Genomic DNA, 72,089 nt, shown 5'->3' with positions numbered 1-72,089 from the left:
AAAATAACTGATATGGGTTGTGATCTTGAGGGAAAGCAGTGAGGTATCCGTTCTGTTTTGGTAGGAAACTGAAATGAAGGATGCCGATATAAGAGGTATTGTTCCCTAAACTTATTGATAGCCACATATATAATTATATATACTAAGAAATGGATGTCGAGGGGTCGTGCTAAATAACGGTGCGCATAAAAATGAAAATAGAAATGAATTAATGAGGTACTTCCAGATATGCTAGATACTTAAAATCTTAATAGAAGCAGATAATACCAAGATCCCTGAAATGTTCCAAAACTCTCCAAGGTGACCGAGCTGGGAGCGTGGGGTCGAAATTGTGGCTCAAAAGCAAAATAGCCTAACATTTCTCCTTCTGTAGTTTTCGTGAACTTAAAGTTTTCCTCAAGTCCAAATTCATTCTGACACCAAACTACGAGAATATGTTGAAGGTAAGTTTTTGGGAGTCTGCCTGTATGGTGTAGTGGTTAGTGTGATTGGCTGCCGGATTCGATTCCCCGCTCTGCCACAAAATTCGAAAAGTGGTATGAGGGCCGGGACGGGGACCACTCAGCCTCGGGAGGTCAACTGAGTCTATTATTACCTCAGCCATCCTCGAAGTGGTGTTCCGTGGTTTCCCACTTCTCCAGGCCATTGCCAGCATGGTACCTAATTTAAGGCCACGGCAGCTTCCTTCCCTCTTCCTTGTCAATTACTTCCAATCTCCCCATCACCCCCACAACGCCTGTGTTCAACATAGAAGGTGAGGCCTCCTAGGCGAGGTACTGGTTCTCCTTCCCAATTGTATTCTCAGACCCAAAGTCTCACGCACCAGGAAACTGCCATTGAGGCGGTAGATGTCCAAGGGAGACTTTGGGTCGGGGGATACAACTGGGAAGGACGACCAGTACCTTGTCCAGGAGGTCCCACCTGCTATGCTGAACAGGGGCCTTGTGGGGGATGTGAAGATTGAAAGGGACGGATAAGGAAGCGGCTGTGGCATTAAGTTAGGTACTGTCCTGGCATTTTCCTGGGGGAAGTGGGAAACACGGAAAACCACCTCACGGATGGCTGAGGTGAGAACAGAGACCCCTCTACTCAGTTTTATTTCCGAGGCTGAGTGGACCCCGTTCCAGTCCTCGTACCATTTTTCAAATTAAGTGGCAGAGCCGGGAATCGAGCGCGGGCCTCCGGGGGTGGCAGCTGATCACACTAACCACTACACCATAGAGGCGACCGAGCTCGATAGCTGCAGTCGCTTAAGTGCGTTTAGTATCCGGTATTCGGGAGACAGTGTGTTCGAGCCCCACTATCGGCAGCCCTGAAGATGGTTTTCCGTGGTTTCCCATTTTCACACCAGGCAAATGCTGGGTCTGTACCTTAATTAAGGGCACGGACGCTTCCTTCCCATTCCTAGCCCTTTCCTGTCCCATCATCGCCATAAGACATAACTGTGTCGGTGCGACGTAAAGCCAATAGCAAAAAAAAGAAAAAAAACATACAGGCGAATAATATACATTTACCGTTAATAATATTACTTAAATCTCATTGAGATTTATAAGTATAGTGAAACGCATGTCAGCCGAGAGCGAATATATAGGCTACTGTATATGAAGGACAAAGTAGTTATAAAAGTTTAAGACTTCCAGTGTTTGATGTCCCCTTTAACTGCCGAATGCTGAAAAGGTAAACATTATTTCGCAATAGATGAGTGAGTTGTAAGGGCATGGCCGTCAGGAGTATTCCAGTATGTTAAGCATGTGGTGGTGTTGTTAAGAGTTCCATGGTTAGTACGATATCGACAGTGATGTGTTAACAGTAGCTCACGGACAAGGCCAGAGCTTAGGTAGTATAATCCTCCCATCTCTCGCAACAGCCTCGAATTTAGGCTTTATGCCAGGGCGCCTGTTTAGAGTCAAGTTTATGCCGTACAGTCGCTGCCGAAATCATTCCAAGATCTCGTACTTCTTATTCTATGTACTGTGGAACATCGACCGCTAAGTTTTCGGGTTTCTTAGCAGTACTTTAATACATTTTGGTGCACCAAAGGTAAATTTCACCGAGCTCGATAGCTGCAGTCGCTTAAGTGCGGTCAGTATCCAGTAATCGGGAGATAGCGGGTTCGAGCCCCACCGTCGGCAGCCGTGAAGATGGTTTTTCGTGGTTTCCCATTTTTACACCAGGAAAATACTGAGGCTGTACCTTAATTAAGGCCACGACCGCTTCCTTCCATTTACTACGCCTTTCCTCTCCCACCATCGCCATAAGACCTATCCGTGTCGGCAGGACGTAAAGCAAATAGGAAGAAAAGAGTAAAATTTCAACTACTTGTACGTAAGGCTGTCTTCGACAGTTTACATTACTATCTATAAAGTAACTGCAAATTCTAAATGAACTATTAGTATATCTTATGAATAAAAGTTACTTTTTCCAGGTTTTCTACCGCATTTGAATGGAATCAAAATAGGTATTGTAGTACTTCCTTACAAACCATTCTGAGCGCACTTGTAGCTTGGAGTTATACTTTGAAGTCTATGAAACTCTTGAAAAAGCTACGTACGAATGTCCAAAATATTGGAGTAGGGAAATTCATCCCAACTTTAAAGTTTTTCCTTGTGGCTTATTCATTGTAACAAGAAAGGTTAAGTTTAGAGGAAATTGGCTCCATTCACGAACGAATGGTATACCTGAATTCACGGGTGAAATAAAACACTTTCTTCTTGAATCTGAGCCCATCTGAACTTCTGCATGGACGATATTTGTGTCTAACCTCCGTAGATGCAATCTAGTTCTATTGCACAAACCAGCTTTATTAACCCAATTAACATCATCGCACACTATGGAATCAATGCTAATGTACGTTATTAGCCATGGAAATCATATGTTTTCATATCCCCAGAAAAAAATCACGAAAATATAGTATTTTTCACTAAATAGTTCAAGTGTGATAGTCATCATTCCATTGTTCTTGTTTTCTTTTTTTTTTTTTGCTAGGAGCTTTACGTCGCACCGACACAGATAGGTCTTATGGCGACGATGGGATAGGAAAGGCCTAGGTGTTGGAAGGAAGCGGCCGTGGCCTTTACAGCCCCAGCATTTGCCTGGTGTGAAAATGGGAAACCACGGAAAACCATCTTCAGGGCTGTCGATAGTGGGATTCGAACCTACTACCTCCCGGATGCAAGCCCACAGCCGCGCGCCTCTACGCGCACGGCCAACTCGCCCGGTCATTGTTCTTGTAACCCATACGTTATAAATTCGCTGATAGTAACATATGTTTTTAAAAGTACAAAAGTCGTGAGAGGTTCATTGTATCTTTCTTGTAAAGAAGACTTAGTCCGCTTTGTGGTATAGTGGTTAGTGTGATTAGCTGCCACCCCCGGAAGCCCGGGTTCGATTCCCGGCTCTGCCACGAAATTTGAAAAGTGGTACGAGGGCTGGAACGGGGTCCACTCAGCCTCGGGAGGTCAACTGAGTAAAGGTGGGTTCGATTCTCACGTCATCCATCCTGGAAGTGGTTTTCCGTGGTTTCCCACTTCCCCTCCAGGCAAATGCCGGGATGGTACCTAACTTAAAGCCACGGCCGCTTCCTTCCCTCTTCCTTCTCTATCCCTCCCCATCTTCACATCCCCTCGCAAGGCCCCTGTTCAGCACAGCAGGTGAGGCCGCCTGGGCGAGGTACTGGTCATCCTTCCCAGTTGTATCCCTCGACCAAGATGCTGAAGCTCCAGGACACTGCCCTTGAGGCGGTAGAGGTGGGATCCCTCGTTGAGTCCGAGGGAAATGCCGACCCTGGAGGGTAAGCAGATTAAGAAAGAAAGAAAGAAAGAAAGAAAGAAAGAAAGAAAGAAAGAAAGAAAGACTTAACGGTGTCATATACCCTGACTCCATATGAAGACTGCGAAAAGGTTTGGAATTTAATCCAGGCATTTGGCACGCAATCTAGTGATTATAAATGGTATACCACCACCTCTGCTACCCTGTCGGCCACTATTCTAACGGTATCTTTTTTCGACCAACGGGACTCGAACTTGCTACTCACGCCGAAGACTGTACGCCTTAACGATTATGGCCACCATATAGGCTGTGCTTATCAATGAAGATAATGGGTTTACTTATCCCAGAAAGTAGTATATAATCATTTCACGGAAATATAGTATTTTTTACTGAATAGTTGAAGTATGATGGGCGTCATTTGCACTGTTCTTGTAACCCACATAACTTCGTTGATAGAAACGCATTTTTCTTTTAAAAAGGGCAAAAGGTTCATTGTATATTCCTTGTGGCTGATTAACCCAGTATGTATATTCATACGGAAGCAATTTTGAATTCATGATGATAGGCCTGATAGAATTTCCTTGCAGGTGATATTATTTTTGTCGTCTCAATGTATGTTCCTGAGTGAGATATTTTCCCCAGGCCCTTGCGATTTTGGAAGTCCGAGGCCAGCACATTACCATTGATCAGTGGAGGGGGTGTTAAAGCTTGTATTATTATGTTAAAATGAACTGAAATTTTGTAATTTGTGTTAGAATCCTGCATGTCATGTATGAGGAGGCCTATAATTCTTGAGGAATGTTTGAGCATGTAGTTCGTATCGGCAACACATCATCGTAGGTCCGAAATTAGCCAGGCTGTCACATCCCAACTACCGAAATTTGCAGATTAGAATTGAATATGGCGAGAAATGCATAGTTGGCTGCTAGAGAATTGGGCTAACGTACAAATGATCAGCTGCAAGATTAGATAGGTGGGTCTTTCCATAACTGAGCAGTGTTGGTTTCCGTCACAGGTATAAGCGGGGTTTCGACTGAACATACGTGCTGGGCGTCATTAAAACATTGTACAAGCTGTAATGTTCGTAGGCTCATTCTCATTCAAATTTTATATCGTGCTCAGTTTTAGATACCTTGTCCGCCCCCATGGCTAAATGGTTAGTATCAAATTTCTCCTTTAATATTAGCTGTATCGAAAAACGTGGGTATGTTTTAAAACGGAATGTTGTTTTTTTTTTGCAAAAAAACAAATATTTGTTCCATCTAAATAAAACCTGTACATGACAAAAATTATATAAATTACAATTTCCTATTACTTATGCCAGATATATTTTTAGCTCACACACATTGATAACTGAGATAAGCACGAATTTTAACTAAGTCCATTAGCGTCAAACTTTGAAATATTGCTCAATCGTCATAATGACGAAATAAGGGACGATGACGGTCGTTGTTGTCTTGATTGTTTTTGTGAGGTACAAAACCACAAACTATCAGCCCATATTGATAAGGAAAACAGTTAAGATAACCGTAGTAAAGGAAGTCATGAAAGGAGGTAGAAATGAAAGACTACGTGTGCTGCCTATACCTTTGTACTAAAGACGGCGCACAGAACCCGGGACATCGGAATTAACCAATTAATTTTATTGCTTTTTGAGATCTGTGCAGATGGTATTGCGTGTTTCGGTGGCGGTCGTGTGTCGAGTATATGAGGAGAAGTAAGTTTATTAAGACGAATAGAAACACCCAGTTCCCGAACCAGCCGGGAGTCGAACATAGGACACCTTGGACCTAAGGCTAACCATTTAGCCACGGAGCAGACAACAGTGACGCACAGTAACATTACATTCTTCTTCTTCTTCTTTCCCTAGCGCTTTTTCCACACCTGTGGGGTCGCGGGTGCGAACTGCGTCGTGCATGTGGATTTGGCCCTGTTTTACGGCCGGATGACCTTCCTGACGCCAACCCTATATAGAGGGATATAATCACTATTGCGTGTTTCTGTAATGGATGGTAGTGTGGTATGTTGCTTGAATATGATGAGAAGAGTGTTGGGATGGACACACCCAACCAGTTCCCGAGCCACAAGAATTAATCACAAGTGATTAAAATCGCCGACCGCCCGGGAATCGAACCCGGGACCTTCCGAACCGAAGGCCAGTACGCTGACCATTCCACCAACGAGTCGGACGCACTATGACATTACACTGACTGTTGTTAAATGAGATGTGCTCTCTCTCTCTCTCTCTCTCTCTCTCTTTCTTTCTTTCTCTTTGGTTGTCAATCGTTTCCGTCAGATAGCATTACCACTGCAATTGTATAAACGCTAACCCGTCAATGATGATTTCAGTATCTGTAATATATATTACACAGTTACTACTAAATAAATAAATGAAGGAGAAACCATATTTCCCTTTGCGAAAATCAAATAATCATAAATATGTCTCGTCCACCTCTGTGGTGTAGTGGTTAGCGTGATTAGCTGCCACCCCCGGAGGTCCGGGTTCGATTCCCGGCTCTGCCACGCAATTTGAAAAGTGGTACGAGGGCTGGAACGGGGTCCACTCAGCCTCGGGAGGTCAACTGAGTAGAGGTGGGTTCGATTCCCACCTCAGCCATCCTGGAAGTGGTTTTCCGTGGTTTCCCACTTCTCCTCCAGGCGAATGCCGGGATGGTACCTAACTTCAGGCCACGGCCGTTTCCTTCCCTCTTCCTTGCCTATCGCTTCCCATCTTCCCATCCCTCCACAAGGCCCCTGTTCAGCATGGCAGGTGAGGCCGCCTGGGCGAGGTACTGGTCATTCTCCCCAGTTGTATCCCCCGACCAAGAGTCTGAAGCTCCGGGACACTGCCCTTGAGGCGGTAGAGGTGGGATCCCTCGCTGAGTCCGAGGGAAAAGCCGAACCTGGAGGGTAAGCAGATGATGATGATAAATATGTCTCCCGGTCTTGGTCATCCATCAACAGCTGCTAATTTCAGATGGCAACCAGCCATACGCCATAGCCTGCACGGTTGCTAGGTAACATTGTCTGATCATCCATCCATACCTTACATCACTGCCTGCACGATTGCTATGGTTACACTTCCGTCATACGTTTTTCACGTTAAGTTACACAAATGCTTGGATGACTCGCATCTAAAAGACATATTTATGTCAAAAATGAAAACAAAATAATGGCAGAGCCAATGATCAAAATTAGCAGACATATCTTTAATCTACGTCCCTAATATTTGTTTGTCAACGGCGTAACTATGGTGAAATACTGGATCCCAAAATGGCAAGACCTGGGGAAAATATCGCACTCAGCTATATCCCTATTATATAAAGCCAGAAGACTAACTGAGTGCCGGCCCCGTGGTGTAGGGGTAGCGTGCCTGCCTCTTACACGGAGGCCCCGGGTTCGATTCCCGGCCAGGTCAGGGATTATTACCTGGACCTGAGGGCTTGTTCGAGGTCTACTCAGCCTACGTGATTAGAATTGAGAAGCTATCTGACGGTGAGATAGCGGCCCCGGTCTAAAAAGCCAAGTATAACGGCCGAGAAGATTCGTCGTGCTGACCACAAGACACCTTGTAATCTGCAGGCCTTCGGGCTGAGCAGTGGTCACTTGGTAGGCAAAGGCCCTTCAAAGGCTGTAGTTCCATGGGGTTTGGTTTGGTTTGGTTTAGAAGGTTAACTGACTGGCTGACTGAGTGACTCACTGACATTAATGTTTACCCACTTCCAGATGAGCTAGGAACTTGAGATTCGGCAGTCTGATAGCTATCTAGTTTGAAAGGTTGAAAGTTTTAATATTTATCCCCAATCAAAATGGTGGACTCAAATTTCGGGTGGGCTAGAGCATTTAAATTGGCAATATTATAGCTGTTAACCTGTAACCGACGGAGAAATTATAAAAAGTTTCAATGTTTACCTTATTACCCCACAAGAATATCAAAATAATGAGGCAATTTTCATGCCGGTGCAAACATTCCTTTCGTGATATTTTGTGCCTAAACCGTAATTTCTATCAAAGATGGATAAGCACTTTTGGTCGCTGGAATGAAGAGATCTACAACTTTGGACCTATGACTTTTGTCGTATCTTGACTCCTTCTACCTTAGATCGAACTTAATTTTCCGATTTTGGGTCAATTTTGTTTCTTTTCCATGTATTATTTCACTGCTTGAAACACTTATAAGACAGGTAGAATCATGAAATTCATCAGAACCCTTACCAAATCCATTGATCATACCCAAACCGACTTTCATTATTCCTGCCGCCATTTAGCTATGGGAAAACGGGACGGATATGTGGAAACACTACTATAATTTCAGCCTTATCTATGCTCCAAAAGCAATCTAAGGTGAAGCCGACGGTGATACGACAAAACATCAAAGAACCAAATTACAGATCGTTTCGTGTTCGACACTCCGGCCAAGTTTCAAGACTGTAGCTGTCTGGTAAGTTGGCGAAATCGTTTCTCAACTTGTGACAAACGCACGAAATTTGATCTAGATATAACTATTTACCTGTATCTATGCCATAAATAGCCGAGATACGATAAAATATCATAGGACCAAAAGTAGGATATGAAAGGGGCCGTCTGATGCCGCAACCCGTTTGCCGATACGACCAACCGTTCCGCCACAATAAATTTCCAAATGAAGGTCTGCACTTATAAACGTGCACATCTTAAATGCTTATCTATATTATATAAAACCGTACGGCTGACTGACTGACATTAAAGATTGACCATATCCAGATGAGGTAGAAACTTGAAATTTGTCAGTGTGATAGCTGTTAGGCAGTAACCTATGGAAAAGTTCCAAATGTTCAGTTTTTTGTTATTATTTTACTTCCCTTCCCCTAAAAAAGTGGTGGAGGATATGTTGCAGTGCACCAGAAAATTAAAATTTGGCACGGTTATAGCTACACTACCTACCTACCTACCTACCTGTTTACTCTGGATCGGTCGAAACTGGATTGAAACTTCCAGGAGCTGAATCCGGGCCTCTTAAACTAGAGAAACAAAGTGTATAAGGCATGTCCCCAAAGCAGAGAGACAATAACGTAGAGCAGAGGTCAATTGAAACGAATAAGGTTTATTAACATACTAGCAAATGTACCCGTGCTTCGCTACGGTATTCTACATTGTATACGGATATCGAAATAAATACTGTGCGTGCAGTAAATTAGATTGTTTTAAAATTGCATGTCTCTTAGCCTTATCCGAGAAATAGCATGGGGAGGACCCCATACGTTGTTTCCAATATGAAGTGAGGGTTGCGGAGTTGTGATGATAACGGCAGGCTCACTTGCCTACTGCCATTCACAATTGAGTTGGCAAGTTTACATTATAATTGCAGGCCCCGTTGCCTACTGCGCGGTCACAATCGATTTAGGGAGTTTTAGTTACAATGGTAGACCCATTTCCTACTTTCAGACAGAATATAGTTGAGGAGTTTTTATTATATTAGCAGGCAACTTCCCTACCACCAGTCAAAATTGAGTTGTGCAGTTATCATTATAATGACAGGCCCTTTTTATTGTTGCCAGCCAGCTTACTGCCAGTCACACAGAATTAGTGAGTTTCCATGAAAATAGCAGGCCACTATGCCTAATGATAGTCAAATTTTAGATTGGAACATTTGTTTATAATGGCGGGCACCCTGGCCTAGAGCCAAACACAATAGGGTAGGGGACTTTCGAACAAAACTGCATGATCCCTTGCCTTCTGCAAGACAAATCGAGAAGTGAATGGTAGGCCCTCATTACTAATGCCAGTTACACAGGAGTTGGAGAAGGACCCCATTCCTACTGCCAGCAGTCAAAGTCGGTGTAGGGAATACTGATTACAATAGCAGACACACCTTTTCTCGATCGCTACAAATCAACATCAATGAATATATGTAGATGGACATACGAAAGTATATGCATGTTTACAATATTGCAGACCTTCATTTACAGATTAACTGCTGCTAAACGGTACGTCATATTGACAAAGGATTGTACCATAAGGCGCAGTATTTAGCGATCTAAATGGCTGGTCCTATGATATTTTCTCGCATCTCATCTATTCATGGGTCAGATTGAGTCAGAAACTTTGAATAGATTGCATTACTTTTCGGATAATTATGTGACATAGCATTTGGCTCACTTATGGGTACTGGGTGGGCCAATGTTCGTGTAGAGTTTGATCATACTATCCTGTAAGTGATAGAAAGTATTAATTATATAGGAAAAGAGTCCAAATTTACTTAAAATCGAGAAATAAAGACGAATCTAACGTAAAGGCGATACAGATACGACAAAAAGTATGAGGCCAAGGTTGAAGATCACTCCCAATTCAACGAAGATTGTGCCATCCGTTATGTGATAGGACTTCCCGTTTATCCCACGAAATACCTCGAATCGAAGTTCTTCACCATCATTAAAATTGCTTCCATATTTCGATATTCTTCGGGGATAAAAATGAAAAATTAAATATCTGTGAAATTTCTTGTTCGTTACAGGCTGAAACGTATAATTTTGCCAAATTTCAATTTTCTTGCTTGTCTGGAAGATTAGGCTGCAATCTGGATTATGGGTGAGGGGGTAACAATTATGACTTTCAGGAAATTAAACCAAAAAATATGCAGACGATCATCATTAACCCTCAAACGGGTACCTGTACGAAAATTTCACCAAAATAGTCAATGTACAGGCACACACAGTCGTTACGATTTTATTTATATAGATAGATAACGAATCTGCTCCACGTACAACACATTTTGGCTACGTCCGCTGGACTTAACCTGCAAAACCAACCGTTCATGATATCTCACTTATTAATCCTCCTGTCGAAAAATTTACATGAGAACAAAAGTTTTAGAAATGGATTTCCATTAAGGATTGCAGATTTCGATTAATTTCGGATGTGCATATTTTGAGGAAGTGCAAAATCATGGTTCCGGTTTCGGATAAACCCCGAGTAAATTTAGGTATTCAGAAATAATATTGGCCCTAAATCCTACACAAGGAAAGGTGGATTCTAAATATCAAGTTTGGTAGAAATATATTCAGTAGTTTTCAAGTTACAAAAACTCATACAATCAAACCGACAAACAGACACCAAAGTTAAGAAATATGCAGATGGTCATTATTACAACTGAAACGGATAACTGTACGGAAATTCCGCCAAAATATCCCATTTATACACAGACGGTCGTTGCGATTATATTTATATGGATGACAGATAAGCATGGGCACGTTTGAAAGTGCAAACCTTCATTTCGAGATTTACTGCTCCTACACGGTACATCATACCAACAAACGGTTTGCACCAGCAGACGTCCCTTTTATCGCTCTACATGTTTTGTGTTAAAACATTTTCTCGTATCTCACATATTTATGGGTTCGATTGACGTACGATATTTGAATGGGGTGAAATTTGGGTACATTTTCATCATTTTACATTATTTTTTACATACTTATGTTAAAGCTAGAATCATGAAATTGGGTTCGCATATAGCCATTGGTCGTGTCAATGTGTGTAATTTGTTGATCTGCTTGGTTTGGTTCAAATATCTCAGTAGTTTTCAAGTTGTAAGAAATACGCTTTACGCGCACCCGCTCTTGCGTTAAGTCCGGTGGGATTTGTACCAGAAAAATGGTCCGTTAATGTTATCTCCCTTATTAAATCCTGTTATCCTATAAGTGTGTCAAACTAAGTAATACACGTGTAAAAAGCACAACATTTACGAACCATCGAAATATATAGCCAAATCTACCCTATAAAGGAGAGAGAGAGAGAGAGAGACGACAAAATATCACAGGACCAAAGTTGTAGATCACTCGAAATTGAACGGAGATCGTGCCATCCGTTTTTATGATAGGACTTACCGTTTAGCCGCGAAATACCTCGAAACGAAGGCCTGCACCGTCACTAAATTGCCTATATTTCGATATTATTCGGCATAAAAAGTGAAATATTTAAGTATCTTGGAAGTTTTCCGTAGGTTACCGACTAAAACGTATAAATTCGCTTAATTTCAATTTTTCAGCTCGTGTGGCAGGTTGTGAGGCAATCCTGATTTTGGGCGAGGGGGGGGGGGGGGTAAAATTTAGGACTTCCAGGAAACTATAGTAAAAATATATGCAGGTGGTCATTATTATTACCCCTTAAACGGAAAGCTGTACGAAAATTTCGCCAAAATAGTCAATGCACAGACACACGGTCGTTACGATATGATTTATCTAGATAGATAAGGAATCTGCTCCACGTATAACACCTTTTCGGCTATGTCCGCTAGACTTAGCCTGAAAATCGAACTTTAATGTTATCTCCCTTATTAATCCTCCAGTTGAAAAATGCATATGAGGAAAATAAATTAGAATTGTGTTTCCAAACAGTTTGATCGATTTCCAGTCAGGTTGGTCTTGTACTTTATATATTGTGGGAGAGTAAAAATAACCATGTCGGTCTCCTATAAAACCCCAGTCCATTCCGGGAATTTGAAATGGTATAAACCTTAAAACGTACCCTTGGAGTGGTGGCTGCTAAATATAAAGTTTGGTTCAAATATCTCAGTAGTTTTCAAGTTGTAAGAAATACGCTTTACGCGCACCCGCTCTTGCGTTAAGTCCGGTGGGATTTGTACCAGAAAAATGGTCCGTTAATGTTATCTCCCTTATTAAATCCTGTTATCGAAATGATGCACATGACAAAAAAAGGTTTAGAAATTAATTTTCATTAAGGCAGGTAGATTTCCATTAAGTTCGGTTGTGTATACTTTGAGGGAGTGCAAAATCACGGTTTCGGTTTCGTAAAAATCCCCACTCATTTCAGGGATTAGAAGCGATGTTTGCGCTAAAACCTACCCAAGGACAGGAGGATTCTAAATATGAAGTTTGGTGGAAATATATCCAGTAGTTTTCTAGTTATAGAAGGACAGACAAACAGACAAACAAACAAACAAACAGACAAACAGACACCAAGGCTAAAAATGATGCAGATGGTCATTATTACACCTGAAACGGATAACTGTACGGAAATTTCGCCAAAATAATCAATGTACAGACACACGGTCTTTACGATTTTATTTTTATAGAAGCCTAGCAAGAAAAGATTAAGATTTGGGCATAGAACAAGCAAAATGGGGAAACAGAGAGAGTCTAATACATACATAGTTTGTGAATATATATCGATTGCAACCGGGTCGTTTTGCTCATCAAACTGGATCTCATGAAAGTTTTACACTATCGCAACATAGCTATCGTGAAAAGTGATACAATTACATTCAATCATTACGATACAGTGGTAATTGGGACCAGATGTCATAAAGAGGTGAAAGTAGCAGCTTCCACACAAGAAAATATTATCACGGCTCACCAGATAAAGTCAAGGGTTTTTATAAAAGGAAGACATGGCTGCCAAAAATCTCCATAGAGACTGTGTCCCCAGAAATCAAAAACGCCAATGAAGCAATGCTGGAAGGAAAGAAAACAAATATGTAACACAAGGAGGTTGAAAAGGAGTTGCCACAGTTACGGAAACAAATAAACATGAGTCAAATGAAACAAGTAAAATGAGAGTAAAATTCCGAAATAAGCATGTAAATCGGCTGAGCAAGCCGGGAATAATAGCGAGATAAAATAAGAATAATTATAAAACCAAATATCCATAAGATGCTGAAAAATAACACAGGTCCGATTATCATACTACACCGCCCACACACACTCAGAAACCAAATATGCGAAACAGAATAAATAAATAAATAATATAATATCAGACACGTTACGATAAGAATCGTAACAGCTTGACAAGATTCAGTCAGTGGCTCATGAGATTGATCTGAAGGCACAGATCAGATATCTGGGTGGCTGCAAATGGGCCTGGCTCTCCCCATAAACCAAAATAACTTACACGCTGCATGACACGCATTCATATCGCACATCAAGGTGAACATGAATCGTACAGCATCAGCGTTAAACCAGAACATAAACATTGATATAGACTAAGCAAAAATGGACTAAAATCCCCAATTCTATTATCATAGTCGTTATGGTAAATCTGTATGACATCAGTAATTGGAAAATGTATTACCTTTTGTTATGTAATATTTTTCGATAGGATTAATAACATAAGTACTGTATTTAAAAGAATACATTTTAAGCACCTTACCCTAAACTACAATTTTATCAAGCATGAATACCAATTATTTATAGCCTAAACTGTAGTGCCTTATTCCCAAATTTTACATACTGATTTTTATTCTTTACGTTACCTTTATTCTGCCAAGTCTAACAAATTGAGAGACGCGTGAGACAAGAATAATCCCCCAACTGCGAAGTGCGCGATTTCCTTCCACTGTTTACTTGAGTTTGACGTGTCCTTCACCTTTCCAGCCTGAACTCCCTTAGCCAACTTCGCTTCATTCACGACCTCAATGATTTATGAGGCCCATCTCACTTCGATGCTTCTTCCCTACTACTAGCCTGTTTCATTACTTTTACGAGGGTTCGAAGCTCTCAAGCTTATTCTTTCAGTTGATATTTTAGTGTCTGATTATTTCTTTCCTCTTCCACTTGAATCAACAATCATGAGCTGCAATCCTTTATCTTCTGGCGAGGGGCCGAGCTATTAATAAGAGCAATCATTCAGGCTGCTTTTGTCTGTCCCTCCTAGTTTGTGAATAAAATATTCGGAACATATTCACAATCAGTCTAACTGAGTATTGACTAATGAAGGAACACCTGTTAATTCCACATAACATTATGCTTATATAAAACATAAATGAATCACTACCCTACCATTCTTCTGTTCAGTCTTTTTTTGCTGGTTGCTTTACGTCGCACCGACACAGATAGGTCTTATGGCGACGATGGGGCAGGCAAGGGCTAGGAGTGGGAAGGAAGCGGCCGTGGCCTTAATTAAGGTACAGCCCCAGCATTTGCCTGGTGTGAAAATGGGAAACCACGGAAAACCATTTTCAGGGCTGCCGACAGTGGGCTGTTCAGTTTTATTTATATCACTGTTCTATATCATGAGTAGAATGTCCTGACCTCTGACTCTAAGCCACTTCCTTTGCTGGGCTGGGTAGTTCAGGCGCTGACATCGTAAACCAAAGTTAGCGGGTTCAATTCCGGTCTGGTGGTCAAATACACCAGCATCCTGTCGGCAGATTTACGATCCTGTGAGACGAAATTTCTGCAACTCGATGTCTTTTAGTGATGATGATGATGATGCTTGTTGTTTTAAGGGGCCTAACATCGAAGGTCATCGGCCCAACCGATGCTTTTTAAAATAGCAAGATTAGTTTAATGAGAAGTAATAATAATAATAATAATAATAATAATAATAATAATAATAATAATAATAATAATAATAATAATAATAATAATAATTTTTTCTATTTGCTTTACGTCGCAAAGACACAGATAGGTCTTACGGCGACGATGGGGGCAGGAAAGGCCTAGGAGTGGGAAGGAAGCGGCCGTGGCCTTAATTAAGGTACAGCCCCAGCATTTGCCTGGTGTGAAAATGGGAAACCACGGAAAACCATCTTCAGGGCTGCTGACAGTGGAGTTCGAACCCACTACCTCCCGAATACTGGATACTGGCCGCAATTAAGCGAGTGCAGCTATCGAGCTCGGTAATAATAATAATAATAATAATAATAATAATAATAATAATAATAATAATAATAATAATAATAATAATAATAATAATAATAATAATAATAGTTCTAGCCCATAACAGGGAGCATTGTTCCTAACGAACACTTATACCTCACTGAATGGGTTTGTACTCTACGACCATTACCGTAGTGTTCTACTCCGCTATTTTCCCTAATTTTAAAAGTTTCTATTGTCCGGTTCCATTTCCTAAATGGTTAGTCTGATCGTCTTTGGTCTAAGATATCCCGGGTTCCAATCCTAGTCGGGTCGAGGATTTTAACTTAATTTAAGTCAATTCCTATTGCTCGGGGACAGGGTATTTCTGACGTCTTCAACATTAGATTTCATCTTAGATAGGGCCCCGTCCTCACAGACGTACAGATCGCCTATACGGCGTCATCTCGGAAGACCTGCAACAGGCCTCTCCGGAGGACACACGCCATTATTATAAGGTTTCTATTGACACTGTTATAGGAGCTGCCCAGCCGTGGCTGTTGAGGCTCGTTCGGTTCTCCTGGAAGGACGTGGGTGCGGTTCCTATTCGGGAAGTCAGAAATGATACTTCCACTTAAGAAGTTGTGCAGTCCAGCCCTGCAGTGTAGGGGGCAACGCGTCCGCCTGTCACCCGGCGGCCCCGTCTTCGATTTCCGGCTGGATCAGGGGTTTTTAATTGTAAATTATTAATATCCCTGGCCTGGGGAAAGAGTGTTTGTGTCGTCCTTAACGTTCCTTTCCTCAAATTCAACACTCTACTCTTCCTCCATTCCAATTACACTCAGGTTCATATCACATGGTGCAAGTAGGGGCAAAAGATCTCTATAGTTCGACGCCCCGAACAAATAGCATTAAAAAGGAGTTGTACATGAGGCTGTGGATCACTCCACCTATATTATATACAAGTGAGTACTAGGTCAAACGTGGCCGGGCCTAGCTGGCCCGACTTAGAGCCGAGATTACAGGGAAGCCTTCTTATTCTACTCCTTCATGGGCTTTCAAAGGCTCTTAATATCGTTAGTAATTAGAACAGGTGTGTATAATAATAATAATAATAATAATAATAATAATAATAATAATAGCTGTATGCCTTTTTACGTCTCATTTACTAATTATTATTAGAGATTGGCGAATTTGTAGCGTAAGTGAATAGCACGTTCTGACCTGGGGATAAATAGGTGTGAATGTATTAAGAAACTACCTCACAAGTCATTTCCCTAGTCCTCCTCAATGAAAAAGATAAAATCAAGATTTACGTGACTGACGATATCGTGATCACAGTCTAGGTCCATCCAGTTTTACCTGGAATCCGAACCACAGGGTCACGGCATTTCATTTCAAAAATCCCACATGCATCGATCAGGTTTCGAACAGCGGCCGCCTTGGCTAGACGACAGACACTGTATCACGCACCTGAAGAAATAGGTTCTCTATGGAAACCGTAGTGGTTGCAGCCAGCCATCAGATTTAGGACTTAACTTATAAAATGACAAGTGGTATTATGTTAATCACCCATGTTAATGTTTGTAGGATTGACTCCCTGCAGGGTCGATTGGAATCGAAGGTGCTTAAAAATGTGAGACCCATATCACTACATTACGTAGTGCTCGTTAAGTAATTGTATAAAGGGCAAAGTCTTGGAACCTCAAAATCATTTCAAAGTATTATCAGCAATCTGTTTGGGATACTCTGCCCCTAATTCTACCGCCACACACTACACTTCTGCAAGTGGGGAATAATACAGTAATTCATTAGTTACTAGTAAAATGCCTGGAAGCAATGCCTTCCTCAAGCACTCAACTATTTTTCAGGTCATATACTTAAAATGTAATCGGGGACAAGATATTTTTTCCCACTTCCTTGTTGTAAAAATATCTCCATTCCCTCTAATAGATAAGTATTCGTTCTCTGCCTCGGTATGGAATTAAAAAACGGGATATGTAGGTGGGAAGACGCATTTTACGAGTAATGTTGATGAGATTGCTAGGATTTCTTTTTGTTGTCTTTTAATCGCAATTTGCTTTACGTCACACCGACACAGACAGGTCTTATCGCGACGATGGTATAGGAATGGCCTAGGAGTGGGAAGGAACTGGCTGTGGCCTTAATTAAGTTACAGCCCCAGCATTTGCCTGGTGTAAAAATGGGAGCCCATCTTCTGGGCTGTCGACAGTGGGGGTCGGAACCAACTATCTCTCGGATGCAATCTCACAGCTGTGCGCTTCTAACCGCACGGCCAACTCACCCGGTGCTAGTATTGTTTGAGTGTACTAGTATGGTCTAGGGGTAGTGAGACTGCCTCAAGTGTTTGATTCCCTACCAAATTAGGGATTCTTGTCTGGATATTAGGGGTGGTTCGATGACCACACAGCCATTGTGAAAAATAATTGAGGAGCTGTATGTAAATATAAGGGGCTGCCTGGCTGAGGCGGTAAAGGCGTGCGCGGTTCGCCCGGAAGGACATGGGTTCGAATACCCTTCAGAAAGTCGTAAAATTTAAGAAACGAGATTTCCACTTCCGGAGGTGCATATGGCCCTGAGGTTCACTTAGACTACACCAAAAATGAGTACCAGGTTAATTCCTGGGGGCAAAGGCGGCCGGGCGTAGAGCTAACCACTCTACCCCATCACGTGTCGCGGTTAACAATGCTGGAATCCTTTACCTTTCACTCCTCCAAGGGCCTTCATGGCCTGTACGGAGGTGTCTTTGTCTTTTGTTTTGTATGTAAAGATAAAGGCCCTACTTTAGAAAGGAAATAATAATAATAATAATAATAATAATAATAATAATAATAATAATAATAATAATAATAATAATAATAATAATAATAATAATAATAATAATAATAATAATAATGTTATTTGCTTTACGTCCCACTAACTACTTTTACGGTCTTCGGAGACGTCGAAGTGCCGGAATTTAGTCCCGCAGGAGTCCTTTTACGTGCCAGTAAATCTACCGACACGAGGCTGTCGTATATGAGCACCTTCAAATACCACCGGACTGAGCCAGGATCGAACCTGCAAAGTTGGGGTTAGAAGGCCAGCGCCTTAACCGTCTGAGCCACTCAGCCCGGCGGAAAGGAAAGAGAGGATTCGTCACGCCGACTACGCGTCACCTCGCAATCTCCAGATGTTCAGGTTAAGCAGTGACCGCTTGGTAGCATCCATCAGGATTCTTTTTGTTTCGTATTAGCATTTATATGCATTAGGCTAATTTTAGCGTAAACATGAAATGGCGTATGGCTTTTAGTGCTAGGAGTGTCCGAAGACAATTTCGGCTGGCAAGATGCAGGTCTTTCGATGTGACTCCCGTAGGCGACCTGCGCGTCGTGATGAGGATGAAATGATGTTGAAGACGACACACACACCCAGCCCCCGAGCCAGCGGAATTAACCAATTATGGTTACAATTCTCGACCCTGCCGGGAATCAAACCCGTGACCCTTGTGACCAAAGACCAGCACGCTAACCATTTAGCCATGGAGCCGGACAATTTTAGCATGATGTTCGTAGGGAAACTTCCACAATAATACAACAACAACAAATCCACGTATAAAATTGAAGAAAAGTTGCTTTTCCGCAATTTTCTTGGAGGCAGGGGAGGAAATTCCAAGGAAAAAACTTTGTAAAAATTATCCAGTACGTAGAAAAGCACACAATAATTTTTTGGTCTTAGAAAACGAGAGAGCTTGTTCATGTCCACAATGCTCTGCTTTTCCGTGTTAGCGGAGAAAATCTACGACTGCGATATGTGAGTGTCTGTGATAGAGTTCAGCAATGTAGAGGTTCAATTATGTATATTTCGCGAAGAAAAACATACAGTACTGATGGAATGAAACAGGAAAGTATTCACACGTTAATGTACAGACGTATTGAAGGTTTGGGTACATTAGTTATACTCAGTAATGGACAGTGATACGAAGAGCACGGAGCATACTGTTGGGAAGTTGTTTACGTGGTAAATGAAATGTCGTATGGTTTTTAGTGCCGGGATATCCCAGGAAGGGTTCGGCTCGCCAGGTGCAGGTCTTCTATTTGACTGTCGTAGGCAACCTGCGCGTCGTGATGAGGATGAAATGATGATGAAGACAACACATACACCCAGCCCCCATGCCATTGGAATTAAGGTTAAAATCCCCGATCCGGCCGGGAATCGAACCCGGGACCCTCAGAACCGAAGGCCGGTACGTTGACCGTTCAGCCAACGAGTCGGACGTTTACGTGGTGACCGAACACAACAGTGGTGTACGTACTACTCTATTCCTACCCCAATTAGGTCAGCCGAGCGTGCGACTCTTTGGCCATTGATAGGGAAAATTATGGGATTAATTTAGTTTTATGAAAGTATGTTTTTGCATACGTGTGGGAAATGTTATTTGCTTTTGGCGCAGAGGTCACCGATACCACAAAGAGAGCCCCCAGGGCAATCCCACAACCGCCATAGTGGACCCCCACTAGTTCCCCGTTTATTGAAAAATTATTTATACAGATACATTTATATATTTTATATAGGTAGAGCGTAAAAATATAAAATAAAATATAAATGTCTCTCGTGCCTCTTCTTGGCACAAAGTACACAAAAACAAAACAAAATTTGGTACATTTAATTAATTTCGAGTTCTTCGTTTGAACAGTCTCTTGTGCTTTTTCTGGTAAGACAATTTATAAAGATTTAATAATAACATTTATTTATTTGTACTTCCTACAATGATAGGCTACCTAAATCTGACAAAGTATACCGTAATACTTAAATATTGAATGTATATATTTAAACATTAAGAAGTTTCTGGAGTTAATTCTTAATTCTTCTTGTATGCAGTACTATAGAGGTGATTCCAACAATTCGGACTGAACCTGTAACGGCCAAGACGGCTTAATCACAGTATAGATTCTTGGGGATGCCCACGTATTTGAAAAACTCAAACTAAGAATTTTGATATGGATCCTCATGCTCCGAAGAAAAGTCCTACAACCCTTATACAGGATATATTGTATGATTCTTTGAAGTAGCTGATGGTTGGTTCATAGATGGATCACTTCTCCACGTCAACCTCTGCTAGCTGACTTGAGTCTACCTCACATCTAATGGTGGGGGTTCAGAATATATGCAAAATCATTTTCTCGGTCAATTGCTATTATACCTATTCTCCGGTTGCTTCCACCGTCAGCAACACATGACACATCCCACGTGCTTCGTAACCGTTCTTGGAGAATGCCGCTGCAATTTTTGATCTTATTCTGTTGTGCCTAACATTCCTAAACAAGTCCCCTAGTGGACGTGAACCAAGGACATGAGCTAGGGTTTCAGGCTCACTGCAGTCTCAGCAGGGGACTATTAATAACAAACACATAATTAAACAAATAATATATACTATTACACATATTAAAATAAAATCCATAAATTTACCCTCTTGGTTAATACGTAGTGGACCGAGCTCGATAGCTGCAGTCGCTTAAGTGCGCCCAGTATCCAGTATTCGGGAGATAGTAGGTTCGAACCCCACTGTCGGCAGCCCTGAAAATGGTTTTCCGTGGTTTCCCATTTTCACACCAGGCAAATGCTGGGGCTGTACCTTAATTAAGGCCACGGCCGCTTCCTTCCCACTCCTGGCCCTTCCCTGTCCCATCGTCGCCATAAGACCTAACTGTGTCGGTGCGACGTAAAGCAACTAGCAAAAAAAAAAAAAAAATTACGTAGTGGGAGTGACTGGGTCGTAGGTCATTTCGAGGGCAAACGTATCGCGCATGAAGGAGAGAAACTCTTGACCAGTGCTCACTTCATATCGATGTTCAAATCAACACCAACAACGTTAGGTAGTGTGCCATTTTACTGTCCCAGGAATAAAAATAAATCGAGTTGAAATGAAAGCGATTACTGGTAACGAAATTAAACACAATGCGTAAATTCAATAAAATGTCAAGGAGATACGGTATAACGCGAAGTCGAGATGGTCAACTTCATAATGGCAGTGGCAAAGACAAAATATGAAGTCGAATCGTTAAAGCCAGCACTATTGATAAAAAGATACAATTGAACAAGGTATCAAAGAAAGTGGATGCATTCCGGTCGAAAAACTAGATATACGTTTTTCATCTATTGACATAGAAACGAGTCTACGAAAGAAAGAAGACTTAATAGCGTTTATATATCAAAAAACGCATACAATATTATAATAATTTAATACACCCGTTACACAAATTGAAATCGGCAAGAATTGATTAACAGAAAATTGAAGACGGCAAAGACAAGGCTTTGACCCTAAGAGAAAGAATTCAATATAACACAACGCCAATATATTAAGTCATTAAACAATTCTGTGTGACATAAAAAGCTAAGACAATAACAGACATATTGGGAATCTGATAAAGATTGCAATGATACAAAGCAATCTGAAATTGATTCTCACTGATAAAATTATGTTAGAAGGCTTTGATAGCAACACAACGTTACAGCTGATTTCATCTATGTATTTTCATCTTTCAATTGCCCAAGACAAACGGTTATGGATTTCTGAGAAGACCTTGGGGAGGACTGTCCGGACGATACCGACCTGAGATGACGGCAGAGCGGAACCACAACCCCAGATGACATCTCGATGGTCAGCGGACTAGGATGATTGTCAACCAGAGTTGCAGATGACGAACGAAAGATGATATAATCCGGGAAGCAGAAGGAAAAAGATAAGTTTCGTAAATATATGTATACAATTGCTAGATAAAATTAAATGTAGACCGTTTGTAGTTGAAAAGTGGAGATTAGATCGCTACTATCTTCAAAATAATTTGTGTTAGATTCTCGCGAGTGATTTATTTATTGTGTCAGTACGTGTGAGGAGATAGGTAGTCCTCCTAAGAAACAAGACTAACTCCAGTTAGGGAATGCCAGGTAGTAATGTGGCAATATCATTTCATTAAAATCAAAGACTCCCAACAGATTATGCTATGTAATGTGTGAAGTGCTTAGGAGTAGAATACTTCGATAAAATACTGAACAATGTTTTATACGCAGGTTATACGTCGCCATAAGAAATCAGACTAAGATTGGATATGGATATAACGATGAACGGAAGACATGTTGATGTTATCTATGAAGATATTGATCCAATGACCTGAATAATTGAGAATGAAGTTAGTTATGCGTCAGAATAAGTTATACATGAAGAAGACTTGAAGGAATTGGAAGAGATATGATATGAAATATGAAGTGAAGAAAATGTTACGATGTTATATGAAGGTAATGAGGAATGAATTGAAAGAATATAAATATTGCTAAGATGATATAGTAGAAGTAAATGGTACATTTGAAGAGTAAGATGATAGTATTGACGCAGGCTAGGATCAGACATGTGTATGATACAGTGACATTGTTTCTCTAATCAAGAATTCATATCCTAGGATAGCGACGACGTATTGCGACATTTATAAAATATTATTGCAGGATTTGATCATCAAAATGAATCCTTATGAGAAGAGTTGTTCATTAAATTGTTCATTTTTAACTTAGTATTTCGCTCGCGGCTGTGAACTTGCATCCGGGAGATAGTAGGTTCAAATCCCACTATCGGCAGCCATGAAAATGGTTTTCCGTGGTTTCCCATTCTCACACCAGGGAAATGCTGGGGCTGTACCTTAATTAAGGCCACGGCCTCTTCATTCCAACTCCTAGGCCTTTCCTATCCCATCGTCGCCATAAGACCTATCTGTGTCGGTGCGACGTGAAGTCCCTAGCAAAAAAACAAAAAACAAAAAACCTTAGTATTTCTACTGTAAAGTCATATTTCTTGAATGTTAATTATGGCATACGTTAGTTGACATGGATAGACATTACTATTTTCTAGAGATAATTTCAAATGAAATGAAATGTCGTATGGCTTTTAGTGCCGGGATATCCCAGGGCGGGTTCGGCTCGCCAGGTGCAGGTCTTTCTATTTGACGCCTGTAGGCGACCTGCGTGTCGTGATGAGGATGAAATGATGATGAAGATCACACATACACTCAGCCCCCGTGCCATTGAAATTAACCAATTAAGGTCAAAATCCCAGATCCAGCCGAGAATCGAACCCGGGACCCTCTGAACCGAACCTGTCACATAATATCTTAGAGAACAATGTTACATACATATTTAATTAAATCACACGAGGTCACATACCGAATTTCAGACACATTTGTGAATCAGGTTGATTGTTCATGTTTTATGATTGATCTATGTTGGAAATTAACTTATCATATGATATAATGTTTGCTTGATATTATTATTTAAGACGAATATTAGCACATGTTTGCTATTGAATATGAAACATCATTTTCCTGAAGCCTAATTTATGATAAAGCATATGTCTTGCCCTAAGAAGAAAAGAAAAGAATAATGATACTGACAATACTGATGTACCTAAATTATTATAATAGCTTAAGTTATGCATTTATTTTATCGATTTCTTTCACTAATATTAAATGAAAGTGAAATATTAGTTCATTTCAATGACGATGTTTTGTGAGATAGGCAAAGGAGATGACAGTCATCAATCATTTTTTAAGCTTTCAGAGCAGACTTAATTAATCGATTTCAGAATTTCAATTCCTTAATTTCACTTTTCTTTAGCCACAACTTTACATTTTTTAATAAATGATGGTAGCTGAGATGAATTTGAGGTGGTATTTATAATTTCGATCGTAACGTAAGGCTAATTAGAATTAAGGCGTTAGATAATTGGTATTCTTGCATCCCAACGATACGACGGATGGAGACGTCCATCATTATTAATGACAGATAATATATTCATTAGCGTATAGTCGTTATCTTGAATCCCACGTAAAAAAATATATTAAGCACCCTGAGAAACTGTTCGGGGTTTCTTTTGCGTGAGCCATCCTGGGCGCAGGAAGGGCGTAGTAGTAAATGATAATCGTTCTCACGAAGCGTACGTACTTGTAGCAACGTATAGATGATGCTACTGACATACGACGCAATGTTTAATGAACCAAGAAGTGCGATTGCATAACATTCCTTCAATTTAGTCACCCGCGAAGGAGTCTATTGCCTTTTGCCAAATGTTCGAAAGCCTTTGAAGACTGATGGCAAGGTGTTCCCTGTTGATGACAGCGACGGAGCGCCCTCCTGCTCGTAGTATAGAAGCCACGTCAGGAATTCGGGGGCCCCGGAGGGGTTCCTTCAACTTTGGAAAAAGGTCGAACTCGCATGGTCACAAGGACTCATGTCTGGCGAGTACGGAGGGTATTCCAAGACCTCATTCCGACCTGCACGAAACGCCTTGACCCATCGTGTACGGTAATGTATTCTCGCGGCAGGCTTCACGAAAACCTCAATAACATTCCGATGCATTTTTGCTAGGGGAAACCTCGATTTTAATCCACGAACGCAGATGACCTTGCGAAAACATGCTTTCGAGCGGTGAAATCGACACTCTTCACTTCAACGCCACACACAGAAAAAACAATCCCAACTGGACATCCGTCAAATGCACACTACACATCGACAGCAGCACCACCTGACCGCTCCCATATCCTATTTGCGCATGCCCGATCTCCTGCGAGTGTCTGGACTACGTTGCCACTACTTTTCTTACAACCCTCGTAGTGAACTACATGACGAACACTGGTTGCCGGAAAGTTGATTTCAGTAATTTCCGATAAACTCCCAGATCAAGAACATAAAAGCACACTCAAGACTGTGACTGCCCCCGCTGGAATTCGAATCACGAAGCTCTTTACAATGCAAATTTTATTTGTATCGTTCGATGAAATCACCCATCCGCGTGTGGACATGGACTTCATTGTCAAACGGGCAAGAGAAATGAAATGAACACGACTTCATAATATCTTGGCTGTTGATATTTCGTATCAGAGACTTCTTTCTTGAAATATAATGGTCATAGACATTCATTCAATCGTTCGAAAAACAAACATCACCACAGGCTTCGGTATAGTCTCAAGACCATAATTTAGATATTGTGATGAAATATAGATGATAAAGTTTCGTGTGGCACGAGAAATCCAATTCATAACCAACCAGGAAGAACTATAAGTTTAAACATATGGTGGGACTGATATATTGGTAATGTTATGACATCCACGTGATTAAAAACGAGATTCACGGCGAATAATAATGAACTCGCCAAGACCAACATTTTATTTTTTATTTCGTAGGTGAGATTATGATTGTGCTAGCATCGTATATTTCTCTTCCTATAATGTACACTGACTGACAGAGCAAATGCAACACCAAGAAGGAGTGTTTCGAAAGGGATGAAAGTTGGGGAAAAAACAGAGACGGCACGGACGAATAATTGATGTTTATTTCAAACCGATATGCAGGTTACACAATGCGCACGGCATCGACTCAGTGGGATGTAGGACCACCGCGAGCGGCGATGCACGCAGAAACACGTCGAGGTACAGAGTCAATAAGAGTGCGGATGGTGTCCTGAGGGATGGTTCTCCATTCTCTGTCAACCATTTGCCACAGTTGGTCGTCCGTACGAGGCTGGAGCAGAGTTTGCAAACGGCGTCCAATGAGATCCCACACGTGTTCGATTGGTGAGAGATCCGGAGAGTACGCTGGCCACGGAAGCATCTGTACACCTCGTAGAGCCTGTTGGGAGATGCGAGCAGTGTGTGGGCGGGCATTATCCTGCTGAAACAGAGCATTGGGCAGCCCCTGAAGGTACGGGAGTGCCACCGGCCGCAGCACATGCTGCACGTAGCGGTGGGCATTTAACGTGCCTTGAATACGCACTAGAGGTGACGTGGAATCATACGCAATAGCGCCCCAAACCATGATGCCGCGTTGTCTAGCGGTAGGGCGCTCCACAGTTACTGCCGGATTTGACCTTTCTCCACGCCGACGCCACACTCGTCTGCGGTGACTATCAGTGACAGAACAGAAGCGTGACTCATCGGAGAACACGACGTTCCGCCATTCCCTCATCCAAGTCGCTCTAGCCCGGCACCATGCCAGGCGTGCACGTCTATGCTGTGGAGTCAATGGTAGTCTTCTGAGCGGACGCCGGGAGTGCAGGCCTCCTTCAACCAATCGACGGGAAATTGTTCTGGTCGATATTGGAACAGTCAGGGTGTCTTGCACATGCTGAAGAATGGCGGTTGACGTGGCGTGCGGGGCTGCCACCGCTTGGCGGCGGATTAGCTGATCCTCGCGTGCTGACGTCACTCGGGCTGCGCCTGGACCCCTCGCACGTGCCACATGTCCCTGCGCCAACCATCTTCGCCACAGGCGCTGCACCGTGGACACATCCCTATGGGTATCGGCTGCGATTTGACGAAGCGACCAACCTGCCCTTCTCAGCCCGATCACCATACCCCTCGTAAAGTCGTCTGTCTGCTGGAAATGCCTCCGTTGACGGCGGCCTGGCATTCTTAGCTATACACGTGTCCTGTGGCACACGACAACACGTTCTACAATGACTGTCGGCTGAGAAATCACGGTACGAAGTGGGCCATTCGCCAACGCCGTGTCCCATTTATCGTTCGCTACGTGCGCAGCACAGCGGCGCATTTCACATCATGAGCATACCTCAGTGACGTCAGTCTACCCTGCAATTGGCATAAAGTTCTGACCACTCCTTCTTGGTGTTGCATTTGCTCTGTCAGTCAGTGTATTTCATAAGGGGCTGCCTAGCCGAGGCGGCAAAGGCTTGCTTGGTTCGCCCGGAAAGATGTGGGTTCCAATCTCCGTCCGGAAGTCGTAAAATTTAAGAAACGAGATTTCCACTTCCGGAGGTGCATATGGCACCGAGGTTCACTCAGCTTACACCAAAAATGAGTACAGGTTAATTCCTGGGGGCAAAGGCGGCCGGGCGTAGAGCTAAGTACTCTACCCCATCAAGTGCAAAGGTTACGAATAGTGGAAACCTTTACCTTCCACCACTCTAAGGGCCTTCATGGCCTGTACGGAGAGGACTTTGCTATAATCTATTCCATTTAGTTTCAGAGTACGTTTTTTGTGCAAGTTTCTCTCCCATCTTGTACAAACTTTATTAGAATTTCCTTTACGTCGAACTGACATAGATAGGTCTTATGGCGACGGTGGGATAGAAATTTAATTAAGGTACAGCCTCAGCATTTGCCTGGTGTGAAAGTGATCTTCAGACCTGCTGACAGTATGGTCCTAACTCACTATCAAGCTATGCAAGCACATAGCTGCGGACCTCTAACCGTACGGCCAACTCGCTCGGTATATTTATTGTCATTTGGAGCGACGCCACCAAGCACATTTTCTCCTATCGTGTGGACTGGGTCATTGCTTCGTTAACCATCGTCGAGGTTCAAAACTACTGCCAAACAGTGATGTGCTGTTTTTATTTTATACGTGGCTATACTACCTTAGATAAGACTCCGTTACATTCTGGTTTCTGACCTGATTCAATTCTCAGTGACCATCCAAGCATTTTCACTTTCATGACATGTAGATTCTACTCGTATTTCGTTGTGACTAGTCAACACTTCTTCCCTCATGCAGTGCCACTGGACGAATGATAAATCTATTTATCTCCGATTTTTAGTACGGTGACATCTTCTGGTCGAAGAGAACATTAACTTGCCACTTTATTCACGCAGAATTAACTTTGCCTCATGCGTCTGGGAAGATATTTACTTGAAATATTCATAGTCAGACATTCTGTTTTTGTGTTTTGTAGGACTTATTATTTATGCATTAAACTGAAAAGTAAGCTCCAGTTTTAAATGCTAAGGGCACCATTTCAAAATTGTAGAGAAGTGTAAAACAGAGACTTTTATCATTATTTCATAATGCACCTAAAATTGAAGTAGTATTCGTTTTATATTTATTGAGACACAGCGACATATTAAATTGAAAATTTTAAATCATAATGGTATTCGATACCGCGTGAAGTCATTTTGAATTGATGCCATTTAGGTTGCTTACGCCTCAATTTTGACGTTACTGTTTACTCTCTCAGATGACAGAGCGAACCGGAAATCTATTTGGAGAAGCTGAGTTTAATTAATTTTGTCGAATAAATACCAAATTTCTCAGCAGAGATCTTCTACAAGCCGACATCGTACGACATGGAGTGTTGAATGTACTTTATCCCACTCTTCAACATTCCGACTACCTCTGTGGGGTTAGAACCTGCGTTCTTGGGATCCGGAGTCTAATACTACATCACTGATCTAAAGAGGTAGCTGAAATCATAATAATTCAATATAAGAAAGTTTAAGAAGCAAATCGTAGATTACTAAGTACCGCACCCCAGACAGCCATACAAGTCATGGCAATGCTGCCAACATCAACAACGAAATTTACTCTACGAATTGGTGTAAACTACAGTCTTCTGTAGTGGGTGGTTTTGGAAATACTGAAGTTCAAACATGAGCATGTAAAGCAGAAACAGGCTCATTTTCGCATAATAGGCATAAAGAATGAGTTTCTTAGAAACATAGACCAAATTAACTAGACAATTATTTTTCTTGGTTGATAATATAAATATGTTCGATTTTTATCTTTCCAAGTCTCCTTAAACCAGTCTCAATTTCAACTTAGAACGACAGCCGTAGAGTTCTTCTCAGTGTTACTGGAAACAAGCCTTTCAAGGAGTAGAATCAATCAATCAATCAATCAATGATATGCTTTCAGGACTGTCGCCCAGGTGGCAGATTCCGTATCAGTGGTTTACCTACTTTCTTCTTAAACGTTTTAAATGGAAAGGCTTTCACTTTCAGTAGCTTGGCCATGGAGGGAAATAATGTACTTACCTCTATGCCCAACCGCCTTCGCACCTGATGCTCATGTCTCAAAGCAAGTAAGTTTGAAGTGTTACGTATTTGTTGATATCATTAATATAGACACGCAATCACGAGCTTTATGCATAATACGAATCATAAGGCTGTGGTATATGAACAATATACACGCGGGCAAAGTGAGTTGTCTAAGTAGTTTGGGGAGTATACCTGTCAGCTTGTACTTGAGAGATACTGGGTTCGAACCCCACTGTCAGCAGGTCTGAAGATTGCTCCGAACTGTCCCCCTTTTCTTACACCAGGAAAATCCTGGGGCTGTACCTGAATTAAGCTCACTGTCATTTCCTTCCCAGTCCAAGACTTTTTCCATCCCATTTTCGCCATAAGACTTATCCGTATCAGTGCGATATAAACAATTAGCAAAATATAAAATAACATTTCGACGTGGAAGTGTATTTCAAAAATCCCATATGCGTTAGACAGGTTTCAAACCGTCACCGCCTTGGAGGAAAGCCACAGATGATGCCACGCAACTGTCACAACTTCAGATACTCATTTGAACTGTGAGTCGAATGAACCCAGGCAGTCTATACTGAAACTGAAGCCTAACCCAATTCCTTAAATTCATGTCAGGGATTCGAACTCATGTCCTTCCAATATTTTACCACTTATTCTTGTGATATACTTCTTACTTCTCAAAAGTTGTAATCGTAGTTGGATTAATGTATAATTTTTCATACAGAATGATGAAAACATGAGAAATATCATTTATCAGAATATAAAATAATGCGTGAGTTGCGACCCTGGAGACTCTAAAAGTGAATTTCAAGAATCCAGCGTTATCTTAGGAATTGAGGAAATTTTGTTTTAAAAATATTGACCTACTTTTGATATCATGTATAATTTTAGTCAACAGCAACATGCTATGTTGGCATGAAAAAGGTAATAAGGAAAAATCCCTGATAAAATATAATAACAAGGAAAAATACCTGATATAATATAATATAGAAGCTTGGATCCATTCCCAGTCGTATTTTAAACTTATGTCGAAATAGGATTCATATTTTTTCTCTTTTAATGTTGAACGCATTTAGCAGTCCAATATCTTGTAGTACAGGTAGACTTGACTGCTATGAATCACTTTTGTTTGTGTATGCTGACAGCCAAATCACAGTTGAATATTTTGGTGCCGTAACCTGAAGGGTTGGCGGGTTTGTCAAATTATACCACTTTGTAAGTAGTTATTTCAAGAAATCAGGTGGGTAGTCTAGAAACCAATAGACGTAGTTTGCTCAGTAGGTATTAGGTAATCACGAATATTTCTGGAAGGCACATACCCGTTAATTAAGATTTAGCACCTACATTAATAAAAGAATGTCAGTTCAGTTGTCTTTAAGCCAAAAGTCGTAAATATTTAGGATATTGTGCAAACAACAAAACATCTCTGTATTTAAAAGTCACAGATGGGCAATGCGACCTTGTACTTAAATACCGGCATGTATATTTACATGGGAATATCTCAGATATTGAAGTGTAACGGTTCAAATCCCGTTATACATATTTATCTGTATTATTATTAATATTGTTGTTGTTGTTGTCGTTGTATCAGCATTATTATTACTATTATTATACTATTATTATTGTTTGATTCAATTCTATAATCTGATTTCGCTATGTATTAATTAATTATCACTTGCTTTATTGTATTTAATTTATCATATTTAGGATATTATATATATATATATATATATATATATATATGTGTGTGTGAAGGTTAGCATCAAAATAATGTAGAGTGAGACTTACTGCGTAATATCATATATTTATTTATTTATTTATTTATTTATTTATTTATTTATTTATTTATTTATTTATTTATTTGTGTCTTTATTAAGTGGCGAAGTTAGGGCTCTTGGCCCTCTCTATTATTTGTAATACTACTTTTAAAACATTACAACATATGGTGCAATACTGTTACAATAACTGTCGAGTCATTGCTGTCATTGTATGCATTTAAACTATGAGATAATATTTAGGGAGTTCCTACTTTGCCTGAGGCTATTTCATCACAGTCTGTAACAGTTTGGAGCTGGATGGGAGTGACATCATGTACTATTTTAGAAATGACGTGGGTGTGACAACTAGTGTCTATATATAGAGGTGTATCGTATAGCGCCAGTTCAGATGGAAGGAGTTGAATGGAGAGGCTTGCCATGAAGTGTTGTAGTCAGATGGATGGAGCCTTGGTCGATGGATAGACATTTGGAGTAGGCCACAGTTGGACAGCCAGTCAGTTGAAGATAGAACAGTGACATGAATACATAGTCGTCAGTGACCAAATGGATTATATTCGGAGTGTGTTTCGTGTATCTGTTCGGTCGGGTTCTTGTGTCAGGTCGGTGACAGCCGAATATTGAGTCGTCGTAATGCAGACTAACAGTTATCAGTGAATTACTTGTAAAGTTGACTGTGAAGTGTGGTTATTTTTTCAAGCAATATTATATCTCGATTTTGAAACTAAAAGGATACATCACAAAATTAGGTTTGAGATACCTACAACTAATACCAATTCAAAGGAATACGTCGTACTAACACTTAAAGTGTTGAAGGTACTGTTAAGTGAACCAGTGAGGAATAATTTCCTTGTACAACTTTTAAATGTCCGGTCAAGAAGATTTTAATTTAATGCCTAGAGTTTCTTTCAGTTATAATGTCAGAGTTTTATATTATCTTTTAAATTATCGCAGCAGGTCTCACCCGTTGAAGTCAACATTTAAATACTTTACTTTTGGGTATCAAACACAATTTATTGTTTTATTTCAATGGTAGATTAGATAAACTGAAATTTTGATTGATTGATTGATTGATTGATTGATTGATTGATTGATTGATTGATTGATTGATTGATTGATTGATTGATTGATTGATTGCTATTTTGCTTTACGTCGCACCGACACAGATAGGTCTTATGGCGACGATGGGATAGGAAAGGCCTGGGAAGTGGAAGGAAGCGGCCGTGACCTTAATTAAGGTACAACCCCGGCATTTGCCTGGCGTGAAAATGGGAAACCACGGAAAACCATCTTCAGGGCTGCCGACAGTGGGGCTCGAACCTACTATCTCCCGATTACTGGATACTGGCCGCACTTAAGCGACTGCAGCTATCGAGCTCGGTACCTGAAATTTTAGTGGGGAACCAAACTTCAATGTCCTGTTCCCAGAACCTATATGTTATGCTGTCAAAGTTAGCTTATTACCTCACATCCTAGAGATATTGAAGACTCTCATTCTATTATTGTTACATTTATTTGTAGGTGGCGCCCATCAACAATTGTATGTGTAAGTAATCAGGTAAGTACTAAGTGTGAGTACATAGTTCGACGATTGAGTATTTTATTTCATCAAAATTTTAATTCAGTTTATATTTAAATCAGTGAGTAATAAGTCACAGTAGTAACATGAGAAAAAAAGGTAAAAATGTTGCAACCTTTCCGCGTTAAACATTCTTTGCCCGATACCTCCATTTTCTAACTCGTCGTTGGGCAGCCTAGTTTGACGAATGGAGCCGCTCAGCGGATACCTCAGGGTTTACTTATGGCAAATAGGACATGTAATCCTACTGTAGAATTCGCTTTACGTGAGTCCAAGAGAATTCCAACTCACGGGTGATACCTATCGTTACTCATGACATAATGATAATCATTGCCGTCAACCTAATTAGAGTTTGACCTCGAGAGAAACTAGCCATGGTTAAATAAACACTTAATTGTACGGTACCTTACTTAACTAGTAGTTAACTTAAAATCTAGACAGTAATTAAAGAACTCATGACATCAGCAATTAGAAAAATAACAAAATATTTATTAATGAAATATTAAATAACTAACTTTATATTATGCAACGCATTATTCAAATTTACTGAAAATACGTAATGAAAATGAGTCAGCGCTGGCTCGTATAATAAAATGAAATAATATTCAGTATTTAAATTATTTAAAATGGTCAGTTCCTTTGTGAAATTGAAATTCAATATTTGCTCATTTACAACAGATCACTGGACACATCTGAGGTCCACCTCGCATTTAAATTATAAGTATAACATCGACACAATTAACTCGTTCCGAAAGTTCACTTTCTTTAGTCGTATTTAAACAATCTCATTTGGATACAATATCCAGCCGCAATGCATCACAAATAGATTAATAAATTAAGTGTGAATTAATTGGAATTACGTTTAAGTAGATCTGAGTGAATTATAGGAAATCGAAAATAGAACTGAATATATTAAGTTAGGTTTTAATAAAATCCGAAGACATGATTTTGTTGCAACGATCTCGTTGTGCATTGAAACTCCTTACGAACTAAGGCATTCTTTCCTAGTGCCAGTTAAATACGGCTCCTACTCCAGCCTTTCCCTAGCTGAAGTTCGTTAAAGAAATGTATGTTCAAAACGGAGAATATTAACCAATCTAGCTATCTATCTAACTTCAGCGTAATCTTTGGCTGTCTCACACATGCCCTTATAGGTTCAATGTCCGTTTTAATAGTGATCTTTCAATAACATTCAACCACAATGCAAGCTACTTAACTCTCTTGCAATTAACATGGAAGCGCTAAGCTGTGAGGTTCGGAAAACATAATCTCATATATATCGGTGTCGTAATGCTTCTGGTTAACTACAGCTATTCAAAGTCGTATTATTCTAAAGTTCATAATAAGTCATCTATACTGAGATACAATTACGTCACGAGCATACATCTATACTAACAAATCCAGTTCGTACCTTGGCTAATGTAGTTCCCGCGGTGTGGGCACTCTTACGAAAATAAATCATATAATTCACTTGTAGTGTGGTATAACTTGAATTAGCAGGTACACGAAGATCCTGCATCGCGTAAAAACCTTCTCAAATCACTATACATAACTCGAAACTTTCATCTAATTACCATATTCATTTTCTCATAACAACATCAATCCATTATAAACACCGTAGCCTCCATAAAAATATATCGCGTTTCCCAACTTGACGACTACGATAAAATACCACACTGATTCTTACTAATATTAACAAGTCGCAGATTCTCATAACCTACATACGAAGTTCAATACCCTTTCTATGAACCAAACAAATGCGTAATTCCATGTTTCTTTCTACACCGCGCACAACCATACGTGACGTCAACTTCATGCATTACTTCAATGAAATCTCTATAATCTCCCAGTATGTCATTTCAATCAGCTGTTTCATATTTTTCTACAAACCTCACGCTTCTTTCAAATGTTCAGGTCGATATAGCATAAACTATTGCTATACTATTAAATCATAACTTCGAACTTAATTATCTCACACTTTGTTGGTAATCATCACTTGCATTGCTATATTATCGGTCTACAATTGCCATCAGCACATACCTAAGGTACATGTGTAAGCAAACCAAAAATTATGCAATGAAATGTTATGAATGACTTAGCTCGCTCATGGTTGTCCCTGGTCCAGCTGTTCCATTCCCATTGGATGTAGATGGGTCTTCGGTTCGGTCACGGGTTAGACATCTGGAACGTCATCCGCTCCTTCGTTCTGGTAGTACTTTCTGGTTACCCGTCTCCTTCCTTCGTCATGGCTTGGTCGGATGGTTACCCGTCGCCTTCCTCGTCATTTCCAGGTCGTATGGTAAGATGAATTGTTCCCAGGTCGGTCCATCATTTGAATTTAGCACATCATCTTGATCATCTTCTTGATAGTCTCAATGTTGAAGATAATAATGCAATGTACTGCCATTTTAATATTTTTATCTGACGTCGTTTATCCTTAATTTAATTTATTTTTTTTTCTTCACAACTCTTCGACGTATCCGCAATTTCTTACGTAATGACTTCAGTACATTTATTTTCGTCTCAACTGATTTTGAATTCCGGCGAAGACTTATATTTTATTCTTATTCAATCGTTGTATTCTTTCTTTTCTCTTATGCAATCCTTTGCTTCTCCAAAAGAAATATCCGATGACGGTAATTGCGTCCGTTCTCGATGTCGTGAAAATTTAAGATGAAGATTATTTAATAATAATGTTTTTTTCTATTTTTTTGAAAACAATACTGTAGACCGTCCACTGTCCGTTTTACTCGAATACATGACCATTCCGAGAAGTATATGGCCCTCTGAGACATCATAGCAGGTGACTATTCCTTGCTTGTTTTAGATTACAAGGCCCATACCTTCGGTCGGCGCCATTTTGTAATCTGTCGTGGACGTGCGAACGGGCACAATGTTAAATTTCTAATACTTCAACCACTATGGTCAAATTTGTGAAGTCGCATGCCAATTTAGAAAGTATCGGTAGACTTCATTCTAGTCATTCTAATCATGGTGTCCGTTTTATGCGAATACATCCCCAGGTATTCTTGATATTCTTGTGGTGCAGTGGTGCAGTTACCAAGCTCTAACATTATGGATTAGAGTATCTTATAGCCACGTATTCATTGCCATTAATTAGATGTGGAATAAATCATATTTTCCATAATAGTTTAGCATTCGTTCTCTGAATAGTCCATGATATAGCCTTTGAATTGATGACTTTTTATCATAAATGAAAGAGAACCCGACGGAAAATCAAGGACACTCCGAATGACCAAGAAGTCATGCTGTCGTTTTTTCGTACTAACGATTTTTTTCAGGTGTAACTAATGTAACATGGCAAGAGATCAACTTAGCTGTTATTTGTTTTACGTGCTACTAACTACTTTATGACGAGTTTTGGAGACGCTGAGATGCCGGAATTTTGTCTCACAGGAGTTCTTTTAAGTGCCAGTAAATCTACCGACACGAGGCTGACGTAATTGAGCACCTTCAAGTACCACCGGACTGAGCCAGGATCGAACCTGCCAAGTTGGAGTCAGAAGGCCAGCGCCTCAAGCGCCTGAGCCACTCAGCCCTCCCCAACTTAGCTTTGAAGAGAGAAAGTTTAATGTCATTGGAAAACCGAAAACGCCACGGAAGTGTAAAGACGGTTCAGAAGGGAGTTCGATAAATCGCCTCCAACTCACCGGAGAGTTCAGTTCTATGAATGGTACTTCGAAAAATGTGCAGAAGATGCAAGGTTTCCACACAAAATTGTCTGGAGCGATGATGCTAACTTTAAATTAAATGACTCAATCACCATAATTGTACATACGGGGGTCTTGTAAATCATCGGGTTACAGATGAACACCATGTAAACTTACAAGGGGTAACTGTGTGGTGTGGGATATCAGCATTGGGCATCGTAGGACCATTTTCTTCCACGAAACTGTAAATGGTGACACCTAACCTTGCTGCTGGAGTTCCGCCGGTCCACACATTGAAGAGAAGTTTGGTGATGGCGACGAGATTTACTTTTAGCAATATTGAGCACCTCCCCACTACCATCGCTATGTAAGAGCTCACTTCGATCTAGCTTATCCAAACAAATGGATTGGACGAAGGGTACCATTGAATACCCCGAGCGTTCCCCAGACTTCACGCCAATGGACTTCTTTTTATGAGGATACCTCAAGGACAAGGTTTATCGCACAAAACCATGAACAGTTGATGCATTGAAATTAAAAATTGATAGACAATGTCGCGAAATTCCAAATGCACTGTTTCGTGACGTTTGCGAATCCACTGCTTCGCGTTATCAGTCATTAATTTGAACATTTGCAAACATGATTCTGTAATTACATGTTTCTTCTATAATTCAAGCCCTCAAACTTGTCTCCATGTCCGCAAATAATTACTTTACAGTGTTCCTAAGACACTCTGTACATGAATAATAACCTTGCCATATTTGTGAAACGTCCAACGAAGTAATGCATTGTGTTGTTCTTCTCCTTCATGACATTTTCTCAATTACCTCGATCATGGATTAAGTTCAGTTTTATGGATGGATGTCTTTCCCAACGCGAACCCTGCGTGGAGGGAAACATTTTCAATCTTGCGTGTTTCTGTGGTTAGTGTAGTGTCACTCAGTAGGTTAAACGCGAGTGGTTTGCTTATAGATTGTGACGAAGCGATCGGTGAGTTAACGCAAACTGGAAAAGAGGATGACATGACTGTAGGACAGAATATTGACAAGGCCGACCTCGGGAACTGTCACAAGAGAACAAAGAGGTCGTCACGAACAAGAGTGGAAATTTATATGAAACCAATGAATATTTTATAAAGGAGCTTCTTGTTTGTCGTTGTTTAAATGTTATAGAGGAAATCTTGCAGAAGACGGAAAGAACTGTTCCTCGTGAAATTGTGAGAGAATAACGGGGACGAATGGAATTAATACCCTTTCACGTAATCCCACAGGCCACAAATGCCATGAAAAGTGTGTTAAACATTGAGGAAGGTATTTGTGGTTTCGTGATTATCTCCGCGGCTGGGATTAAGATTTCGCGTATTTGAATCCAAACGAGGAGTTCTTTGTGTGAACAGTCAGAAGACAAAACAACCGAAATGACAAAGAGTCTGTTGAATATATCACCCATGAGAAAGGGTATCATGAATTATAAAAAGAAGTGGACTGTATCGGATTATTTGTGTGATTTACGGCAAAGAGAGTGAGGTGGAACATGGGAGAAGAGGGGCAGCCAGACAATGGTGTATATTTCAGGGATACGGTTTTCTTTTGAGATCGATCCAAAACTCTCGATCAGGCAAGTGCTTGTTTTCTCCATGACAAAGCTTTAAAGCTAGTGCAGTGCAACAGTGAGACAGCGGTATTGACTTTTTTGGAACTGCTGAATGGCCAAGTGTACCTCCAGATTTAAACGTTACTGAACATTTTGGAGTCACTGGTGAACCAAAAAATGAGGTTCCGAAAGCTATTTCAACACACGGGGTGAACGCTTCTTAAGAATGTTTTACACGACAGCCAAGAGGACATAAAGCTTTCCAAAATAGATTCACTAACCGACCACTAACTGACACGATTCAGGACAAAAAAGCTTCACACTCGTATATTTTCCCCGCCACACGGAAAACACAATCGTGGATATATTTTTTTGGCTTAGAAAACGAGATGATGATGATGATGATGATGCTTGTTGTTTAAAGGGGCCTAACATCGAGGTCATCGGCCCCTTAGAAGATGAGAGAGCGAGTACAGATTCTTTGCTTGTTCCCCTCTTATGAACCTCTTACGACATGCCGAGGGGTACAGATATTCATCCTTTGACTTCACCAACAGGGGAGATAACGGGTTCCAATAAATCGAACGAAAACTGTGCGTAACTACAAATTAATGGTAAGGCTCATGAATTGTGACACAATGCAAGATATTCTAGATTTTACAGTATTATTATTATTATTATTATTATTATTATTATTATTATTATTATTATTATTATTATTATTATTATTATTGCCCAGATGTTGATGCAGTAATAGGTTAGAATGCAAACTTACTGAAGCGAGTAATAAGTAGAGTCTACCCGCACGACGGTATTGCTATGAGGTTTGCATAAATATTAGGGGTTCGGTCCATTAGAACCCCTAGAATTTATGTTATTCCCACTACATTACGTTAGAGCGGGCTAGTCGAAATTTCCTACTAACAAAATTATTTAGTAGGTAACAACATTACTTAGTAGGAAATGTCGACTAGCCCCCTCTAACGTTATATAGTGGAAGTAACATAAATTCTAGGGGTTCTAATGGACCGAACCCCTAATATTTATGCAAACCTCATAGCATTACCGTCGTGCGGGTAGACTCTACTTATTACTCGCTTCAGTAAGTTTGCATTCTAACCTATTACTGCATAAACATCCGGGCCCTAATTATTATTATTATTATTATTATTATTATTATTATTATTATTATTATTATTATTATTATTTACAAGTTGCTTTAAGTCACACCGATACAGATAGGTCTTATAACGATGATGGGAAAGAAAGAGGCTAGGAGTGGGAAGGAAGCGGCCGTGACATTAAGTTATAGCACTAGCATTTGCCTTGTGTAAAATAGGAAACCACGGAAAACCATTTTCAGAGCTGCCGACAGTGAGGTTCGAATCTACTATCCCCAGAATTCTTGCTCACAGCTGCAAGACCCTAACAGCACGGCCAACTTGCTCGGTATTCTTCTTCTTCTTATTATTATTATTATGATTATTATTATTATTATTATTATTATTATTATTATTATTATTATTATTATTATTAGCCAGTCCTGTGTTGTAGAGGTAGCGTGTCTGTCTCTTATTTCAAGTCACAAGTTTAATTTTCCAGTTTGCATCCGGAAGATAGTGGGTTTGAGTACACTGTCGGCAGCCCTGAAGATGGTTTTCCTTGGTTTCCCATTTTCACACCAGGCAAATGCTGGGGCTGTATCTTAATAAGGCCACGGCCGCTTCCTTCCAACTCCTAGGCCTTTCCTATCCCATCGTGGCCATAAGACCTATCTGTGTCGTTGGGACGTAAATCAACTAGCAAAAAAGGAAAGAAAGCCCGTTGAAGGATTTCAATTCTGGACTGAGGAGAGGAACGGAGTTCATTTGATACGAGATTTCCTTAATCTCTTAGTTACAGGAAGAAAGTGCACAGTGAGAAGCTGACACTTCTGGCCTGGTATACATAAACGAACACTGGTTGCCATGGTTACCATGGTATCGGGAAAATGATGATGCTAATTCCAGATCGATCCCCAGCGCAAAAACATATCCATGTTAACACTCAAGGAACTGCAAACTACTGACTACGCATTCGAAGCTGAAGCAATGCGGGATGGTATTCAGTATTTCATATAGCATCAGTGCTCGCTGTGTTATTGTACCCGCCCCCTACCCGAAAAGTGGCTCCGGCGAGAAATCTACAGGGCGTTACTGGGTAAAATAAATAGGCGCATACCTTGAATTAACTTAGCGGCATACAGGGTAGGAGAAACGGGGAATACCTAGCGATAATGAGAACACATTCCATTAAAGTATAAGTTAATGCAAACGGTTTATTAAATCCTGGTGATTATGATAATGAAATATATATACAGAAATGAAGTACATTATTTATTGACATCTGTTGTGGATTAATTATTAACTTGTAGTCTTGTATGATAGACCCGACTACTGTTTATCGCGAAGCGATATGCCATGACACAGCGTGAAGGGAAACATTTACCATAAATACTGAAACTATCTCACATTATTGACAAATGACATTGACAATCATGCAACGGGTCTGAGTGATCCCCATTCTAAAGCACACAATTATTCCCCCCAACGGAATATCTTAAAATAAATTATACAGATGTGGATCAAACACCTGGGTTCGAACCAAACCCTCAATGAACACAATTCGCCGTGCCGATGAGATGAACCATCGCCGACGCTAATTATAGTCACAACATGTCACATACAACAACACAAAGGATCACACATTATGTACAATAAACAGGTAAGGCACACATCCTTCATTTTAGCATTGTGGAAACCAATGCCTACGTAGAGGACTGAATTGAAGACCCCAGAGATGAACATGTGGCAGTGGAAACCCTAGGTAATTTAGACTCAAATAAATAATAAAAATGTAACAAATATTAGTACCAATTACCGTGTCATTTATTAGCGACTACATTATTCTGGCGCGTTGAATATTTCCAAATATTAGCCTGTTCACTCAGGCTCTGCTTCGCAGATAAAAGGCTCCCTCCCATAGAGGTGAAACACATACCAACACACCTGGCGCAAGGTCAAGTATTTCCACCCCGACAACGGGTGGTCACAAGCCTCGGTCTTCACAGGCATAACAAACCATTTCTTTAAAAACACCTCGATCATACTGAGGTCTAACCCTCGTTCATCAAATCGCACTCATGGCCAACCCATGGCTTCAAAATCACATCTATCTCACATCACGACACCGGTTTTATAATACCATTATTATTATTATTATTATTATTATTATTATTATTATTATTATTATTATTATTATTATTATTATCATTATGATTATTATTATTGTTGTTATTATTATTATTGTTATTATTATTATTATTATTATGATTATTATTGATTTGGCTGTCCACTGACTTCCATACGTGATTTGCCTGATAATTAAATCATATCAAACCATCTCACGGAAACTTCTTCATAATTGGAACGTAATTAAAAAATCTAACGATAATTAACTCATAATCAAACCCTCATTCATTTATGGTTAACACATAATTAATTTATAATTAAATTGCCACACGGTAATACAACTCAGAATTAAATATTCACATGCTAGTTAACTCATAATCACACCGTAATTAAATTGTCACACGGTAATCAAATCACAATTAAATATTCACATGCTAAGTAACTCATAATCACACCGTAATTCAATTGTCACACGGTAATCAAATCATCATGAAATATTCCCCCCTATTAACTCATATTTATACCATAATTAAATTGTTACACGGTCCTTAAATCATAATTAAATCGTACACAAAATGATCAAAACAACCCATCTTAATTTAATACACTCACTAGCTAAATATTTCAATGGAGGGATAAGGGGTATCACTCTTAGAGACATCTCTCGTAACTCTGGCACCTCACGTAGCTTAATTATATTACTTACCACTCATGAAATTATCAATACTGGATGAACTACAACCTAACTTAAATTATCAATCCCTGAATCTACTAAACTACTGGTCTCCTGACGCATTAACTTACGACAAGTTTCCCAAAAAATTAAGTAAATAAGTAAATCTTCTACCGCATGCAAATCTCTCAGGCTATAGTTTCCCCTATTTACAATTAAATCACTCAGACCTGTTATTTAAATAAAATAAGAAATAAAAACTACGTGCTCATCTTTGGCACTTCTACATTCAAATAAGGTTACATCCCTAACATATAGCGTCAGCTTATGATAAATAATTCCCATCCCTTCTAGTCGTGCCATTTAAATGTGAAAAATGCTCATCTCTATCATCTGACGACACCTTGGTCAGCTAGGGCGTTCCATTTCGGGGTTTACTTCTGACCCATTGGCACCAAGGCGATCACTGGTAGCTCCATTTCACCTTCAAGCCGGAAGTCCATGGTTCTTGATCGATGAAGTTGCTTTCAGTATCCTGAGCACAGTACACGTCACTATTTATTTTCGCAATATGTTTAATTGCGTTCAGTGTGGGCGTCCGGCCAAGATTTCGGATTAGTACTTTGTAGACCGCGGTTCGGTATCAAATTCTTTGTACCACTCAGCCACTATTTATTTATTACTACCCGACACGGTTGTACTGTAGTAATAATAATAATATTACAATTCGAACTGAGTGTTCGCGACACGCCACAGTTCTAAAAGTTTAATTACTAGCGTCACGTAATCAGCTCTATGCAGTGTTCACACTAACTACCCTATTACATTTGAATTTTAAGTTTGAAGTCACTAAACAAAGGATTAATAGGAGCTTGGCTAAACATAGCTTCGCCCTTGGTGAGCTGAGAATCCCGAATGAATAGCTACCCCTTCGGCATTGCTTTTTACAAGAAGGCAGTTTCCCCCACTCCAAATCTGCATATGGCCTATCCACGGCCCACTAGATGTCAAATAGTACGACCATCAGGTGACCAGTATTCACCTGATGTGCTTCAGAGATATCCGTACGATTATTCTTCGTAGGATCTCCTGTAATTAATTAAAGTTTTTCCTGCTTCCCCTTCCACACTAGGGTTAACTCCCGCATCAAGGAGGTGTGATAACACTAACCAGATGGCCCTTGGTACTTTTCCACGCAGAAATAACAAAGTATTCTTTCTACATCCGAAAGTTATCAAGTAAGAGGACATTTGACACTAAATAAATGCCCCAGTTATAATTATCTCTTTTAAATCGGAAGACGGCTCCAGAATTCAGATTTCATTACTTTTCACATCGTAGACAATCAAGTTGGCTAGGCTGAATTAAAGATGGCTCCCACATTTCGTTCCGAAAAAGTTTGCTTGCCCTCACTTTCTTGGTTGCGAGGTAGGGATGACTTCTCTCAAGTTACGTCACGGTGAACCACCGATTGCAGCCCCACCCAAAACTATACAGGCTCGACTCTGCTGCGGGCTCCCCGCTGGAAAAAGAAAGATATTGCACAATAGATCGCAAATAATATAATTCTGTAGAATACATTTTATAGACTTATTTTATCGGTCTCAATGATATTGATTTTAACTAATTTCGATAATCCTTTCCTCAAATATCATTGTGTCTGCAATTTAAATGACCAGTCTTAACCAAAGTTCCTTAGGTCATGTCCCTGTCGGGTGCAATATGCAATATTACAATGCAGGCGAAATCGGTTATAACGACTCCGAAAGTACCGCCAATCAATGGTATTTATAGCCGATAGTCGCACAAACCGGTTTTTTGTTGTTGTTGCTACAAATCTCGTGTGTAAGTTTTTGGCTGCACGCTTAAATGATTAATTAGCAGAATTAGTTTAATACTTCCAAAAACTTCAAAAACCAAAACTGAAATAAGTACTGTGTTTAACAAGATCGTATTTGAAGCGCTTATCAATCAATCAATCAATCAATCAATCAATAAATCAATCAATCAATCAATCAATCAATCAATCAATCAATCAATCAATCAATCAATCAATCAATCAATACTGATCTGCATTTAGGGCAGCCACCCTAGCCTTTTCTTAAATGATCGCAAAGAAATTGTAAATTTATTGAACATCTCCCTTGGTAAGTTATTCCAATCCCTAACTCTCCTTCCTATAAACGAATACTTGCCCCAATTTGTCCTCTTGAACTCCAGCTTTATCTTCAGATTGTAATTTTTTCTTTCTTGGTACCTTCGGTTCAAGGTCAGCAACTGGGCCCTTACTTGTTTTATTCTGTGATAAATAACTGGATTAGTAGGTCTTCTGTCTAGAGCTGGCGTAAACATTGATAGTAAAATTCAGTTGTATGTCTATACCTACATCCGATGGGAGCTGTACGCCTTCACGAATTTTATAACTCCGGGCTTCGCATACAACAGCCACCGGTCCAATGTGTCTTCATATCGGTTTGTTTTGCCGTCCTCATCGTTGCCATTCTGTGGAAAATTGTTCTTGTAACTCTATATCTAGTAATATAGTTTGATTTAGTTTCCACGAGCCTCTTCCACCGGCTGTGCCTAGAGCTGGTGGCCATTTATCCTAATCGGGAGGCTCTTATGTTGTAGAAATAAGTGTATCTTGCAGATTGCGACCTTTCCAGTTTCCACGTATCTTTCAGTCGTAGCCCTTGTGTCAAAGCAGCCAAAGCTGGACAACTTTGAAAAGAACCAGTGTGGTCTTTCACTGACACGACGGCATTAAAATTGCCCCCAAGTATCATGTTGCCTTGGAAATGTTGGATAAGAGGAAGAATATCTGTTGTAAGAAATTGTCGTCTTTCAGATCTCGCGTACGCTAATGCCTCGCGCGTTCAAAAGAAAGGTAGGGTCATTGAATGGAATGCTCTCCTTAATGAATATAGCGGTACCTCGTTTACTCTCATTTACAACCACAAGAGTTTCGTAGCCAGGAATGGTCTGCGGATCGGTTGATCTAACATCTTGTAACAGAGCAATATCAATATCCTGGTCTCGGATGAGTTGTTATAGTAGACGTTACTTATTTACAGTTTGTACACAGTTTATATTCGGGGTCATTATTGTATAGGTTAATAACATTTCTATAATGATAAAAGTAGTTAATCTATGTCTCATGTGCATCATCGATCACCTGAACAGCCTGAGGGGTGTCTACTTTTTAAATCTTGGATCGTTGGGGCTTGTGTATGGCAGCGTTGCCTCATGTGTTGCCTCTTTTGAGGACCATACTGTTTTTAGTTTGGAAATGGATTTTAGAAAGAAGGCGAGTTACTGATCTCCCTCCCAGTGTGTTCTGACTCTTTCTTTTCGACGTTGTTGTCTATATCCTCTAACCGTCCTTTCAGATGCGCTTTGAATTCACCAGTCTCTCCTGCTGGAGGGTATTGTGACAAATCAAGGGGTGACTAGTTACGTGTCCCATCGGAGATGTTTTGCAGGGAATCTTAACTAGTCTGAGTTGTCATTTCAATAGTGTGCCTGACATCCATCTGTGTGTCCTCAATTTGTCTAGTATGAATTTCCGTATTCATGTAAATATCCTGTTGGCTCACATCAGAACTGCTTGTTGTTTGTAAGTGTATCTGTTCATTCTGAAGTTGATTATTTTGTTGTGATTCCTGTTCCCGGGACATGTTTGCCTGCGTGAGGGGCCACAGTGCCTCAGAGCTTTATTTACGTTCTAGCGCCTGTGCATGGCGAACCGGCTATGTGCTATGTTGTGACTCTCTACTGTCTGGGGTGTTGAATGCAACTTCCGCATTGTTGTGGTGATCTTGTAATGACGTATTCAATAACGGAGGGAAATCTGCACTATCTAGTTGTCTCTGCAGTTCCTCTTGACTGTTATGGGGATAGTGGTTGGCAAGCCGTACGCATTTTTTTCTACGCGCATCCATTCAACATGGAGTTCTGTGATCGCGTCAAAAATACAACATATTATCTATTGTTCGTTGGTCTACTTGGTACACATCAAGATTAACAGTGAAGGATTTCGAGTCTGCTACATCAAACGTTCTTGAAGAGGCCGGATAACGTGCAAGAAATGACTGACTTTTCCCGTCAAAGTATTTTGTACACTTAATTATAGTGATGCTTCCTATAAGGGGATTCCTAGATGAGGTAATGAAAGGATGTAGATTCGATACCGCTGCCAGGAATTCGCAAAGTTAGAACGTATAGTTTGTCAAATTAATGTAACCAATTCACGGAATCTCAAATGCCTGATTATAGGAAGAAATAAGTGATTTGGAAATCTTTAGATAAATGACAGAAGTAGGCAGATCCAAGGTGGACGTGCGGAAGTAGCATTTTCCATCCAACATGGAACTTTTTTTTTTTTTTTTGCTATTTGCTTTACGTCGCACCGACACAGATAGGTCTTATGGCGACGATGGGATAGGAAATGACTAGGAAGTGGAAGGAAGCGGCCGTGGCTTTAATTAAGGTACAGCCCCGGCATTTGCCTGGTGTGAAAATGGGAAACCACGAAAAACCATCTTAAGGCTGCCGACAGTGGGGCTCGGACCCACTATCTCCTGATTACTGGATACTGGCCGCACGTAAGCGACTGCAGCTATCGAGCTCGGTAACATGGAATTTTACGATTACGGCAATATCTACTGTACGTTGGTCTACTTCTGGAAAGGAACATGGCTATGAGGTTCACTCAGAATATGCCAAAGATGAGTATCAGATTAATTTCTGGTTTAAAGGCAGTCGCGCATTGATTTAGCCACACTACTCCACTATAATAATGATGGCGTATGGCCACCGGGAGTGCCAGGTGCAAGTCTGTAGGCCTGTCGGTGACCTGCATGTCTTTGAGGATGAGGCCCCGCCTACAATGATTTCTAATGTTGCAGCCATCACAAACAGCCAGCCCCGAGCAAGACGAATTAACTAATTAAGATTAAAATCCCAATTCGGCGGGGTTTCAAACCCGGGACTCTCTGAATAGACGGCTTCAACGCCGACCACTCAGCCAAGGAGTCGGACACTACTCCGCTTATTTCCGACGTTAAAAATAGAGGAAGTCTTCACCTTCTATAGTTTTTCCCGAAGAGCGTTAGGGCCGAATTCATAGACAGTACTTATACATAAGTGGGACCCTTAATAAGGGATCACTTATAGTAAGTATCCACTTATAAAAGTTTAACATTTCATAGACAATATTTAGAAAGCACACACACTGATACAGTAAGTATTCACTGGAGATGTGGCAATGCTGTATATTATGCCCATGCTTCCAGGATCGTATAGTTCTGGCTACTAAATAGTGCGATGATCTGTTGTGTTTTGTTTATCGAAAGACATCGCGCGACATTTGTTGCCATTTTTGAGGTTAGAAAGTCGTCTACATTGTATTTGGTTATCAGAATGCCTAAATGATAACAATACAGGGAGCTGAGACGGAACCTGCAAGAACTTGCAGACCGACGCATTTTCTCAGCAGAATATGAATGACTTGGGAAAACCTTGTTGTGGACAAAGCAAACTACGAAACTGCCCAGAGTCGAATTTTCTTCTTCATATAACGTGTTTATAGCTATCCAGGCACTCGAACTACGCAAATATTCCTCCAGATGTAAAATATCTAGCCTTCCAACGCTTTTAATTATTGTTTTGAAAAATATGTCCACAGCTCTTACATTTTAGTACCGGTGGGCCTAATTATTTCCCTAATAAAATGTAAATATTATGTTCTTATGTGCGATGCCATGGTTTCAAAAACGTCTGATATAATCCGACAAACTTGGTTGACTAACCTAATATAATTAGAATTGCAACACGTTCATTTTTCTGGTAAGTCAGTATTGTTCTTTACTATTCTATAGGCCTACAGTATTGATAACTTATCAACTTGTAACACATCCAATTGAATAATAATAATAATAATAATAATAATAATAATAATAATAATAATAATAATAATAATATAATAACCTGAAATTATGGGGTGGCATAAAATCTCAAAACAATATTTTCATTAATGGTGAGATTAGTGAGTCCTCTAGGGGTTATGTTCATTCTCTCAACCAAAGGAAGAAGAATATTCATTACTGTCACGTTACTAAAACGAAACCTTCTTTAAATTGTTGGCCACATTACATTTCGACAGGATTTTCCATCTCTGCTGTGTGCACGGAAAGCATTCTGTGAACGAAATGCAACATATTCAGCAAAATCATTATCCTCCACCTTGCTGCAACATAAGTGAGTCACTTAAGTGTGTGTAGAAGGTCCACCTATAGCAATAAGTGGGACACTTAAGTAGGTAATATGAAATGAAATCTGGCTTATAAGGGGCATTTATGTATACGTGCTCTCTGTGAATTCGGCCCTTAATGGCCTGTACGGGATTGGCTTTATTACTTCATTTACTATTGTATGTTTCTATAGTGGTGTGTTGTGTTGTGTGTAAGTGAGGAAGTGTCAAGATGCACATAAATACCTAGTCCCCGAGCCAGAAGAATTAACCTGGAGCGACTAAAAGTCCACATCACAACCGAGGACCCTGTGAACTGAAAGCCGTTACGTTGGCCATTCACTTAAGGAGACGGACGTGCTAGTTTCGATAGAATTGGAAAATATTTTCTTAACTGCAAAATGTGACGTTTTGGATATTTTATTTTAATGTATTTGGTACTTCGTACACATCCATTGTTTATCCATATATTTAGTAAAAGCCTGTGATATTAATTAGGCATTGTTAAGTTTAAACTGACTTTGAAATAACTTGTTCATTTAATCACTCTTTGTATACGGTATAATACGTTCATTTGAACATAATCTACTCATTGTGAACTATAATTGAAAATCAGTGTTATCCCAGTCAGTACTGGCCAGTGCAGACATTAACGAGAATTATTTACAAAATACAAAATAGAGAATCACACAGCCGAGTTCAACGAACGGTTTCTATAAACTTCCGTGTTGTTCCACTATTATAGTACATATCGGGAACTTGTTCGGTAACTAAACAATGTGCCGATTTCCAAGGTACGTATGGGCACTAACAATTGAACTATAGTTTGATAGAAGAAAGGAAATGGGATGGGTGTGAAAGCCCATTTACAAAGACTATGTTCATCTGAATAGCCTGCCCACAGATATGTATAGTTTAGGAACATATTTCTTTGCGTTTGATGTTTCCCGTCAGACAGTTCAAACCTCTACTACGTATTTGTGCAGGCTTTTCTCTCTCTCTATTTCAACTGGTTTATGTTCCACCTAGTTGCACACACCCCTTACTGACGGGTTTAAAAGGACCAAGGTACAACGACTTAACGTTGTGCTACTGTAGAACACACTCAAACATAGCTTTTCAAATGACCCCTAAACTTCCTGATAGACATTGTTTTTTCGGGTACCCTGTGGTGTGCAAATAAAAACTGCAGATCTGCTCCTGATCTGAAGCGTCTGCCCTCGAGATTTGTTGATAGGTCACCGTGAAGCAGACGCTTACTGCAGGCATTTAAAATAAAAAGCTTTAACGCAGCTGAGCTGATCACCGGGCAGGGCAGAGGACGATTTCAGAAAATTTCATCCTGTCCGCATTTTTCATAAGACAAAAGTTATTGAAAATTTATTTCCAAAGCTTTTATTCTTCAACATTTCTTCCCGAATCCAATATTGAGATATATCGAAGTGTGTATTTCACGCTTCTTCTGATTAATGTAATGAGGAGATGATTTTCTAGTTGTACTTCCACTTCAAATCATAATCACCATTATTAGCCATGCGTATCCATGTGTATGTGTGTTGGGTGTAACCTGTTTCTGTCTGGTAACCTCTGGTAAGATTGAGATGGAAGTGGCCATGGTTTATATGTTATTATTGTTATTGTTATTATTGAGTGTCAAGTTAACCCTCAATGAACTGCGGGATAACAAATTTCAGTCTCTAGTGCTTGTTCTTCTTGCGGCTTTGACATCCTCCCGCTGTTTCTTGAGCCCATAATCCACCACCTTCTTGTGTTCTTCGGATAGATGTCCTCTTCTCCTTTCAGATTTCGATTCCATCTTGAAGCCTTGATATTTCTTTACCATCTGTCTAAATTTGACCCTGTTATTACCTAACTCTGACTTAGTGTGACATTAAATCATATAATACGTGCATGCTGAGGACTGAAAGAAACTAGCCACCATTAAATTTATATTTGGGTAAGAGGCTACCGTGGTTTTAATTAAGGTACAGCCTGGTGTGAAAATTGGAAACCACGGAAATATTCAGGGCTGCCGACTACCTCCCGAATGCAAGCTCACAGCTACCAAACCTGAAGTGCGAAGCTGGCTTTCTCGATTAATGCCATTTCAGCACCTCACCATTCTCTATAGCCATATTATCAGATCATTGTTGGATCCATACGAATTAGAGGTTACTTTGGAGCAAACAGAGACATGTGTTTTCTTATCCTCACGCATGGACTTAATAAAATTTTACCAATCTGAACTCTGTGGGTAGGGTGACTCAGCTACTTCCGTAGCATCCAAAATGTAACTTTACTCCCAGCGTGAGAAAAAGATCTGCTCGGTTTATTACGTCCTCTAAACATCGTAGTTGAGGTTGGTAGTGAGTGACAACGTAATAAAAGTTATATACAATTCACTGAGTGAACAGGCTACGTGAAATGGGCCGTGTTATTTCAGGGTGAGCACGGCAAGGATTGTCATCATTCCTGAGTGTCTCGTGTCGGTAAATGAGAGCATGGTCCCTGTCACACCATTCCCGTTCGCCCGTAGAAAACTCGCCAAATTTGAGGAATATATAATCAGATTGACGAAAACAGAATAAAATGTACCCCGTTAGAGAAAGCGTTGAGAATGTTCTCCCTCAGCCTATACACAAGGATTGTAGCGTGTGATGATATTTCGATTCACTTTCTGCAATTCAGCTTCATGAACCTTCAGGATTAAGTGTTGAACAGCATACTTTTGTGTGCTGTAGATTTTTTAATGCAGTTCACACCGAAATTTTGAAGATTTATGCCCCATCAAATGAAATAAGAAAACAGCCCAGTTTTTCGCCTTTTACGAACAGTAGTACGCAGGATTTCTAACGGTGTCGAGTTCCAGAGCTGGAATGAGCCGGCCACAGACAGTGGTGAACAGTCCTTCGCCGTTTTTTATTTAAGTGTGCTCACTCCTCATTCTTATCAGCATCTCAGAGCAGGAATCGAATAGCTGGAATACTGTGATGAACCAGTGTGTCATGTACCAGTAGTTATCAAAATATTCCCCTAAAACCGTAAAAGTAGTTAGTGGGATGTAAAGCCAATAACATCTTCATATATATGTGAATAAGACCATTAAGACTGCGTAAAGTACTTAGAGGCGTACATTTGCCTTCCTTCGTGCCCATATTTCCTCCATTATTTTGCTCTGGGCTTCCTTTCTGTCATCAGAGCAGGTTGTTCCAGTCTTCTTCTCTGGTATTTCCTCTTGCTCAACTTACCATTTGTGAATTTTGGATCTGAAGATTACCCTGTTTTGGACATCTGCTGGTGTAATTCCTACCTGTTTCAAATCGGTTTTTATTCGCGAATCCATTTCATTGTGTCTGTTTTAGCTTTACTCCTGTTCACATAGAATTCGACAATTTGTTTGGTAAGTGTCTGGATGCATTCCTTTAATATGCCCATAGAATCTTAGCCTGCGTTTTCTAATGTCACTGTGAGTATTTGTGTATTGTTTGATTTGCTGTTTGCCTCTAAATTGGTAATGTCCGTCTTTGAGTTTTGGGCCTAGAAATTTTCTTATGATTTTGTGTTTCTTTTTCTCAGTGTCTTCATTGTCTGCTTTCCTGTTCAAAATTAGCGTCTCTGGTCCATAAAGACATTCTGGTTTAGTGACTGTATTGCAATGTCTTAGTTTTGTGTGCTTGGAGATGCATTTTTTGTTATAGATATTTTGGGTTAGTCGATATGCAGTGTCCATCTTTTGGCATTTAATTTTGTTGGCTTATTGGTATTATTATCATCAGAATATATATGAATAAGAGGAATAGCATGTCAAAGAAGGAAGTTATCTAACTCCCCAGCTACTTCGCGCCAATATGCAAGCAGGCCGTTATACTCAGGGCACAGCAGTAATTCCGTCTATCGGATATGAATGACAGCAGAAGAGACAAAGCACATCACAACAAAGCATAGACGATGAAGTGTTATTGTTGACCAGTTTTATATGGACTTCCGAGATTATAGGTCTTCACATTTAATTTTCTTCCGACTCCATGACTCCTCCTTTCATGACTCCTCATTCTTCTTTTATTTTTCAAGCGATCGGTCCTTTACGAGTTTTTCTCATTTCGATAATTTTCTTCATAATTTTGCTTGTCGATACGGGTTGATGATAAGGTGGTTTTTCATTTTAAGACAAGCACGAAATAATCACCACCATCGCCAGTTATAACTTCATCTTCTTCCTTATCTGTTTACCTCCAGGGTCAGTTTTTCCCTCGGGCTCAGCGAGGGATCCCACTTCTACCGCCTCAAGGGCAGTGTCCTGGAGCTTCAGACTCTGGGTCGGGGGATACAACTGGGGAGGATGACCTGTACCTCGCCCAGGCGGAATCACCTGCTCTGCTGAACAGGGGCTTTGCGGAAGATAGGAAGATTGGAAGGGATAGACAAGGAAGAGGGAAGGAAGCGGCCGTGGCCTTAAGTTAGGTACCACCCCGGCATTTGCCTGGAGGAGAAGTGGGAAACCACGGAAAACCACTTCCAGGATGGCTGAGGCTGGGAATCGAATCCACCTCTACTCAATTAACCTCCCAAAGCTGAGTAGACCACTTTCCAGCCCTCGTACCACTTTTCAAATTTCTTGGCAGAGCCGGGAATCGAACCCGGGCCTCCGGACGTGCCAGCTAATCACACTAACCACTACACCACAGAGCCGGACGACAGTTAACACGATTGAACAATATTTCCAAGTTCGTGATGCACGGCGTTGACGTGGACTAAGCAACCAAAGGCTAAATTCATTACTTCTGTTATCATAGTCGGTACGATAAAACTGTGTAAGACATGCTGTTCTTGATGTTGCTGTTTGAGTCATCAATCCAAGGACTGGTTTGATGCAGTTCCCCCTCCATGCCATCCGATCCTCTGCTAATCTTTTCATTTCTACGTAAGGTATAAATGATCAGAAATTGTGTTTTCTATATCACTTTTCATGTAGCATTTATTGATAGAACCACTAATAACATACGTATTTGAGAATTAAATGTTAGTTCTTCCCCTAAGCTACCATTTCACCCAACATGAATACAATTATTTTCAGCATAAAGTGTAGCGCCGTACTGCCCAACTTAACATGTCGATTTTCATCAAATTATGTTCAGTCATTTTATCGTGATGCACAGACAGACAGACAGACAGACAGACAGACAGACAGACAGACAGACAGACAGACAGACAGACAGACAGACAGACAGACAGACAGACAGAGCTGACAGGAAATTAAAAACTGCATTTTCTTGTTACCGTTGACAGAAAATGAAATGAAATGGCGTATGGCTTTTAGTGCCTGGAGTGTCCGAGGACATGTTTGGCTCGCCAGGTACAGGTCTTTGATCTGACTCCCGTAGGCGACCTACGCGCCATTGTGAGTATGAAATTATGATGAAGATGACTCATATACCCAGGCCCGTGCTAGCGAAATTAACCAATGGTGGTTAAAATTCCTGACCCTGCCGGGAATCAAACCCGGGTCCCCTGTGACCAAAGGCCAGCACGCTAACCATTTAGCCATGGAGCCGGACACCGTTGAGAGGACCGATACAGAAATACCATTCTTTGTCAATAACTAAACTATATACAGACAAAACTCTTATTTGATATACATAGATGAGAGAATCCTCAGTTAGTGTAATGAGGTTAAATGAATCTTGTCCCAACACTTCAGCTCAGGAAATTAGCACAAATAATAATAATAATAATAATAATAATAATAATAATAATAATAATAATAATAATAATAATAATAATAATAATAATAATAATAATAATAATAATAATAATAATAATAATAATAATAAATCTCCTTATTCAACGCCCCTTCTACTGCTCTATGTTTTGAGAGCACCGGGATATATTGTCACACAGCAATTATCACATTTTAAACACCCTCAGATGCCAGACCTTATCCAGAATCGAACTCGCTATCTTAGGAACAATGACAAAGCGACTAAGCAACTGATGTCTCGTGGGGAGGGAATTTTTCAATTTCTTCAACTTCATACTAAACGTCGTTAGCGGTCACTGATCTACTTCTTATCTTAAGCCTCATTTGTCATCCTGCACACTCTTAAATTTGTTTGATCATAGGTTACTTGGCAATAGTCTTTCTCATTCAAAGATTTATTCTAATGGATTCACGTTGTGTAATATGACTGGAGAGATACGTCTTATTTATGTATTGTTACATGTTACAACGACATCCTCATTCGTCACATATATTTGATCTATGCTATCATCCATCATAGTTTCGGAATATCTTTCCGGAAGACGTTAGCAATTGCTTATCGTTTAAATTATACCAAAGTCGTCAATAATTCCTAAACTAACGTTAAGTAAGGAGGCCTAACAGTACAGCTGATAATCGTACTGCATTCAAATTCAATCTAATAACTACTATCACACCGTGCGCTTCACTATATATACACATTGCAATGAGTTTTGAGGGAAGATCGCCAGTAAAAATGGCCTTTGTTACATAAAGAAGTAATAAAGATTTTTTAAATAATAATGTTATTTGCTTTACGTCCCACTGACTACTTTTACGGTCTTCGGAGACGCCGAGGTGCCGGAATTTAGTCCCGCAGGAGTTCTTTTACGTGCCACTAAATCTACTGACACGAGGCTGCCGTATTTAACCACCTTCAAATACCACCGGACTGAGCCAGGATCGAAGCTGCCAAGTTGGGGCTAGAAGGCCAGCGCCTTAACCGTCTGAGCCACTCAGCCCGGCAATAAAGAATTGAACCAGATACGAAACATTATTAAAATTAAAATGCAAAATAAATTCAATAATACAATGTACATTCATTAATCCTTTTAATGAGTACTTACCGTGTTTTGCTCCTTAGGTCTAACTTCTTACACCCTAGTTCGACCCATCTAGAGACTTTTGAGATGTTTTTTATTTTTATGCGGATCATGAAGTGTTAGGTTCTCGAGTATTTAATTAAAAGTTTCTAGTGGGCCTGTAAGTACGTGAGGAATTCAAGACTAGATCATATTTATGTCTTCCTTGAGACATCACTACTTCCACTTAATAGTATACTATACATTAATTCCTTTATTGTACCGATCATTTTTCAAAAATAATTGCGGGGTTGGGTGTCAAAATATAACGAAACTCTTGTCCATCGCTTTGGGACAAAGTTTTCCACTGGGTTCAATATTCTCACGCCTTGTGTACTTATACTTTTTTTCTTCTTAGCATGAATTTAGGCCTATAAATCCCAGTTCGCCCTTTTAGGGTGTTTCGGGGATTTTCGTTTTTTCTAACTGACGAGATTCTATGATACCAAGTTTTAATTTCCTGGGATACCTAGAAGATCCACATGAATTCATATTTATTTTCTCTTACCTAATTCTCCAATTCACTTACACGTCAACTTTCATTGATTAGTGTCGATTAAAAAAACAAGTTTGTAACTTTGCGTTATGTTGACATCGTAATGCCGGCCCCGTGGTGTAGTGGTAGCGTGCCGGCCTCTCGCCCGGAGGCCCGGGTTCGATTCCCGGCCAGGTTTTCTCTCAACCTGAGGGCTGGTTCGAGGTTCACTCAGCCTACGTGATTAGAATTGAGGAACTATTTGACGGTGAGATGGAGGTCACGGTCTCGAAAGCCCAGAATAACGGCCGAGAGGATGCATCGTGCTGACCACTCGACCCCTCGTAATCTGCAGGCCTTCGGACTGAGCAGCGATTGCTGGGAAGCCCAAGGCCCTTTCAAGGGCGTTAAGTGCCGTGGGGTTTGGTTTGGTTTGAAATCGTGATCCAAGCCACAGTAATTCCTATTTTACGTGGTATACGAACCATAGATACGTAGCTTTTCAAATATTTCACTCGCATTGGCAGTGATTTGAACCGCGTTCGGCTTCGTGAGAAGTCCGTGTCTACACCACAGATGACAAACGTTCTTATAGTCAGCTGAGTACTTTGTAGAATAAATAAAACATATCGCTCACAGTGAATTACCACTTACGTATCCTATAAAGTGGATTGAATCAATTCATTTATGCGGATGTAGAGAACAGCAACGAAATAAATTAACAAAGAATGAACCAAAAACCGTGTACCAATATTAAGTTAATACAAATAATCAACACCACCGCCATCATTACATACAAACATACATACGAAAACCGTTCGTCTCTTGGTAGAGATCCACGTTAACGATGTAATCGATTATGAAGTGTTCGGGTCATTGAACTTCTTGGCTGTTGTCATCCAAACCATGGTAGGGAGCAAGTTATGCCGGAGTTGCCAAGAATGTTCTCCTCGCACAGTCTGTTACAGGTCATCCTGATGGAATGAGAATTGGTCAGTTAAATGCTATTAATAATACGGGGCGAGTTGGCCGTGCGGTTAGGGCCGCGCAACTGTGAGCTTGCATCCGGGAGTTAGTGGGTTCGAATCCCACTGTCGGCAGCCATAAAGATGGTTTACCGTGGTTTCCCATTTTCACATCGGGAAAATGCTTGAGCTGTGCCCTAATTAAGGCCACGGACGCTTCCTTCAGACAGCTAGACCTTTCCTCTTCCATCGTCGCCGTAAGACCTATCTGTGTCGGTGCGACGTAAAGCGAATCATAAAAAAATAATCTATTAATATCTATTTTATATCTGTAGAATTATTGCAATGGTGGTAAGAATATTTTCCTATGGTTTCAGATGTTTCTAACTGTGTACCTTGCAACTGACGTTTCAGAAGTACGTGATAATGAAGACACGGCTCGAAATTACTAGACCGTTATAAGTTACGAATTTCGTAGTTACATTTTAATCGTTTAGCCAACGGCCGTAGCCGTGTTTAAACACCGGATTCCGTGAGATCTCCGAAGTTAAGCAATATTGGGCGTGGTCAGGAGTTGGTTGGGTTGCCACGCGCTGTTGGTGGGGGGTAAGGGAATGGAGGAGCGGAAAGGAACTGACCACCCTACCGAATGTAAACTCCGGCTCAGGAACACCTCTGCGGAGGTTCGGACCTGCCTTCGGGCAGAATAACCCTTACCTTACCTTTTAATCGTTTCTTCATTTCTTATTTTATACATTCTTTCCTTCAAGTAACAGGTACTACAGGGAAACTTCCTCTCTCTTACTGAGAAGCATTTTTATTCTGAATATTCGAAATGACCTAACAGATGGAAAAATCATCACAGACTGGCTGCGTTGCGTGTGTGTTAGGCAATTACGTTCACCGAGCTCGATAGCTGCAGTCGCTTCAGTGCGGCCAGTATCCAGTATTCGGGAGATAGTAGGTTCGAACCCCACTATCGGCAGCCCTGAAGATGGTTTTCCGTGGTTTCCCATTTTCACACCAGGAAAATGCTGGGACTGTACCTTAATTAAGGCCACGGCCGCTTCCTTCCAACTCCTAGCCATTTTCTGTCCCATCGTCGCCATAAGACCTATCTGTGTCGGTGCGACGTAAAGCAACTAGCAAAAAAAAAAAAAAAAAAAAAAAAAAAGGCACGTCTCTACAGCATTAAATAACGACAAAGGGAATTTGCATTTAAGGAAACTCAGGTACAAGGGAACAAGACTGGTAGTATAAGGGTGAGGTGCCTACCGGAGCCCTTGGTTTTGATCCTCGGCCCGTCTAGGCATTGTAATCCTGGACTAGGGGCTAGAACGGTACTCACTCAACCACCTGAAAGAGTACGACGGAATGTAGAAATCGAAACCTACACAACCTAAGCAGCGTCAAATTTAAATCGTGAGACCAACAGAAGATCCGTCTTATACGAGAGGCTATGAGTACGGTCAAGGAAGTCAAAGCAATATGGTTAATGATGTCTGCAGTACTGCAGAACATTTGGCTAGGCAGAAGTCGTCTTGGCAGGCTACGATCCTAATGGGCTATATTACTATGAGTCTATCATATACAACGGACCTAAAATAACACCATCCTGCTGAAACCCTGCAACCCCGGCGTCCCTTTCAGCTTCTCCATACCAAGCTAAAAACGTTACACTAAATACTAAGCGTGGTACGGAAGGGAAACGGTACTATTTATCATGTTAAATGTACACGAACAAGAATTACCATATGAAACCTTCTGCTAGTTGCTTTACGTCGCACCGATACAGATAGGTCTTATGGCGACGATGGGATAGGAATGGCCTAGGAGTTGGAAGGAAGCGGCCGTGGCCTTAATTAAGGTACAACCCCAGCATTCGCTGGTGTGAAAATGCGAAACCACGGAAAACCATTTTCAGGGCTGCCGGACAGTGGGGGTTCGAACCCACTATCTCCCGGATGCGAGCTCACAGCTGCACGCTCCTAACCGCATGGCCAACTCCCCCGGTGAGGTTCTTGTAATATATCACACAAAATATTACGCACTCTGTCATGCATAAGAGTCTTCCGGTTTGGATATTTTGTCTTCCAAATTATGTATATATTTATTGGTACAGTAGATAAATCGATAGGTAGATAATTTATCCTGGCCAATTTAGGGTCAGATGCTCCTGTCTTACATTTAACGAGTAACATAATTAGATTGATAAACAACAGAACAAACCTGAAAATTATATAATAATTAGTGTTTCTCTTCCAGATTTCATTAATACCCGATTTGTTGTGATAAAACCATAGTTTAGCGTTTTCTAAAGCATTAAAATTAAAGCATGAAACTGGCAATGAGGAAATAACTTTTGAATTAGCATTTATGAGGTTCATTAATATTTTCTAATTACCCAGTGCCTAAACCATTTACTGTTATTTTAGAACAGTTATTCGATACACAGAAATTTTTTGGAAGAGGAACAACCGGAACTGTTCCAGAAAAGGAAAAACTTCGCCCATCTATATACGTCATCAAAGTCAAGGGAAAAGAGAACAATATTTCAGAAAAGGGGTACAGTTTTGAAGATATATAAAAACTATAATGTTGTAAAAAATGAGAATTACGAAACAAGATAGAAATACCTTTGAAATAAAAGTTACTCTTGTACTGTGAGTTTCCACCCAACTTGAGAAAGGTACAGGGGAAGCATAAAGTTGATGGGGCGAATAGAATTTGAAAGGAAATGGAAAGACGCAGTAGGAAAGTGATTATGTCTTGCTGTCTTTGCTATTTGTATGGAGTGTGCTGTTATGTGGAAGCGAGACTTGGACACTCGGGGAAAATGAAAGGAAAAGGATTGCTTCTTTTGAAACGTAGTGTAATCGGAGGATTCAGAATTTTCTGGGTGGAAAAAGTGAAGAACATTTTTTTCTATTTGCTTTACGTCACACCGACACAGATAGGTCTTATGGCGAAGATGGGGCAGGAAAGGCCTAGGAATGGAAAGGAAGCGTCCGTGGCCTTAGTTAAGGTACAGCCCCAGCATTTGCCTGGTGTGAAAATGGGAAACCACGGAAAACGATCTTCAGCGCTGCCGACAGTAGGATTCGAACCCACTATCTCCCGAATACTGGCCGCACTTAAGCGACTGTAGCTATCGAGCTCGGTAAGTGAGGAACGAAAATGTTCTGAGGAGGGTTGGATTAACATAGCAATGCTAGTGGAACCTCGTTTGCAAGAGAAGGAATATGAGGACTGGACATGTTCTAAAGCACGAAGGAACACCGAGGACAACTCTTGAAGGAGCTGTGGAGGGATGGAATACTAGAAGCAGACTGAGGTTGCGGTACAACCATCAGGTCTTGAGGGATACCAGTGTTGTCGGTCCTATACGACTCAGAAGACAGAGAACAGTGGAGCGCTGCTTGCGCCGCCGGAAACCAATCTTAGGATTCATAATGCACGAAAAAGATGGCGTGTTGGAGGTAATAAGTATGGCTCACAAGTATAAAAATTACAATGAATTTGTCATGTCTGACGAGTATTAATACTAACGACCTTGTTAGTTGAGTTCCACGCGTTTCGTTAAACTTGGCTCCAGTGACCTGTTTACTTTTCTCTGATATACATATCTTCCTTGTCATGTTACTTGGCGCCACTCGCCGCTGTCTGTCAGGACGAGCAGACTATCCTGCTCATTACAATCAGAAGAAATACAAGCCCACAACTATTAGCGTTTAATGAACATCCTCTTGACACGTACATCAGCAAGGCCACGTCTGATTCAGAGTGATTTTGTATCTGCCGTGAGGGCGACTTCCTGAGCAGATTGAAGCTCCGAATTTCATTAACAATTTATTGCTCTGTAGACAGTAAAATTACTGCCATCGTGCCTTCTTAAGAAGTGTACAATGTGCAGGTGGGGCCCACGGACAACGCCGGCGGGCGCAAGTCTGACTGACTGAAATGAAAGACAACTAATTAAAACTACTATTTACGAGTGGTTGGTGATAACTGCCGCCTCTGTGGTGTAGTGGTTAGCGTGATTAGCTGCCACCCCCGGAGGTCCGGGTTCGATTCCCGGCTCTGCCACGAAATTTGAAAAGTAGTACGAGGGCTGGAACGGGGTCCACTCAGCCTCGGGAGGTCAACTGAGTAGAGGTGGGTTCGATTCCCACCTCAGCCATCCTCGAAGTAGTTTTCCGTGGTTTCCCACTTCACCTCCAGGCGAATGGCGGGATGGTACCTAACTTAAGGCCACGGCCGCTTCCTTCCCTCTTCCTTGCCTATCCCTTCCAATCTTCCCATCCCCCTACAAGGCCCCTGTTCACCATAGCAGGTGAGGCCGCCTGGGCGAGGTACTGGTCATACTCCCTAGTTGTATCCCCCGACCAAGAGTCTGAAGCTCCAGGACGCTGCCCTTGTGGCGGTAAAGGTGGGATCCCTCGCCGAGTCCGAGGGAAAAGCCGAACCTGGAGGGTAAACAGATGATGATGATGATGATGATGGTGATAACTCCTGTAAGATATGGATGGCATTGTGGAGAAGGGTTACTGTATATCTAATGAAGAAATAATACCTTATCTGGCTAGTGACGTATCGACAAGGATAGTTAATGATATAGAATAGAATACTCCATTCCCCTAGTACCGGATTCACCTTAAACAGAGAAGAGATAGGCCTAATTAATTTATTGGGATTCATTCATTTGATATATGTATTAAATTATCCTTGTAAAAATACATTAAATATTACACTTAAACCTAACAGTGATTCTATTCATTCCACTGATTATAACCCCCTTTTTGCCACGGATGCAATACAATGTTATGTATTATAGGAAAACATGCATCTTACTCTTCATTATTTTCGTTAATGCTAATTTTATATTTTCATATTTTCTTTTGGCCGGCCCCGTGGTGTAGGGGTAACATGCATACCTTTTACTCGGAGGCCTCGGGTTCGATTCCCGGCCAGGTCGGGGATTTTTACCTGAACCTAAGGGCTGGTTCGAGGTGCAATCAGCCTACGTGATTAGAATTGAGGAGCTATCTGACTGTGAGATAGCGGCCCCGGTCTAGAAGCCAAGAATAGCGGCCAAGAGGATTCGTCGTGCTGACCACACGACACCTCGTAATCTGCAGGACTTCGGGCTGAGCAGCGGTCGCTTGGTAGGCCAAGGCCGTTCAAGGGCTGTAGTGCCATGGGGTTTGGTTTTATATTCCCTTTTGCCACATATTTGTTTAAACACATTACAATTTTGCTGTTCTTCCTGGTGTAATCCACTTTTTGTTTAATATTTTAGTAATATTTGCATATAATTCTCCCCCTTTTTCCACTTTGGCATTACATCATTACCATACGCATCACTCTCCCCACAAACTTTTTTTTTCCAATTGGCTGTACGTCGCACCGACACAGGTCTTACGGCGACGATGTGATAGGAAATGGCTAGGAGTGGGAGGGAAGCGGCCTTAATTAAGGTACAGTCCCAGCATTTGCCTGGTGTGAAAATGGGAAACAACGGAAAACCATCTTCAGGACTGCCGACAATGGGGTTCGAGCCTACTATCTCCCGAATACTGGATACTGGCCGCACTTAAGCGACTGCAGCTATCGAGCTCGGTCCACATACTTTCAATAGGAACGCTTCATATAAAAGAATACAGTAATTTTCGTCATGTTTCTCTTTCCGACCCTTATTCTTATATACTCCCTTTAGCCACTACACCATACCTCTTACTTCTCAATTTGGGAGCCTTTCTTTCTTTATGGACATATCTTTTTGATAATTTAGCATATTTCCGATATGTTCTTTTAGTCTTACATTCTTTAATAATAATCTGCTTCACAGTATCTTTCAGTCTAATCGTTACTTTTCTGCTCAATTTCCTATCTTTGTTGTGAATCTTTCTATCCCAGTAGTCTCTCATTCCCATCATGTCAAGCATCCTTTTAACTTTCATTAGCCATTAATTCTCAGTTAAATGTTTCATCTGGTGTAGGTATGCTCAATTCAATGTTTCCCCTCCCGCTTCTTAATCTTAACTAATATTTTATTATTCTGGGCCAATGGTACAGCCCGGGCGTGTGAGTCAATATATTTGGAAATTTTCTATCTGTCGTGCACCATATAACTTCTGTCCTAATTATACTAAGTCCATCGCAATGGTACCATTATGTCAACCGTAAGATTCTCTATTCGACAATACACACATTATGGGTCGAAGTTAGAGGTCGACATGAAGCAAACGAAGAAATTCTTGCATTTTATACCCTACATAACTTTGTCCCAAAGCCAACCGTTGTGGTACCATTACTCGTACTCAGAGATTGATTTAAAATATTAGTGCAAATGAGGACCGAAATGGATATTTAGACGACAAAATCGTAATGTTTCTTAAACGTCGTTGCAAATATTCAAATTTCACAGTCCATTATTCAGAAACTTAACTTAACATTCGCAGTAATGTCTCTAATACTTGCTAGCCTGTCGTTTGACAAATAAAACGAGATCTTAAGCTTTTAAATAGGTCAAAGAGTTCCGTATTTTACTGGGTGCACGTAATCGAGCACTCAAAACACGAAGCCGGTGCTGGAAGAGGTTGAAAAACTGCAGTATATTTTTCGATATTGCATTTAGCTGAGGCCTCGAATTACCTAGAAGTATTAGAATATTGGCTGTCTAATGTATAGTTTATCTTCACGCCAACTTCATGTGTGCAGCCCTGTGGAGTCAGATGCTGTTACGCGAAAACGTTCTTGAAATAATGGTAAACCAGTAAGAAAGAATTTCAGTATGTTTCTGTCACATTAGCAAGATGTGCAGACTAAACCAATACAGTAAATGACGTGCCCATACAAAGTTTTTCAACCTGCGGTATTCGTCTGGAGATCGAATGAAATGACTTAAGTTGTTAATCGTTGTCATCCGTACAATAATACTGCAAAAGTTCCTTGATCGCGTTGCAAACATTCTTATCTAGCAGTCCCCCGCACTTTGCTGTATGTACTGGATGCTTCAGATACATAACCCACAGTTTGTTTGGTTGCCGCATCTCACAGGCGCTTTTGTATGGAAAGGTAAGTGACGGTAAATCAGAAATATTTGCACGAATATTTAAAAAAGTAATTCTCTCAAAGAAAACCGTAATTAAATTTCATTGATTGTGAATGTTAAAGTATTCAATCTCCTAAGGCTTTTTCAATCGTGAAATTACCAGCGTTACGAGTGTATTAGTGAGCTCATAAATTAGATTACTACGCGTATCGAAGAGCGTGGCGGCTAGTACTCCGTTGGGATACCACTCCAAGCCTTCTTTGTAGGATTATGCAGTGACGGAGCACTTAGTATAAATGACTGCATTTGGGTTTTATATCAAGCATAAGTGCCCTGAAGGAAACCGTCGCAATTATGTATGAATGTTGTTGCATGTTTCATCGCAACGAATGGTCTAAACAGCCTCATACCTGTTGCATACAGGCACATGCTACTACTACTACTACTACTACTACTACTACTACTACTACTACTACTACGAATTAGAGATGGCTGAAAAATAACGTAGCAGTTACTTTGTCCCAGTTACATGTCTGTCACTGTTACAAATGTAACGAGGACGAGAAATAACAGGTTATCGAGTAACGACAACAGAAAAACATACTAGTGAAAACAGTAACTGGGAAGTGGGGACCAGTCACTAGTAGCAGCTTGCACACTAGTAGCACCTTACAGACACAGAATGTGACCTTCAGATAGTACGCATGTCTTCCAAGTGAGAGCGGTTTCGTAGGAGATTGCTTTAAGTTCCTGCTGTCATCTGGTAGTGGTAACTAAAGTGTAAACTGTTATCACACATTCAACTGTTCGTGCAAGGCTACCTACATTATAATATTATAAGTTTCACCCGTATAATTTTTCTTGTACCATAAATAAATTATTATGCTAACTTTCCATACTGAACTGATATTATAGAATGAACGTAGATAAAATGCATTTTGTAATACTATTTCACTTTGACATCATTATAATTGAATAAACCTGACCCCGCCGGGAATCGAGCCCGGGACCGCCAGGTGACAGGCGGGCGCGTTGCCCCCTACACCGTGGAACACAATGAGCACAATTGTTTGAATATTCATAACAAGTACAATAAACATTTCAGATTGTCATGAATGAAACGAACGTGATAACGTCTCTTCACCCACTTAAGTTTTTATTAATTCATTTCACACAATCCATTATAACAAAATAACACATCGGTTCTTCATTTTACTTAAACGATCCTCTTGTACCGGTTTGTGCAAGGTTTGGCAGACAGATCATCATGTTTTCTTGTCTTCCATCCTTAACTGGGGAATTGTCAAACTCACTCCTCTAGATTTCAGAAAAAGATGCTATGTTGTCTTCTCATTTCATCCCCTGTCTGCCTCTTGATAACTTTATAGCAAATTGGAATGCGTGTTTTGCTGTTCAACAGTGTGTGTAGTGATGCGTGCGCGCATGTGTGAGTGAATGAATGGCAATTTGCAACACAGCTGTAAGGGGACAAGCTTGAAGCCGTGACCAGGCTGTGACCAGTAAAAGGTGAGTAACGTTGGACGTTAAACGGGGACAAGCTTGAAGCCGTGACCAGGCTGTGACCGCACAGAACACCAATGTGTGACCGGTAAAAGGTGAGTAACGGTGGACGTTATTTTTCACTGATACTTTTCACAATTACTTTATTGTAGCAGTGACAGATGTAGCAGTTACACAAAAATCACAGTTTGTCGCACCTCTACTACGAATACTACATCGGTTGGATGGCAGGCGCGCCCAGCTTATCTGCCTCCCGTTGACTCATCACTCCCCGCTCCGCGGCATAGAAACAAGTACAGCACTTCGCTTACTTTATAACATGAGATAACAATTAAAATTAAGAAAATAAGAATTAAGAAAATTATTAATTAAGCTAGTGCCTTATGACGGAAGATGTTGGAAAAGTTCTCCTCCTGCATCCACACATTCCTGACATCGTCTTAGGAAACTCCGATTCACCCGCATATGCTCGTCTTCCGTAATTGAGGCTATTTTAACATTTTATCATTTTTGTAGCCGCCATGCTGAGCTCTCCGAAACCCCGGCTTCTTGTACAATTCGTCTTAGAGATTTTGTAGGCGTAAGTACTAATCTGTCTGCGATTTCATTTACTTTTTCTTCGTTAAGTAAACTTTTTTAACACTTCAGTTCTTATCGAGTAAGGAATCAGTTCCACCAGTTTTTGCACAGTTTCTCTATGTGGAGGACGTACACCTGGAAATTGTGTTACAAATCGCATAACGACTTCCTTGCAAGACTCTGTTTTCACATAATTATCTTGCATAAATACACTTACCTCTAACCGTGTACCCATGTGGAGGCATTATGAGAATTATACCCCGAAGTAACACTTCATAGTTCGAGAACAATTGGAGCGACAGATCAGCCCTTATTGCACGTTCTAAAAACAGACCTGAACTCGGAAGTTCGGGCATTCCCGTGTTGCCGCTGCGCTGTGTAACGGGAAGATAAGCTGGGCGCGCCTGCCGGCCAACAGATGAGAGACTCTCACTGTACTACTACTACTACTACTACAATAGTCTCATTATGCTCTCCTATTTGTATATTTGGTCGATCACTTTTACCTTATAAACCAGTGGACCCAGGACTGCAATTCAACTTCTGCTTCAGAATTCCATAGTATGCCATCTGTACAAAGGATCCTGGATTCAATCAACCCAGAAGGACGATGACTAGGCTGGACAGAATTTGGACTGGCCGTGGTGCTTGCGCTGATGTACTATTCAAGTGGGAGAAGTTAGCGTCCCCCGCGTGTGATTGTTGTGCCGAGAGGCAGACTATCATTCACATTGTATATGAGTGTTCTTTGAGAACTTACCTGGGCGACCCCAGGGATTTTATGCACGAAAGACCTGCCTGAGTGGAGTATCTAAGGAACATGGACATTAATTTGTGAATTGTGTAGATATGTGTCCATGTCATTCTTGTATAAGTAATGTAGCCAGACTGAGTGGCTCAGACGGTTGAGGTACTGGTCTTCTGATCCCAACTTGGCAGGTTCGATTCTGACTCAGCTCGGTGGTATTTGAAAGTGCTCAAATACCTCAGTCTCGTGTCAGAAAATTTACTGGCACGTAAAAGAACTCCTGTGGGTCAAACTTCCGGCACTTCGGCGTCTCCGAAAACAGTCAAAAGTAGTTAGTGGGACGTATAACCGATGACATTATCATTATTAACCGGATTAATTTATATCGTGTTAAAACAGGAACAGGACAAACAAGAAATAATTCAGCATGTAATTAGAAGGTCAAGAACTGGCAAGAGTATGTATGCAATATTTGAGGTTACTCCCAAGCTTTTTCAGGCTATGATAACTGGTGGAAAATTCTACATAGGTTATACCCGGTGCAGTGTTAATGAATATATATACACTGACTGACAGTGACAATGCAACACCAAGGAGGAGTGGTTCGAAAGGGATGAAAGTTGGGGAAAAAACAGAGATGGCACGGATGAATAATTGATGTTTATTTCAAACCGATATGCAGGTTACACAATGCGCACGGCATCGACTCAGTAGGATGTAGGACCACCGCGAGCGGCGATGCACGCAGAAACACGCCGAGGTACAGAGTCAATAAGAGTGCGGATGGTGTCCTGAGGGATGGTTCTCCATTCTCTGTCAACCATTTGCCACAGTTGGTCGTCCGTACGAGGCTGGGGCAGAGTTTGCAAACGGCGTCCAATGAGATCCCACACGTGTTCGATTGGTGAGAGATCCGGAGAGTACGCTGGCCACGGAAGCATCTGTACACCTCGTAGAGCCTGTTGGGAGATGCGAGCAGTGTGTGGGCGGGCATTATCCTGCTGAAACAGAGCATTGGGCAGCCCCTGAAGGTACGGGAGTGCCACCGGCCGCAGCACATGCTGCACGTAGCGGTGGGCATTTAACGTGCCTTGAATACGCACTAGAGGTGACGTGGAATCATACGCAATAGCGCCCCAAACCATGATGCCGCGTTGTCTAGCGGTAGGGCGCTCCACAGTTACTGCCAGATTTGACCTTTCTCCACGCCGACGCCACACTCGTCTGCGGTGACTATCACTGACAGAACAGAAGCGTGACTCATCGGAGAACACGACGTTCCGCCATTCCCTCATCCAAGTCGCTCTAGCCCGGCACCATGCCAGGCGTGCACGTCTATGCTGTGGAGTCAATGGTAGTCTTCTGAGCGGACGCCGGGAGTGCAGGCCTCCTTCAACCAATCGACGGGAAATTGTTCTGGTCGATATTGGAACAGCCAGGGTGTCTTGCACATGCTGAAGAATGGCGGTTGACGTGGCGTGCGGGGCTGCCACCGCTTGGCGGCGGATGCGCCGATCCTCGCGTGCTGACGTCACTCGGGCTGCGCCTGGACCCCTCGCACGTGCCACATGTCCCTGCGCCAACCATCTTCGCCACAGGCGCTGCACCGTGGACACATCCCTATGGGTATCGGCTGCGATTTGACGAAGCGACCAACCTGCCCTTCTCAGCCCGATCACCATACCCCTCGTAAAGTCGTCTGTCTGCTGGAAATGCCTCCGTTGACGGCGACCTGGCATTCTTAGCTATACACGTGTCCTGTGGCACACGACAACACGTTCTACAATGACTGTAGGCTGAGAAATCACGGTACGAAGTGGGCCATTCGCCTACGCCGTGTCCCATTTATCGTTCGCTACGTGCGCAGCACAGCGGCGCATTTCACATCATGAGCATACCTCAGTGACGTCAGTCTACCCTGCAATTGGCATAAAGTTCTGACCACTCCTTCTTGGTGTTGCATTTGCTCTGTCAGTCAGTGTATATATCTGTGATTCGTTGTTATAGATGGTCTGGTTATGGTCATTTTTCTTCTGACTTTAAAGAACAGCTAAGATGTTCTAATTGTTCTGAATCACATGACTTAAAGGATTGTTCTAAAAATCAAACGTAATGCATCTACTGCAAGTTACATAATCAGAAACAGATTACAAGGCAAAAACACGATCTAAGAAACACTAATCACCCTGCTACATCGTTCACCTGTCCAATATATATGAAAGTAGTAGATATTATTAAATCCAAAATTAATTATGGCTAAACCGAATATTTATCACCAAAATTTGCATAAATCAATCGTACCAACGCAGGAACTTATATTTAATTCAAACTATAATAGTGTTACACAGGAGGATATAAATTTGCTTTGCATTCAGGAACCCAACACCAGGAACAACAAGATTATGGGTTTCGGACATATCAGTTATATATATATAACTTTGTAGATAGTAATCAAGAAGAGAGAATTCGAGCTGCCATCATCACAAGATATCAAAACAGCCTTCAGTTAATGCAGTAGTGTAACCCTGATAGAGTTCTTCTCTGCATCAATTTCGACTGCAATCGACATTGCGATATCACTGGACTAGCTCCAAATTATATGCTCGGAATTAAAACGGAAACCTCTTCTCATAACTGGTGATATAAATGCTATACATGCAGCATAGAGCAGTCCCGCCACAGACAAACGTGGCAAGCTATTTTACGATTTCTGTTGTAGTAATAACTTTTTCATTCTTAATAATGGAGATGAGCCTACATATGTCCGTGGTGATTATGAAAGTTACATTAATGTGAGTATTTGTAACTCTGCATTTCTTCAGTTTAATCCGGAGTGGACTGTAAGAAGTACAACAACATTTTCTGATCACAGATTTAAAATTGGAATCCAATACGTATATGATTATGCCAACTACCTCAAAGTATTTAACTCGAAAATACAAAACCAAAAATGTCAAATGGTCTTATTTTCAACGATTAGTTAAAACAAAACTAGCAAACGTCACTGAAAAAATAAAGAAATGCGCAACTTCAGCAGAACTTGACCAAATAGTCGATAATTTAACAGATGAGTTCACAGCCATTTGTGATGCCCATCTCCCACAGATTTCTGAAGCACAACCAAAAAACGTTTGGTGGAATTCAAGTCTCAACATTATGAGAAAACGAGTTTTAGCCTCCTACAGAAGATGGAAAAGATCTAGAAGTGCAACTTGACGAGAAATATACGAACAAAGATATTATGAACTTAAGTGAGTATAAGAATTTGATAATGCAGGCAAAAACAAATGCCTGGAAAAAGTTCTGTTCCTTACAGAATGCTAGTAATCCCGGATCATTGCGTATAAAATGTGTCGGAAGCCCAGAGACTTCAATAGGATACTGACTTCGATAAAAACAGAAAACGGTTTCACCAACTCTACACTGGAAACAGCAAATGTTTTGATGGACCATTTTTTCTCGGTAGAAGACAATGACAATGAAATTCAAAAGATTGTATCCAAGTTTGCTTCTAATTCACCAGATACTGAAGATGACCTTGTGTTCACGAATAAGGAGGTGGACCGAATTATCTCTAACTTGAACGACCAATAAGTTCCTGGACTAGATGGAATTTCAGCCAATATTGTTAAACATATTCATTACTGGCTTTCGTCTCTTTTTATAATTCGTTTTAATAAGTGCCTGAAGTTATGTTTCTTTCCCACCTTCTGGAAGAAATCTGTAGTCAAAGTGATTCCTAAGCAAAACGCTAAAAATGTATTTGCCGTCAATGGATTCCGACCATTGTGTCTGTTGGCTTTACTTGCAAAAAATATAGAAAAGCTGTTAATTGATCTATTATGTATTTTCTTCGTGCAAACAATTACTTGAGTGGTAGACAATTTGAATTTTCTCCACAAAGTTCTACAGAAGACTCAGTAACATATGTTGTAGATTGGGCTAAGGAAATCTTCTTACATCAGCAAGTTGGCGTACTGGTATCTCTGGACATTTCTGGGGCACTTGATAATGCATGGTGGTCCAAAATTCTTCATCAACTAAAAATTAAAGCCTGTCCAAAGAATTTACATAAATTAACACAAAGTTACTTTAGTAATCGCAGTGTACAGTTAACAATAGCTACCAGAAAAATAACTAGGACTCTTGTTAAGAGATGTCCTCAAGGTTCAGTATGCAGTCCAGGTTTCTGGACTATACTATATGATGATTTACAGCAACAAACTCTTTCACAAACTGCAATATTATAGCTTATGCTGAGGATGCTCTTCTCTTGGTTAAGGATAATCCTGTGAAGGAATTGAATATTTCAACAAATTCTGCTTTAGAAATCATATATAAGTGGGGATGTGATAACAAATTACAATTTAATCCTAACAAAACTACTGCAATGTTAATAACAAGAAAAAGAAAAGTGAAGAAACCAAAGATCAGATTGAACTCAAAACAAACAACATTTTCAGACAAAATATCTTACGTGGGAGTCATAATAGATAGTAAATTAACATTTCGAGCTCATTTTCAGTGCTTAGCTGAAAAAGCTGGTAAATTCTTGCAAGGATTATCCATTGCTTGTAAACCATCTTTGGGTCTGAATTCAGATATCTTACGCATAATATATCATGGATCGTTTGAGCCAATGATGTTATATTGTGCTTCAGCATATCAAAATGTCCAGGAGAAGAAATGGGCTCAATGTAAATTTGCACAAATTCAGAGAGGATTTATACTCAGAATAATACCAGGTTATAGAACATTATCCACAGATGCTGCTCTTATTATAGCTGGTATAGAACCTTTGCATCTGAAAGCCATAGCCAAAGCTGAATTGACTAACATTAAGAAAAGAAGACAATGCAATAAGGTAATACAAGAATATGATATTGAGCAAAAAGTCAATATCCTTGAATGTGGTCATCCAGCATATCATTATGATTATGTTATCACTGAATGTTTTCTCTCACATGAGGTACAAGTTTACACAGATGGCTCAAGAACACCCAAAGAGGATTGTACTAATCTAGTAGGAAGTGCCTTTGTTGTGTATAAAGATGAAGCAGAAATATATTTTAAGACTATATAATTTTCCTCCCAGTGTTCCATTTTTCAAGCAGAACTTCTTGCTGTAAAATGTGCAGTTCAGTGGATAAAAGAAAGAAAGTTTAGTGCATGTATACATAGTGACTCGCAAGCAACTCTGAAATCTATAAGTATCAAATATAATTTAAATTCTTTGGAATGTAGCATTAGAACAAATCTCTCACAGTATGGAAGACATATCTGTTTTAAGTGGGTTAAAGGGCATGAAGGTCTATTAGGTAATGAAAGAGCAGATGCGCTTGCTAAACTTGCAGCATTTAGTGACAATGAAACTGTATACAAAAGAGCCCCTATATCAAAAGTGAAACATGAATTATATAAATTCACAATCAGTGAATGGTAAAAGCTGTGGAACTCAAGTAATAAGGGTGAAGTTACAAGAACAATCTTTCTTTCCACGGTACAGGACCGTTTGGACTGCAGTTTATTGAAACCAAACTTCACCAGCACTCAGTTTCTTTCGGGTCACGGAAAACTTAAATTTTATGTACATAAATTCAAAATTAGTAGTAATAACAGTTGTGTTTGTGGAGATGAAGAAACTGCAACTCATCTTATTTTTGATTGTCCATTCTTCAGCAAAGCTAGATATATTTTGGAACAACACTTAAATTGCTGTACAGTAATGTTAGTCAAACCTAATTTTAGGATATTTCACAAGATCTGTTGTTTGAAAGAATTTTTTAAGTTTATGCAGTTTATTTTAGAAAAACTTTAAGGATGGTTTCACTTTTCTCCCAGTTTAGTTAATTGTGTGTGTAATCACTCATTCCAAAAATTTTGTATTATATGTTTGTAATATTTAAGGTAACTAGTTATAACCTACAGCCCTAATATGCTAG

This window comes from Anabrus simplex, chromosome 7, assembly GCF_040414725.1.
Source record: "Anabrus simplex isolate iqAnaSimp1 chromosome 7, ASM4041472v1, whole genome shotgun sequence".
In the NCBI taxonomy this organism is placed as follows: domain Eukaryota; kingdom Metazoa; phylum Arthropoda; class Insecta; order Orthoptera; family Tettigoniidae; genus Anabrus; species Anabrus simplex.
The sequence above is the reverse complement of the archived record's forward strand: the minus strand, read 5'-3'. Positions refer to the sequence as shown.